We start from the raw sequence: 72,089 nt of genomic DNA on the forward strand, positions 1-72,089 counted from the left end.
AATTGAAAAAGGACATGAGATTTGGAACGTGGAACATTAGGAGTCTCTACAGGGTGAGTTAGAAGTATGTTTACAAACTTCTTGTGTGTGTTCCTGGACCAAAAGATTTAATTGTAAAAAGTACAAAATTTCCACACCGTGATATTCATAAATACACTTGGACTTCTCCAGATGGCAGAACACAATCAAATAGATCATGTTTTAGTAGATAAGAGAAGGCAGACAAATGTAATTGATGTGAGATCATTCAGAGGAGCAGATTGTGACACTGACCATTATCTGATGGTAGCAAAAGTGAGGGAGCGGCTTTCAGTAAGTAGACGAACTAAACAAAATTTCGACACAGAAAGATTTGATTTGAAAAAAATAAGTGAGGGAGAGGCGAAGGAACAATATCAAGTTGAAATTTCGAATAGGTTTCAAATTTTAGAGACAAATGAAGATAATGAAAGTGTGGACATCAACAGGGAGTGGGAAAATGTCAGAAACTGCATCAAAATTTCAGCAAAAGAGAAACTAGGATACTACAGGAGAAAGCAAAATAAACCGTGGTTTGATGAAGAATGTTCAAAATTAATAGATCGAAGGAAGCAAACAAAATTTCAATGGTTGCAGGACCAAAACAAAACAAAACAAATGCGGATAATCTATGTAACGTGAAACGTGAGGCTAGTAGAACCTTTAGGAATAAGGGAATACCTAAAGGGCAAAATTCTGTACTTAGCACTTAACGTTGTTCAGCTGGCGCGGAGATGGCGAGCATCCCGCATCTAGCATTCGGGTTCATCCGATCGGTGATCTACGCCACGCTCACCTCTTTGACTCCATAGTACTGCCGGCACTTTGCTACGGCGCTGAGACGTGGTCTCTTACTAGGGGTCTTTCTGAGCAATTTCGAGTCGCCCATGCCTCCCTTGAGCGTCGACTTGTCGGTGTCACCTTACGCCAGCAGAGACCGTCATCTTCACTCTGCTGACATCAGACGGATGTCAGGCGTTAGGGACCCATTACGGCATGTGGCGAAGCGGAAACACCGCTGGGTAGGCCACGTCGTGAGGCGAAACGACGGCAGATGGAGCATCGCCACTGTGACGTGGTACCCGGGAGACAGGAAGCGTCTGCTGGGTCAGCCCCCTGCTCGTTGGGCAGACTCTCTTGCCGTCGAGTACATCAGAAATTTACGTGGCCATACCACCAGACACTGGACAACACGAGCACGTGACAGAGAGGAATGGAGGAGATGCTGGGGCACCGTACACACACTGCCTAGAGCGTCTCTCGACTATGCTGGGTCTCGTAGTCATCAATAAACCACGGAGAGTGACTGATTTTAAAATTCGTCCTGATATTATAACGGTTCCCAATTCTTCTAAATTTTTCTGGGAACCGTTATAAAATCAGACGATCCTATCAGCCAGCCTAGTTTGGATTTATCTATTTGGATCCCGGTCATTTCGGAGGAAGTCCAAGTTGTGCAGCGGGTTTCAACATAATGGTCATATATATTTATTCCCACCTTTTGTGAGTCTTTGTGTTTATTTGGCTTTTTCGCGTTTGACGGAATTTTGTATCTACTATTTCTATTTTATTCTTATACGTCCCTCTGATGGATGGAGCGGTGATCTGCTTGTATTCCGGAACTTTCAACCTTTACTTTGTCCGGAGATAGGGATTAGCTCTATCTAGTGGGCCCGACTGAGTAGGAACCTGAAGACGGAGATAGATCCCCATCTCCAAAACGTCGTTTTACATTTTTATATTTTATTTACTAGACGATAGATAATATCCAAGAAAATTTTTATTCAAAAAACAATTAATGATTAAGAATTAAATAATTAAAAAATTAATTCTTTGTAGTGGTGCTTGCAGTCAAGAGTGTTTGGCTTAATATTACTTTGTACTGATAACATTTTAACAAATAAAACCTTTGTTATTTTAATTAGTAAATGAAGAAATTTTTATCTCCGCATTACAAACCGTACAGCATGTATGCCCTACTGAATCTAAAGATACTTAATGCTTAAGAGTAAATTTAACATCCTGAATCTGTATGGATGCCCCATAATTAACAAAAAACAATAAACAAATTAAATAATTACAAAATTAAGTTGTCGTAGTGGTGCTTGCAGTCAAGAGTGTTTTGGTTTCCTATTACTTTGTACTGTTAACATTTTGACAAATAAAATCAGTTTTGTTCCAGAAGAAGATCTAATGACATACCTGGAACAGAAAGTAAAAACATATACAGGACGGATAAGACTGGATAATAGTGTGTAACATTTATGCATTTCTACACCTGAACACAAAATTCAAAAATGGAGGTATCAATAAACCCATATAAGTCAATATTTTTGCATGCAGAATATGGAAATGATACCAACATTTTTCCATCACCCACCATTATGATAAACTGAGTGTGTACTGTAAAAATTTGTACCTGTGAATATAAAATTCGTTGCAACACTTCACGGCAGTCTCTCAGTTAAATTTGGCAAATGTGAATTAAATGTGGTTGAAATAATTTTACTTAACAATAGTGAAGACAGAAGATCCCCCTGAATGGTTTGCTTCAAGTAAACTGTGCATTTACAGAGCATTACAACTGGGCAGTGAAACGTCAGCATCATCTGCCTAACGCTCTCTCTAGCCGTAATGCCGAGACCATACTTACTCACGTATAACACAGTTCTTTTCACAATTATTCATTCATTCTTAAATCCAGAGCATGTAATATACAAACCACACATTTAAATGGGGGAATGAAGTTGTTTCTTCTGCATACAGTAAAATGCATTGTAACATACAAAAACTAACAAACCAGGTGTGTGAACTATTTCTAACTATGAACTTTGCATTTTCTGTTGCTCTCAAAGAAAAGCTGCCAACAATCATCTCATCATATGACTTATTTAAAAAGGAGTGTGTCCATGCCATTTTCATTACAAAATACCACCAGCAACAACAAATGCAAACAAAGCCCACCTAATCTTCAAACATCTCATACCACATCATCTTATTTTTTTACTTTCCACATTTTATTTATTTCAAAGTGTGTAAATCATGAATATCAGATTCTTTAATCTTCCATTCCAAAAATGGGGGGGGGGGGGGTCACCCACGAGTAAATACAGTAAAATCTCAAAGAACACAAGGTTGGTCCCTTAAATTCTTCAGGGTGCCTTATTCTTCTCTTTGTAATTTACCGTGAAAATGTGTTGGTTAACTATGCTGTTTTTGTGGAATAGCGTTGACAGGTCTTAAAAGAAGCTTTACTCCCTGCATTAAAATGCTTATGAGCTAGAAATACAACTTGAGTACACAAAGTACTGTTGTTTCCCTAGCAACTGCAGTAATGGAGCAAAACATTTCCATTGTATTACTACTAAGCACTAACTATAAAAGGAGGCTTTAGTTCCAGGTCAACAAAAATATGAATGAAGCAAATATGAAAGACAGTAGGTCCTCAAAAAAAGTTAATAGATCATAACACTTTTGATAACGCTCAAATGAATCTGAAAGTACCTGCAATGCCTTTAAAGAAGCAATGCAAAATTTGTCAGGCAAATATTATCACCGAACTATTCTGAACTTTCCAAAGAGCATCTTGAAGCTGACAAAGATATTGGACGTAAGATGTGTCTTAAAATATGTTTCTCGCATTTCTAGTTAGGCCCTTTCCTTGCAATCTAGGGAAGGTGAGCAACAAACAGGGATAGCAATTCCACCACGAAATCACCATGATGGAGACATCTTTGTGTTTGTTAATGATGAACTACAGGTTTCAAGCAAAAACGGTCTTCATCAGATTCATTCAAACTGTATTCAAGATCCTTCACATCCTCGATGCAAATAACAGTTATGTGCACCATGTATTTAATTTTGTTCATGGAGTACCAGTCAAAACATGTACTTCATTAACAAACACTCGTAAAAAGTGTGTGGAAAAATTACAGTGATAATAAAGTTGAGAACACATTATATCCCAAATTACAGCACAAAATGACACATAAAAGTGTGACATGGTACACAATGTACAAGCAAAGTATTAGAAAACCTTCAAAATGCAAGCCAGGGACAGGTTCAAACAAAATTTGAATTTAAAAGACACGTCACTGCATAACAGCATCAAATTGTCAGTCATTTACTGATGATTTTAGCCAGAAATAAAAGTGACAGCATACTAGCATGAATATGGTTGGAATATTACAATTGAGTAAACACATGGAAGTAGAAGTATTTCTTACTTGATATATGCCCATACTCCAAAGCTCAGCAATGCCACACCCATCAGAAGATTGCCAAAAAATACATTCCAGTAATGCCAAAGATCTCTGATAAAACGCAAAATATCACAGTTGTTTTAAGGAATAAAACAGACTTCTTACAGCCTTGAATATGCTTTTACTTTCATTGTTCTCTTTGTAGTGTTCATACAGACGTTCCAGCTCCTAAAATTTAATGGGAAACATTATTAAAAGATAAACTCAGTGCCCTCATTACAGCATTCTTCACAATGACATATTCCTAATTAACATATATTTTATCAATCCCCAACCAGACCCCAAAATACAGTACGTAAGTCTTCCTTCTTAGGTGGGACCGTCACCACGGTATGGTGCGTCATCAGGTTCCAGATGGAGGAACAGCCTCCAGTACAGGATAACTGTGCATATATTGAATAAGCAGTCCCAGACAAGGGGTTCCTCCAGCTTGGGGGTTGGACACAGAACTAACAACCCTCCACCATAAAAATGTTTTATGTTAGGAGAGTAACAACAAAGCCTCCGAATGATTTACAATCCAGGACATGTTTAAAGGACCTGAGGAGTCTTCCTTTTAAAACATTATTTTGTTGTAGATTTCATTACAGTGAAACCTCATCAAATGAAAATTTATAAAACATTGAATGTACTCATTTTAACAGTCACTTATAATATCTGAAAATGGCTGAAATAAATATTCTTTACTTCTAACCATGTATATCACAACAGAGTACTATTTTTTAAAAGAAATATTATGAGTGGGGCAATATTTTTTAAAGTAGTTATCACAAATGAAATGAAAATGAAAAATAATTCCAGTTACCAATATCTCTAGCATTATCTGAACTGAGAAGTTAAATATTTTCTCATACATGCATTCATATATTCTAATCGCAACCAACCACTTGTTAAGAGCAAAAGCCCAACCAACAATTCCTGTACGCCTGTAAGTCTGATCTACATTTTCCCATAATTAGCTACATGCGCATGTGTGGATGACTATTTATTTCTCTCTAAAGCACAAAGTACTACAAACTGACCTCTTCTAACTTCTTCTTATACGGTTCAGCTAAAATCATTCCTCCTATTTTGGGTTTATTTTGAAACTCAATTAAAGCTGCATTTTTACATTTCCGATGTTCAGCTTTAAGTTTGGCACGGCTGAGATGTGGCTTGGCACCACCACATACCCCCTCCATCAACATTGTGTAAGTTTCCGTGGCTTCTGCTACTGCTGTCAGATTGTGAACTTCAGCTGTAGCCTGCAACAGTCATGACAGTTACAATCTGCTCTGTTCCAGATCATATGTTATCCATTACAAGACTTAATATGAAAACTCCACTCCTTTTAATCAGATCTCATCACAGTTTCTTTAAAGTGAATGTGACAGTATTCTGAAATTTAATTATAACTTCACATGTCACGTAGAATATAGAAATATGTACTTCCATTCTAGTTCAAGGCTCTTCGATGCCTTATTGTTACAAAGTGCAATTTAATAGCTTTTGTACAACTATCTTAAGGTTTCATTTTGCTGATTTATTAGTGGGGTTAGATGAGTTCCTTGGTACTAATCAACAGCGAAAAACTGTAAGTACTCAGCAAAACATGCCCTTAACAAAATCCACATGAAGTGCCTTGGGATTAAACCTGGACCTGCACAGTAAGAAGTCACCCAGGATCCGGCACCTAAACACTTGAATTTCATGCAAAGGCCATTACTATATATTTTCTTTACAGTTTTGGAGAACATTACAAAAATATAAAAAAAATTTATAAATAAAGGAATACTTTTGCAAGGCCACGCCATACATCAGCAAAATTACCCAAGAAGACAACATAATACTGTATTCCTTAGTATTAACCAAAAAATAAATAAAAGTAGCAGCAAACTAATTTCTTCCAAACCTCCTATACAATATCAAATTATATTCACACCAAACAATTAATAAATAATTTGGAAAGAATGGTACTAAAATTAAATCCAACAGCAATGGAGAACCAATTACTCAAGATAATATAAAAGATATATCCATTTATGCTGGTTCTATGGGGTTCCAACAAACTTTCATAACAAATAAAAAATAACATGCCTTTATTATGTGTTTAGTGCCATATGCATACGTACACAGTAAACATTAAATTTCAAACAGCCTAAACAACAAATAAATATGAAATAGAAGCATAGTACAAAAGTGACACTTACAACCAAAATGGATTTGGGTTCAGGTAGCTCATCCCCCTTGTAAATTTCAAGATATGATTTGAAATATTGCAGCAACTCCTTCGCCGTCACTCTCTGACCTCCAATTTCTTTTACAACTAAGTTTTTGGGGGCCAGCATCATTGGAACCAACTTTTGAAGCTGTTTCTTGAAGTCTGTCCCAATGTCTGAAACAACAGGGGACAGGCATGCAATAAGACCAGAATTCAAACTAGTTTACAATCATCTCATCAAAATGATACTTGTGAGGAAGTTAGGAGGAGACTAAATTCCGGAAATGCTTGCTACTTCTCAGTCCAAAATATTTTGTCTTCCCGTCTGATTTCTAAGAACCTGAAAATTAAAGTATACAAAACAATAATCTTGCCTGTTGTTTTGTATGGGTGCGAAACATGGTCTGTCACTCAGAGGGAGGAACACAGATTGCAGGTGTTTGAGAATCGGGTGTTGAGGAGGATATTTGGGCCTAAGAGGGAAGATGATGGGGCGTGGAGAAAACTGCACAATGGCGAGCTTAAAAATCTGTACTGCTCCCCCAGTATTGTGAGGGTGATTAAGTCGAGAAGAGTGAGATGGGCGGGACATGTAGCGCGCATGGATGGGACAAGAGGTGTGCACCGGGTACTGGTTGGGAAACCTGAAGGGAAGAGACCGCTGGGGAGACCTAGACGTAGATGGGAGGATAATCTCAGGTGGGATCTATGGGAGATAGGAGTTGAAGGAGACTGGATTTTGTTGGCCCAGGACAGGGTCCGGTGGAGGGCTTTGGTTAATTCGGTGATGAACCTTCGGGTTCGGTAAGCCATCTAGTTAGTTAGTTAGTTTACAATCATCTCATCGACCCATTTTCCTCCCTAACATTTAGTTGCCCTTCAACTCTACTGTTGAGACAATGTTGTAAGTAGCATGAAGATGTCAATAACAGCGCTTACATGGCCATGAATGTAATACTGATATTAGATCTACATTTGTCTGTCATTAAAAATGATGAAAGTTTCTTCCCATATTCTTTGGAAGCAATACGTTAAAATTACCAATATACAATGACAACCATATAATACTAAACACAATTATTTTTGATCTTCATATGCAAACAACTGAACTGTACTGATGCAAACTTTCTGGGTTTTTTAACCTTTCTCCATTACAAAGATTAAATGTCATTAAACAACATACTGCCTAATGCCTGTATCTACAACATTCAATTATCAGCATCCCTTTTTAGATAGGTTGAAAAAAAAACAGAAAAGGACCTGTAGCTTCTAAATATAAATGCTCTCCAAAGACAGGGTGAAAATTCATCTTTGATTTAGTTTCCTTCTAGGATAAAATGAAACCCCATTTTTAAAAATTCAAATAATAATCATGTCATCCAACAAAATATTCTGTCAGACATCATTTATTTTGAAGAATGTCCGTTGTATGAGGCATATTTGATACACCTGGCATTTCCACCTTCACAGAATTTGATGTCAATTTAATAATAGAAACCTTTTATTGTTTTAATTTTTCAGTATTTTGATAACAGACAACCGAAGCCCAGAAACCAAAATATTGTGTATACTACATATACTGCAGACAATGGATAATGTCCGACACAAAAGCAGTGTAATGAATCAATCACTAGGACAAACCTTTGAGTTTTGTCTGTGTGTGTGTAAAATGAAGTACACAAGAGAAATACGAATACCAAAGGAAAGCAATCTATCAGTGCTTTACTTTTTAAAATTAATATGTCACTCCATGCACAAAGGAAGCGAGCTCTGGGAAACTGAGCTACTAAATGAATTACAGAAGCCAATGAATAGTAAATTTATATTATTTTCAATGACGTAGTAGAAGTGAATGATATGAGAAATAGAAGAGCCTTTAAAAATATGGCAACTTAGACATCCAACATGGATTATACAAAAACAGAATTGACGTGCATGATGTGACAAGGGTGGGTTTGACTCTACAGCAAATGAATCTGGTTGAGCGAGCCTCAGACCACAGTCCAGGGGAAACAACAGCTAGGGCTTCTGTCCTTCCCCTATTACCAGAAGACAGAAGAAGATCCAGCTTCTGAAACGTTATTTTATTGAAATATAAATGATGGACAAAGTCCAAAATAATATGATTGCTGATTATACTGCCTCTCATATTTTCCCATGTAATCCATTCTCCCAGTGAGCATACAGGATTGCAATCTAAATAATCAACAAACTCAAAGTCTTAACGTTCATTTTGCACATCAAGTGTTCAGTGCAGGCCCAAATAAAATACACCACAGTGAAACCTCTATCCATCGTTTCCCAAACTATCGTTTTCTCGGATGCATCGTCCGTTTTGTTCGGTTCCTGATACATCATATATAAAATAATGTTACATTGTCCCGCTTCTATCGTTCCTCGAACTATCATTTTATCGCTTATCACAGCTTAATACACAAGCTTCTGCTGTACAGCAGCTTTAGAAATGACCAATGTTATGGTAATTTTGCATAATATGAAGAAATAAATGCTGACACGTACTTATATTACATGTCCCCTATAAACACAAAAGCTATCCACACTCATATAAATCAGCAATTACATGAATCTCAATCGTTTGTGCTGTTATGTTGGTACTTTCACATTTTATTAATTCCAAACTTACACACTGTTCTAATTTCTACATGCCACATTACTACAGCAAAAAAGGAAATTTTAGCCTGACACAATTTCATACAAGAACAACGCTATGTGGTATTCCCCACGTTCATAAAATTTTGACTTCGTCAGAGGTGAGAAGGCATGGACAGAAATCCACATGGGATCTAGATGGTCTAAAACCTGAGACCTCACTAACTTTTCGATCATCACATCCCCTTCAATACATTAATGAACCTCATGTTTGAAATAATTAGGACTGTAATCACAGAAACAAGGTAAAATAATGAAAATATATTTTCTGTTATAACTATACTGAATTCATCTTTTCACAAAACTTTCTATTTCTTAAAACTCCTCATCCCCATTCCTTGGCTGCACTGATGACTAACATTCATATTTTAAGTCAGGTAATAAACTCAAACTTCACCTAATCTTGCTCCCTGCATCTGTTCATACGATTATTTCACAGCTTTCTATGTTCTTATTAAGTCCAGTTTCTTCAGTATATTATACTATACTATTATAATATCACTAAGATGAATACTGAAATGTAAACATTTCTGAAGAAAGATGCCATACACAAGCAATCTTTTAAATAGAATCAGCCTGACTGGTCAAAGCATACCTGATAATTTTCCATCAAATTCTGGATTTGTTGTCACTGTGGTTCCTGGATGAGGCATCAAGAAACAGCACATGTCCAAAAAACATGATTTCAAGTGCTTCCTTAATAAATTAGGAGCACTCGTTGGGTCACCTGATTCCTGAAATTGGTACAATAAGTCCCATGAGTATTAATGATCGGATTCATGTTCCAATTGACATGATGTGTACAAACACTTGTGCACTCTTCTGTTGTAAAATATTTTATCCAACACTAAAAGACAAATGGAGTGCACGTGCCCAGTTTATTTAACAACATACGTATTTTACTCTCCAGTACATACGTTTGGTTTCTTTAATCACAATTAGGATGTTTAAGGTTTTCTACAGATTGTTATAGCCACTGCAGATGAACAAGTATTTAATATGGAACATTTTCACCAGCTGTTTATTGTCTGATGGTAACACTTTTTTGTCCTGTAACCCATTTCATTCGTGCAGTACATCTGGCTGTATCAGAAATGTCCTTATAATCCACAAAGTGTATACAAACAAAAAGATGTTACAAATTAATAACAAAATCAACAAATTTTGCAGTGTTCAGAGTGCTCAGAGGCCGGCCACATTCGCCCATCTTAGATGAGTAAGGTACAAAAAGCACCAAGTGGGGTACACTTGTATGAAACATGGAACTGAAAACACTGGCCAAAAGAGAATGAATATCCTAAATATATGAGAAATAAAGAAAGTGGTTGGATGTCAGGGCCCTACTTTAAATGTAATCAGCAAAAATATCCTAATGGGTCACAGTTAACTGCACACAATATTAGCAGGGTTAGGCACTTTAGCATTTACATTCTGTGTGATGTCATTATACTATACCTCGAACATTCTATTCAAAATTATTTCTCCTCCCTCATCTCCATAGTCTGCTTCATATGGGTAACTCCAATCCCTCACGAGGAACTGAAGTTTTTGGAATGGTTTCTCGTTAGAATCTTCTACCATCTTCTTACCATAATCAGCGAAAAGCTGAAAAAGAAGCCCCACTTATAGCAAGTGTTGATTACGCTCCAAGGAAATACAATGTAACCAAGACGTGTTCTGTTCATTTCTACAAGGCCCCACAGTTAATTCTAGTGATTAATATTTTCAAATTTGTTAACAATATAACATATATCAGGTCATTTTCCTGCATTATGAAAAAACTGCAACTAATCTGAGTATGATGAAGGCAGAGCCAGTTTCCAAAAAAATGTATTTCAAAAGAACTTACGACAATAGACAATGTCCACTAAATGATATCTATGATATGATCTTCAGTGAGAAGCTGCCCTTTAGGCATTACAACTTCTTGCACGTCATTGGCCAGATGTAGGAGGGAGTGGTTTTAGAGTCAGTAATGCAAACCATAAGGATGAAAACCCCATAAAAGCATTACCATGACAATGGTTATAACAATTTATGCACAACACACATCATCATAAACATTATCTTATTATTATACAAGATTAGTATCAAAAGGAAATGTGTTGATTCATTCCATAAAAGCTGAAGAGTCATTCCCAAATGTCAGTGTTATACATTAAGCAATGATGATAAGAATGATCATTCCAGCAAATTTGCTTACCTCAAGGTACTGCAAATGATTCTCTTGTATGTTGTTCATGAGATTGTAAATCTGGACGGAACTTAACAATGTGCTCAATGCGAACACTATGGTACATTCCTGCATTGAACTTTCCTTGCTGAAGGCTCCTTGAGTGTCCATAAGAATAACAGCAACCTGATGGAAATAAAAAAAAATGAAGTTAGCTCATTCTTCAACTATACTTTAACTTCCAGGCCAGTTCTTTTAATGCATAAATTCTTTAAGTGTTACTGTTTATGCAACAATTTACAGAAATGTTATCACGCCTTATAAATTCTAATGAATACTGATTAGAAATACAAACTTCTGAACAAAAATAAATTTTGTACATATCTAGTGTAATGCTTGAAAATAAAATTGACAAATTTTAATAATGAAAGTTGTGAAGCAAATTTAATTTCAATTCATCTGGAACCAACAACCTTTAATTTTCTTAATGCTCAAATTAAATATTACTTCCCTCCCCCCAAAAGTCACTATACAAACATATTATTGCATAACATAAAATACAAACCTCACAAAGACCTACGACTACAATTCAAATGAATCTTCAATATGCCATCTATACAAATAAAAGGAATTCATAAATATGCAATATGACATCTGTAATGTGAACAGCTGTATAACAAAAATCAAGGCCAATGAGATACATAAAATCACACAGAATACATTTCCACAATTATTGGTCAAATTTCTATAATGTATTTATTAAACAGACACAGGTGTGTCAGCCTTGTGTTTAGGAGGTACAGGGTCAGGGGTCCAGCACAATACAATTTGTTTCCTATTGATGCCAAGCATTACATCTCAACCTGCCAAAACATTATAATTATTACTGGGCTGCAAAGTTTTCAAATTTAAATAAAATTGTGTGCATAGACTAAGGGAAGATTGGTACATTATTAAAATACCACTTCTAGCAGTGTCTCCATTTTATATGATTTATATTTTTATGTTGATTTCTTTGATTTAACAATGCTTCATCTATTGTTAAGATTCCTGCAACAAAGAGTTTACAATGGACAAGCAATGTAGCTCAGGTTGGGCAGGGAAAACAAGAAATATGGTCAGAATTTTTAGGTGAAACATCTTGAAAGATGGCTACTTGAGAAACAGACATAAATGGCAGATTCTTATTAAAACAGATCTTAAAATAACGAGGATGTAAGGACAGAAATGAGGCTGGCCATGACTGAAACCAATGGCAGGATTGGTAACCTATACTGAACAATTAGATAAGATCAGAGAATTACAATTTTTGTAAAGTTATGGAACACTGGGATCTGGACAAACAGGTGTAATGAAGGATAACTTCAGGGACCACAGTTCACGTCCAACATAGAAAAAACAGTGGATGATATATCAGCCTATAGTCCAATTTGTTTACTCTATTGAAGAGAAAATGGTTAAGAAACAATGTAGAAGACAAGCCAGTGCATTTGCCACGCGGTCAGAGGCATGGTCCTCGTGCGCCTGGTCACTGCGACTGTGGGTTCAAGTCCCACTCAAAGCATGGAAGATTGTCCAAGTCTTTTTGTGTTTGTATAGGTAGAAGCCTTGCAGATAGGCCTGATCAATCATGCAAGGAGTTCTACCAATGTCTAACAACAGATCAATCATAAACCTCCAAGAGAAGTAAAAACGCAGACCCTGCAAATGCGAGACAAATGCGAATGAAAACAAAAAAATGTAGAACACATTTGTTTATTCATAGAAATTCGGATGAAAACCAATTATGTCAAATGAAGATAACAAAGATACTATGGCAGATGGTAAATAAAGAGAAAGCAGTTTTCCTGCACATGAATAGGTTTTTCATTTTTATAACATAAAATTTCTATAACAGGACTTTCTGTGATGATTGGTAATGCCATTCCCCACCTTCTGTTCACATGTCTGTTCCCTACTTGCAACATACAGAAAAAATACTTGCTTAAACATAACATGTGTATAAATATTTTCTGTTGGCCAGTAATGAGCAAGAGTGCAGTAGACAATTTGTAATACTGAAAGGAGATGACAACACTACTATCTTTCCGAAAGAAAGGAAAGGAAAATGCAAAAGAAAGTGACCGCCCAGCATGCGAATGGAACAACGAACCTTTTATCTGATATTCATGGGAAAGTGTTAATATAGAGATAAAGCTTTCTGGTTTTTATTACTAAAACAGGTATATTCATGTCATAACTAAATCATTCACTTTCCCCATAACTCTATTCAACTGTTAATATTTCTTGATCCTATGAGCATGAAACTAATTTCCAAATATCCACACCTAAAAAAAAACATGGGACTCCATACCTGTGCAAAACCTCTCTTATCGCAGCTACACTACATACGAGGTGCGATCAGAAAGTTTAAAGACTGTGTCAATAGAGGGCGAACCGGATGTAGTACGAGCTTCTGCCGCTAAGGGGTTGGGCCTACATTCATAGTGAATCAGTGTGCCAGCCGGCATCAGCGAATTAGCATTTGTTTCTTAGTTACGGGCGTTTTGGTAGTGCATTACACCGACCCTCCTTCGATTGCGGATTTTCATGAACAAAGAGTGTGCATCAAATTTTGCCAAAGACTCGCCAAAACGGCTACGGAAACCTATGAAATGCTAAAGCAAGCATTTGGGGAGTCCGCAATGGGTCGGGCACAAACTTTTGTGTGGCATTCACGTTTTAAAAATGGCCGAACTTCTGTCGATGATGACGAGCGTTCTGGACGACCATCTTCGAGCACAACGCCCGAATATGTTACGAAGATTCGGCAGGCCATTCACGAAGATCGACGTCGTACCATCAACGACTTGTGCGACATTGTTGGGATAGGCTATGGGACCTGTCAGCTGATTCTAAAGGAAGAACTCCACATGCGACGCATCGCAGCCAAGTTTGTGCCAAGGCTCCTGTCTGAGGACCAGAAGCAGAATCGACTTCTCGTTTGTCAGGAGCTCAAAGATCTTGCAAGAACCGACCCCAACTTCCTTTCTAAGGTTTCCTCTTCCCAAAGATGAAAATTCAGCTAAAGGGAAGGAGATTTGAGATGATAGAAGAGATTCAGGCAGAATCGCAGATGGTGCTTGACAGGCTGTCAAAGAATGATTTCCAGGGATGCTTCCAGGCTTGGCAGCGGCGCTGGGAACGTTGTGTTCACTCCCAGGGGAACTACTTCGAGGGTGATGGATGAATTTAATACCTGAGATAAGTGTACGGGTTTTTATAGGTGCAATCTTCAAACTTTATGATCACACCTCGTATATTGGTTCTGTATTATTCCTGTACCTATTAAAATAATTAAATTACAGACATACGGTCATGTACAGATCAATCTCTAATTAGAAACTTTTTGCCAGGAATAAATTTTCCAATGTCATTGCCAGAAGATAACTCTTAATCATACTGAGGCCTCAAACCTGTTTGCAAACATTTGGCAACATGTCAGGGGAAACCAAGCCAGGAAGGCTACCTCAACTGCCAAAGAACAACAACAGACAAATTGGCACAGTGCAGTGATGCATAAGTATGACTCAGGCAAGATGCACACATCAGAGCAATCTTAAAGGGTATTTATTGACAGTTAAACTGGCATATTTACATACTATGCCCACCCTATCTTTATTCTACGCACAGATCACTACATATCAGGAGTTGGAACTGCCCAACTTCAGGTGAGGTGTAACTACTCAGACAGATATGCTAGAAGAGGGCTAATTCCAATCACTTAACTAACATCTCTCATTCAGACATGAGTCGATATCTCTCACCCAAAGACGAGAGCACATCCACGGTAACTGCACTGATGATGGAGGCAGCAAGCACTTTGAAACACAAGTAAACTACCAGACTACGTGGCATAAAACGCTGAAGACAGCCATTTTCATACTTTCCCACGATTTGTCTGAAAGGACTGAGACAGTTCATGAAAACCTACCTCAGTCGGGATAGTTGGTGAACAGGCCAAGAGATCAAACCTCATGGCCAGATGTTACACTGTTACTTCATATTTGAGAAGTCCCAGGACTTGGCCCAGAGACCAGCTACACTGCCTGAGGTTCTTTTCTTTTGAGACAGTACCTTTCCACATCCATTCCTCATTAACCACCTTATAACCCAAGCTATGTAATCTAAGCTAATGACATCATTAAACAATAAATATAATAAAGACAGTCCAAGATTCAAAACCCTGGAATCCTGAAAATGACACAGGAATGCTAACCATCTGAGATCATCGCTAATTGGTATCATAATATTCCCAGTACAGGCAAGCATTAATATAGCAAAACCAACATTAACACTATATGAATTACATTTTCTTCAACTGAAACCAGTCATGAACAAATAAGAACATTGGGGATTTTAACACAAGTAACTGATAAAATGACAAAAACAATTAATTGTCTGGATACAAACACTTTTCTGTAAGCATAATAAACACTTTAAAGCCCACTGGTAAATATATGTACCAACTGCCTTAACAATCCATAACTCTGTAATTTATGGGGTTCAAATGATTCTTGGGGTAAACTTATTATTTCCATAAACAGCATTAACAAAATGATCTTTGTAATGGTGAAGTGTTGTGTTTTGCTTCAGGTACAGATAGAATCTTTAAATATTATTTATATGAGCTTCACCTTCAAAGGGTTAACTTACCTGTTCTCGATTTGGTAAATCAACAACAAAAACTTCGGACCAAATGAGAATACCAGTGGTGTGTCTTTCAGAACCAACTTCCCAAGAGAATCCTTGAAGAGGTTCATCTTCGTTGCCCATCCAATCTTGCCTTCCCTGTTCAGAACAAATATAGTCATCAATTCCTCCAAAAAAAAAAGTTGTCATCAATATGAGAATCATGTAAAAATTCCATGACTAAATTACATGTTCCATCCTCTAAATCTACTGCAGGAAGTTTTGACATTTCCGTTTCCACACATTTTTCATCAGTCTACAAGCTCCCACCAAAAACAGTTTCAGGGTCACTTTCATGCAAAGAAATTCATGTCTTCATGAAAAGCAGGATTTCAGGTTCTCACGGCTGTGAGTACAATGTCTTCTGGGTCACGGCACCATGTAGACTCGTGAAAGCATTTGCCAGACTACACAGAACTACAGCCCAGCCATCTTCATGTGAAGTGTTTGTTACTGTTGCCTGATTTAAAACAAAACTGGAATGTGATGATAAATTCTAGTAAAACTCCAAAATACAATATTTCATGAAATTCCACTTAGTATCCTCAAGTTGTTACATCCAAACAGATGAACAGACAGGCATCCAAAGCACATAGGTGAATTTTGCAAATTTCAATTTTGAGCACACTTCCCCAACCCCCCAAAAAAGAAAGAAAGAATGCTAAAAATTTTTAGTTACACTAATGAGATATCAGATGCATGCAACATGCCAGGTCCATTATTTCATCATAAATGTTACAGTAAATTAAACAAATCAGTCCTGCAATTTATTGCTCACTCTTCATAGTTATCTGTCTCCATGTCTCCACGGGTCCTTTTACTGTCAAGTACTTATATAGTGTTTAACGTCATTCACAATCAAGTCTTATTATCCACTACATCATATGTACTCACTAAAGTCATTAAAAACAGTAACTTCTATACTAATTACAATACAGGATGTTTGCTATTGTGCCAGCACGACCTTTATTCTGTTCTCACAAATTATGTGACAAAGATAATAGTAACATTTAATGAACAGTTGTAAATAAGTATTGTACCTACAAATGTGTATCATTTAAAATACACAGACACACACACATATTATAAGTACAGCTTTCCGTAAAAATAAAAAAGTGTGATAAAAGTAACAGATTATTTTAAAAATTAACATTATAATAATTTACTTTACATATTTTACTGTGTGAAAGAAAATGGAGGAAATCTGTACCTTTAACTTGATATGACAAACCAACCTTTGCCTCCAAATATCGGAGAAGAAAGTTGAGGAGGAATGACTTTCCCCTCCCGAAGGCACCAGCTACTGAGACAACCACTACATTTTTGTCTTTGATATGGTCCTGTAGAAGAATGTTTTCCAACACTTTTTCATCCAGTTCAAAAGAACCGTTTCTATTAACAACTATCTGTACTGGCCGTCCACCCATCCTGTCGACCTTATTACTGTCTCCACCTGTGTAAAAAGCCAAAACATTTTTCAGATTAACAAATAAATAATTAGAGGTCTCTCTTTTACAACTGTCTATTTATTACTACTTGAACAATGGGTCACTGCTTTATTTAATCATAAACACTTTTGCTGTACAAACGTGATTATTACATTGCTAAATCAATGGAACAAAATTCAGTTCTACTTCTTATACACTTCACTTTATTTACCACACACATCGCATTCAAAGGCTGAAGTAGCCTTTCCACTTCACAATCTTTGGAAACATTTCAAGTTCAACAATCAACAATGGTTTCCTAGCCATTTGCCAGGATTATTTTCTACCAACCATACGATGTTTAATAAAACTTTCTTTATCAGCATTTCAAGTTATCTTACCCTCAGCAAGCAAACACATAGTTCTCATCCCAAATTTCACATTTATGCCCAATGATAGTACAGAAACAAAATGGCAGATAATATCAAATCTTAATTAGCACGACAGTCGTACCCCACATTCAGGTCTCTGGTGGAGGTGCCCTACTTTTACTACTTTTGAAATCCTCCTGTCCTCCAAGATATGAAAGCTAATTTAATTCTTGAAAGTTCAAAATATACAGCAATAGGTAAGGTCCAGATGACTCACTGTAATTCATGATTAGTACACTAACACAAACACTCTGGAGGTGGTTGAAGCCAAGTCAACTGCATCAAAATTAGTGCAGATGTAGTTTCCTTTCACAAATCTCACTCACTGGTATTACACAATGTTTGAAATTCTTTTAGCATTTTCTTTTACAATGAAAGTTCAATATTATGAGTAGCATAACTACCTTTAGCACTTACGTGTGCAAAAAATAATCAGAATCTGCAAATCTGTATTCTACATGAATGCTCACTGCAACAGGCATACTGAACAGATATTTAACACTAGATAAACAACGGCAATCACAGTTTGCAGATCACTGTTAAGATCATCCTGACTATGAATGGTAAACAGCAGCCAAATCTTAAAACCTTGCATACTGTCCAGTGTAAACAGTTGTTTGTATGCATGATTTTATACATCAACCAAATGTCTGATTATATTTATTATATAAAACTCAGGATGCACATCATTAAACAAATGTGAAGAGTGACTAATGAATATGAAAATGTGTTAATACTACTGTTTTCCCAGCATTTGCCTGCATGGACTGAAAAAAAGATACTAAAACCTATCAGGAAAGTGTCTAAGCCAATATCTGAACTCAGGGCAGCCTAAAAACGATCGTATTTAATCCATAATTCTTTCTCAAACAATATTTCATAACCCACATCAAGGAGATCCTGAATTTTGAAATGGGTGCAATGTAAAAAGCCACTGACTATTCATTTGTTAAGGACTGATTTAAACAAGAATCAGCAGTGCATTTGGAAGTGGGCATACATAACATGCACAAGTTTCACAGAGAAAGTAAAGACGTAATAGCATGCACTACCTATAACGCACCACCAGAATTAAAAATGTTTCACGATACACATACCCCTTCGCCTCTCTACAACTGCAGTGGGCTAAAAGATGACCTACTCAACCCACTACTATTACTGATATAACAATCAAACCCAATGACAATACTACCCATTTATGCAACAGCATACTCAACCCATCACTAGTCGTAAGATTAGAAAACCCATACGACAAAGCAGTCAAAAGAGATGGTATTTTCAAAACGTAGAAGAAATTAGACAGAGACCGAACTTTTCGACAAGTGACACGAACACATGAAAACAGTTACTTATAAAAATAATACCTCACAAAGGAGGAGACTAAACACAACACATATGTACAGATACTGACATATATTGTAGATAAATGATCCTGAAATGCGTACGCTGAAAGACACTTATACTTAATAAACCACGTGCAAATAAATATTATTCTAGGAATAGAATAGAATAGAATAGGACAGAACAGAAAGAATATTACTGAATCGATTGTGATTTATGTTGACATCATTGAAAGATGTGTTTAAAATGGCTTTGTTATTTTGATGTGGATGAGTCGCTGCAAAATTCTTAATATATATAATAATATATATATATATATAATATAATAATTCTTATATAAGATAAGTACTTGGGTTATTCTGAGAGGATTTTAACAGCACAAAAGTATCTCCTCTACCACGCAATACTTTTACAAGCTATTCATAACTGTTCTTTACGATTGTTCACGTCTATATATATTAATGCAACAATGCCGATGAAAACTATGATTTAATTTTGTAAACTTGATCCTTACTCTTCGTCAGGTTATGAGCCTTTTACATCAGTTTATTAACATTTTTATTTCACACTCATAACAATTATTTATTTTAATCCGTCTTATCACAATATTTTAAAATTTCTTATAATTAAGATAATAAAATATCATTGATGTTCCATATCGATTGATCGATTTACATTTCGGAACATTTGCACAACATGTTTCAGTTTTTATAAAACATTCATCAGGTGTAAAATATATTTAAGAACTTAAAACTTAATTATGATTTTTGTAGTATTTTGGTGATGTTTCATTGCGTTTGGTTTTCATTTTTTGGGCGAAGGTGTTGTTTTTCTTAAATTTTATTAGATGTACATATCGGTCTGTAAGTAAAAGATTGAAAGAAACACTAAAGAATTTGAAAGAATTTATAAAAGAATTTAGAGAATAAAATGCAAAATATATAAATTATAGTTAGAAAGTATCAATAAAATAGAAATAGAAATAAAAATAAATATAAAACATACCAAAGATGTAGGAGTGATTGTTCCAATATGTCCAGAAGTACTAGTGTCTTCGAATAGGTGTGGGTCAATACTGACTGTGGTTGCTTGTGGAAGGAGTAAGTGAAAGGTGGTTGCCGGGGTTGGGGTTAATGGTCTGTAGCGTATTGAAGATGGGGTTATTAAGGTGTATGTTATTGTCATTTAGACAAATGTTTTGTTTAAATGTTTGTTGTATGTAATATTTTTCTATTGTCCCTATGTTTTTTGTTTTGTACTATTTTTAATATGTCCATTGTTTCATTTATTGTATTATATGCATGTCCTGTATTTAAAATATGTTTTGCGTATGCAGAACTGTCTTTATTGTGTTTTATGGCTGCAATGTGTTCTTTGTATCTATGTGTGAAAGTGCGGCCAGTTTGACCTATATATGTTAATGGACAATCTTTACATTTTAATTTGTATATACCCGGTAAGTTATATTGATTGTTTATGTTTATTGGTGGTTTTTGTTTAAGGAGATTTTTTATTGTGTTTTTTGTTTTGAAAGCAATTTTTATTTTGTTTTCTTTAAATAGTTTAGTTATGAATTTGGTTTCTTTACCTATGTATGTAAAAGTGGCCCATTTATCTTGTATGTTTTCATTTCCGTTAGGTTTTTTTGTTTTATTAGGTTTTTTATTTATTTTGTGATTATTATATCTGTTTTCACTAAGAATTTGTTGAATGATGTTTAATTCTATTTGTTTGTTTATTGTAGATATTGGATATAGATTTTTTCTGTTTAGTAAGTAATAGATGGACATTTGTTTATGTTCAAAGGGGTGGCAAGATGAGGCATGAATTATGGTGCTAGTGGTAGTGGGTTTTCTATAAATTTTGAATTCAAAGCTTTTTGTTTTTCTTATTATAGTTAAATCTAAGTAGTTTATTGTATTGTTTTGTTCAAGTTCTATTGTAAATTGAATGTTTTGATTTATGTTGTTAAATTCGTTAAGTACTTGTTGAATATTTGTCTTTTTCATATTATAAATTATTAGTATATCATCTACGTATCTGCTTTAGTATTGGATATGGTTTTTATTTAAAATGTTTATTATGTTATTATGTTCTAGATATTGGAGGAATATTTCAGATAGTATACTTGACGTGGGGGCACCCATAGGTAGTCCAGTATTTTGTTGCCAGTATTTGTCATTAAATTGAAAATAATTTTGATTAATAATAAGATTTGTTATTATTTTAATTTCGTTTATTATTTGTGTATCGAGGTTTTGTTTATTTAGTATATTATGGATGATATCTTGTAAAATATCTGTGGGGATATTTGTGTACATGTTTGTAATATCGAATGAACACATATGTAAATTTCTATTGATGTTGAGTTCATTAAGTTCGTTAATTAAATTTATAGAATTTTTTATGTTGAATGTATTTGGTAAATTGCAGTATTCTTTTAAGAGAGTGGCCGTTTTTGATGAAATTTTATATGCAGGAGCTGATGTCCAGTTTATTAATGGTCTGATAGAATAGGGATTTTTGTGTAATTTAAGGAGTCCTGTAATTGTGGGTGAAGTCGCGCTGTAATTATAATATTGGGTTTTTGGGGGATTAAAAATGTTTTTTACATTTTTGGGTTATTTTTTGGATGTATTTTTGATATTTTGGTGTAGGGTTCTGTGTTAAATTTGTAAATGAATTTTTGTTGATGAATTGCGATATGTATTGTTGGTATTGTTCCGTAGAAAGTATAATAATAGTTTTTCCTTTGTCTGCTTGTGTGACTGTTAGTTCGTTTTGTTGTAATTTTTGTTTTATACTTTTTATTGTTTTCCATTCGTTCATGTGTATTTTGTTATATTGTGTATTAAGTTTATTTTGTTTTATTAAGTGTTCGATGTTGTTTGTTATTAAGTGGCGTAGGTGATCTTGTTTATGTATGGGTATTAGGTTAACAGCGGTTTCGGCTTCTAATGCCAAATTTTCGATCCATGTTTTTTGTTTGTGGTGGAGATTGTATTTTAATCCTTTGCTGAGTAATGTGTATTCGTGTTGTGTGAATTGGGTGTTTGTAAGATTTTTAATGCGGCAAGAGAAAGGATACGGTAGTACTTCTGGTTGATAGTTATTATCATTATTATTATTTATTTGTATTTTGGCTTTAAGTTTTTGAAGTTTATTGTTTTGTTTTTGGTATAATTTGGTAAATTCAGTTTGTAATTTATATATTATTTTGCTTTCTATGATATCCCAAAATTCTTTCCATATGTTAGTAACTTCTAGGTGTTTTTGGTATGCTAGTATATTCAATTGGTGTTTCTTTTTATATAGTTGTTTAATTTCTGATTTTATGTATAATGTTTCAGCTTTGTATTTTATTAAAGGTATATTTGGGTTATTTCCTTGGATTTTAATTTTTGCATAATTTGGTGTTATTTTATTTTTTAACCACCAATAAACATAAACAATCAATATAACTTACCGGGTATATACAAATTAAAATGTAAAGATTGTCCATTAACATATATAGGTCAAACTGGCCGCACTTTCACACATAGATACAAAGAACACATTGCAGCCATAAAACACAATAAAGACAGTTCTGCATACGCAAAACATATTTTAAATACAGGACATGCATATAATACAATAAATGAAACAATGGACATATTAAAAATAGTACAAAACAAAAAACATAGGGACACAATTGAAAAATATTACATACAACAAACATTTAAACAAAACATTTGTCTAAATGACAATAACATACACCTTAATAACCCCATCTTCAATACTCTACAGACCATTAACCCCAACCCCGGCAACCACCTTTCACTTACTCCTTCCACAAGCAACCACAGTCAGTATTGACCCACACCTATTCGAAGACACTAGTACTTCTGGACATATTGGAACAATCACTCCTACATCTTTGGTATGTTTTATATTTATTTTTATTTCTATTTCTATTTTATTGATACTTTCTAACTATAATTTATATATTTTGCATTTTATTCTCTAAATTCTTTTATAAATTCTTTCAAATTCTTTAGTGTTTCTTTCAATCTTTTACTTACAGACCGATATGTACATCTAATAAAATTTAAGAAAAACAACACCTTCGCCCAAAAAATGAAAACCAAACGCAATGAAACATCACCAAAATACTACAAAAATCATAATTGAGTTTTAAGTTTTTAAATATATTTTACACCTGATGAATGTTTTATAAAAACTGAAACATGTTGTGTAAATGTTCCGAAATGTAAATCGATCAATCGATATGGAACATCAATGATATTTTATTATCTTAATTATAAGAAATTTTAAAATATTGTGATAAGACGGATTAAAATAAATAATTGTTATAATATTCACAATATGACGCAATTACAATATCTTCACATTCATTCCTAAAGGATTTTAGCACATGTTCAGACCGGAAGTGGACATCCGCTTCTAAGCGGTGGAAGTAAGGCCGGCGCACACTACATCGAAGCGAACCGAACAGAACCAAACCAGCAAAAATATTTCCGGGTCTTATTTTTTGAAATGTGTCGCAACGGAAAACTCAATTCAGATCTGGGAGGTATTGTTGGATACCCAACCTGAATCACATGCTCCCCAAGTTAAAAAGTTGTCAGTGGAACCACGGTTCCGGAGAATTTGACGTAAATACGTCTATACGGAGAGGAAGTTTATATATTGGCTTTATTCTAAATATTTCCTTTATACATGCTTTACAATTGAGTAAAGTTTGATTACGACATTGCTTATTCAACTTGAATTAGTTACGCTTAAGATGGGTCTGTGGTAGCTGAATGTAATGTAAAGTAATGTAATGTAAGGTTTTTATTTAGTGTTCTGTCTGACGACAGGTCCCTATGAACAGGATCCTTCCATCCTTTTCTCGGACTCGGACCTGTTCATATACGTTCTTGGCAGATGATCCAGAAGTGGTTTGCCATTGCCTTCTTCTGTGTGTGAATGGAGTAATTGTTGGGATGCCACGGAGAAACCGGGGAAGCCCCCGGATGAAAACTCCGTGTTGCTTAGACCACGGCTTTGCCCAACACAAGTTATAAATTCGGGCACCGCCGGGAATCGAACCCGAGACCCCAGGATTACAAGGCCAGCGTTCTAACCGCTAGACCACCGTGGCTGTTTAATGTAAGGTAAGGTAATGTAATGTAAGGTAAGGTAATGTAATGTAAGGTAAGGTAATGTAATGTAACGTTTCCTAGGTAACAACAATGCCGAGTAATGTAATGTAACGTTTCCTAGGTAACTACAATGCTGAGTAAACAGATGACGTTTCCTAGGTAACAATAATGCCAAGTAAACAATTGACGTTTCCTGGGTAACAACAATGCCGAGTAAACACGACGTTTCCTAGGTAACCAGGTTACACTTTTTCGTTTCCCCTTTTTGCCGAATGACCCTTCCTTATAGACGTATTTACGTCAAAAAAAGCATTCTCCATTTTACAAACACCAACATCACATCCACCCCCGGACGGCTGCTGCTGTGCGGTGTCAACCAGCCGAACCTTGGAAGTTAAGCAGTGGACGATTACAGAATGGAGTGCATTTCAGTTTATTCAGACAATTATATAGCACACAGATTATCAATAAAAATAAAACTAATTCATTGAAGTTAGCTCAAAAGCTCTAACATACATACATACATACATACATACATCTTTATTACATTCCATGGATCCATAAGTTAGTCAGATGACAATAGGATGTAGAATAAGTCATAATAATACAATACATGTTATACAAATACAAGTCATATAAATGTCACAAAAATACAAGCAAAGGATTCACATGAAGTAGAGATAAGTTACAAATAAATCCACCCATTATATACAATAGATAAATTACGACTTACTTGTAAACATTAGAAATTCATTGACAGAGTAAAAGGAGTGTGTAATTAAGTATCTTTTCAATGCTGGTTTAAATTGTGCCTTTTTATTTACAAGACTTGTGAGATTTGATGGTAGACTGTTGAAAATTTTGATCCCTGCATAATATGCACTTTTCTGAAAACATGAGAGGTTGGCAATTGGTCTATGAAGCTGATTTTTATTCCTTGTGTTGACAGGGTGTATAGCAGAATTAGTTTGAAAGAGTTCTTGGTTATTTACAATAAAGTTCATTAATAAGAATATGTATTCACATGGAAGAGGTAAGATTTCTAATCTCTTAAATAGACTTCTACATGAATTCCTAGGTTTTATACCAGTCAATAATCTAACAATTTTCTTTTGTAAAGTGAATATCTTTTTGATGTTTGATGAATTTCCCCAAAAAATTATTCCATATTTCATTAAAGAGTGAAAATAGGCAAAATATACTGATCTGAGTGTGTCAGTGTTGCTGACATGCAACAGAGATCTAACTGCGTAACATGCGCCACTTAACTTAGGTATCAGTTTATCAATATGATTAGTCCAATTTAGGTGATTATCAATTTGCAAACCCAAGAATTTTGTGTTTATTGATTCTTGTATATACTTCCCATCATAACCAATACTTAAAGCACATTGTGGAGACTTATTTGTTATAAATTTTATTATATTCGTTTTATCTAGATTTAGGGCCAGCTTGTTAGCAGTAAACCATTTACTATGTTTGATGTTGAACAGAAATCATCAAAATTTTTATTTGAAATTATGACACTTGTGTCATCAGCAAATATTATGGGTTCTGTTAAAGTATTTATTGTTTTTATTGTTGGAGGAAGGTCATTTACATATATTATAAAAAGCAAGGGCCCTAAAATTGACCCTTGGGGAACTCCATGTTTTATTGTTCCCCAGTTTGAGAAAAAAATTTGTTTGTTTTTAGGTGCTTTTACTTCGACCTTTTGCTTTCTATCTGTTAAATAGGATCTGAACCATTGCGCTGCTATTCCTTGAATGCCATAAAAATGCAATTTATCCAACAAAATTTCATGATTTACACAGTCAAAAGCTTTTGCTAAATCACAGAAAATTCCTCCAACATGCATTTTTTGGTTAATAGATTTAAGCACATTGTCTGTTAGCTTGAAGGCTGCATCTTCAGTGGATACACCTTTCCTGAAGCCAAATTATTCCTGGACTAATATGTTGTTAGCATGCATATGATGACTTAATCTATTGTACATAATCTTCTCAAGCACTTTAGAAAAGGTAGTTAAAAGTGAAATTGGTCTGTAATTTGTCATATTGGTTTTGTCCCCTTTCTTGTACAGTGGTCGTACTACTGATATTTTAAGGCGGTCCAGGAAAATGCCTGTGTATAATGAGTGATTACAAATGTGGGTTAATGGACGACTAATTAAAGCTGAACTAGCTTTCAAAATTTTACTTGTTATTTCATCATAACCTGATGAGTTTTTTGATTTGAGGGAATTTATTACACTTTTCACCTCAGTTTCGGTGGTTGGAATGATATTAAGGCCAGAAAATTTTACAGGAAATGCAGCTTTTAAAATGGAAACGGCATCTTCTGTCCCTGTTTGATTTAAATTTAAGCTTTCAGTAATTGTTAGAAAAAACTTATTGAAGGCATTAGCCACTGTTCCAGGATCATTTACTTTTTCATTGTTTATTAGGAGAGATGGCATCTGTTCTGATAAATATATTTTTCCTGTCTCCCTTTTTATTATGTTCCATGTTGTTTTTATTTTATTGTCTGATTTTGCTATAAGTCTACTGTAATGCTGCTTTTTAGCCTCTTTTATAACATTATTCAGAATTTTACAATACTTAACATAAAATGCTCTTACATTTGAGTCTTTACTGTTCCTACTGTAGATAAACAGATTCCTTTTATTCTTGCAAGATACTTTTATTCCTTGCGTAATCCAGTCATTCTTTATTTTGCTTATAGTTTCATATGTAATAGGGAAACTAGCTTCAAAAATATTTATAAAAGTACACAAAAATGAGTTAAACTTTTTGTTGGTATCATTGACTTCATACGCAGATTCCCATGTTTCATTCTTCAGAAGAAGCTGAAACTGCATGATGGTTTCATTATTTACTTTTCTTTTCTTCTGCTTCAAAGGTATTAAGTTGGTATCTGCAGCAATATTATTAATCATAAGGTACTGGGCATCATGGTCTGATAGTCCATTTATTATGGGAGAAGTAGAAGTTGAGCTAAGTCTTATACTATCCACAAAAATGTTATCAATTGCTGTTCTTGAGTCATTTTGAATTCTTGTTGCAAATTTTACAGTATGTATTAAATTATATGTTGCTAGTAGTGAGTTTAAATGTTTTATCCGGCAGTTTTCATTTAGATAGTCTACATTCATGTCGCCACAGATTAAAAATTCAGTTTTTGGATTATACAGATACTTCAGAGTAGCATCTAGTCCCCTTAGAAATTGTTGAAAATTACCTGATGGAGCTCTGTACAGGCTTAATATAACTAAGTTAGCTGTTTTTGTCTCTAGCTGAATTGCACAAATTTCTAAATCCTGTTCTTTACAGTGTTGTGAAATATCAATTTTGTTGAAACATTGGTCTTTCTTAACAAAAATACATACTCCTCCCCTCTGCAGGTTTTGTCTACAGAAACTGGAACCTAATGAATAACCATCTAATGTGAGGTGCAGCAAATCCTGTTCAACCATGTGATGTTCGCTTAGGCACAATATATGGGGATTTATGCTGTCTAATTCCAAAGAATGTTTCAACTCATCCCTTTTATTTTTTAGTCCTCTGATGTTCTGATGAAAGATATTTAATGAATTTATTGGGTTAACATTTTTACTGCGAACTTTATGACCAAGGAAATTGCAATCAATATATGTCAAGCACCTCTGTGCTTTTGACTTTAAACTAAAAAAGGCGAGGCTCTGACATGGGTAATAACAGGAATGTTGCTAACACTTGACACATGGCCACCACATATTCTTCCAGCAATCAGATGCGTTAGCCTCCTTTTGCCCAAGGAATTTAAGTGTAGGCCATGTGTTGTGTAGTCACCTCTCACAAGAGAAGCCGTGTCAATGACACCAATGTGAGACGTGTCACGCCCCATCAGGGCCCGATCAAGCCGAAGATTCACTCTCCTAACCCTCTCATTCATCCACGGCTTGTTGTGCCTGCTGAAGAGGTTGACAAGTCCCACATTTGTGTTGGTTGTCCTCTTTGCAATGAAGTTGACATCCTTTTCTATTGAGTATTTTTGATTCCTATCCAGGCTATTACCTGGCCCTCCCACTATAAGAATATGATCTTGCTTGGTAAGGCCTTTACCAAGCTTCCCCAGGTCTTCAATGACATTTGCAAGAGGAGCATTTGGCTTAAAAATACTAACTATATCAAACTTATTGCCCAGATTTTCTTTAAGCATGGGTCCAATATCCCTCCCATGACTGCTTCCAAGTATTATGATTTTCCTTTTCCTTTCAAACTTTCTTGAAAATGATTTTGATTTTACTACCCTGCCCTCATGCTTCAATGAAACTGGGCGTTGCTCACCAACATCCAGTGTGTCTGTTTCCAGAACACTGAATCTGTTGCTCAGTTTAACCTGAGAGGCATCATTAGCAGAGAACCTGCGGCACCTAGATTTTGAGTTTTTTGGTTTAAACCAAGTCTCTAACTTACCCTGCTCCCTACTACTACTGCTGACATTTCCAGCTTTTAGTCTACTAATCTCTTCCCTAGCTGCTTTTAACTCCTGCTTGAGGTGCCTGATTATCCCCTCCTGGTGCTTTGCAAGCTTCTAGTGTTTACATGACATACAATTCTGTCTGATAAATTTGGACTGGAGCTTGCACAGTTTATGTGGAAGTAGCAGCCACAGTTGTTACAAATTAAACCATTCGTTACCAACCTACGACAGGCTCCACACTTTCCTGAAAGACTAACACTCATCATTATAATATGTATATTAACAATACTTTAACTACTTTTCTATAGCCTTATTTAGTTTAATGTCAAACCACAAATAGAATTATGTCACTTAATGCCACTCACAGCACACAATACCCCAAATAACCAAAAGTAACCCCAATTCACTTGAACTTCACTCACGTATTTCCACAAAGCAAATGGAAAGGAGATGAATTCACTAAATTATTTAACTTAAAAATTATCACTTAATCAACAAACAGATCTATTTAGTTTAAGGCACAACTCACAATACACACTACTACACTAAAAATATTCAAAACTATAAAATAACCTCAATTTACACGTATTTGAAATTGCACAGCACTACATAAGCCTAAGGCGTTGTACTTATGTTCTATTAAAACACACAAAGGTTAGCACCTAACTATCTATTTTTGAGAAAAACAAGTTAAACAAAATATTACATCAATTAGGAAATATATAATACAATAGTGTATCCGTAAGCAAGAAAAAAATAGTCACGTCAAAATCAATATGGCGGATTGTTAGGGGTTTAGAATATTAGTAATTATTATATATTGCGTACTTATAAAGTAAAAACAAATTATATAGGGTTAAAACTGACTATTTATTTAGTGACACACAAATCTAATATTATATAAACTGCTGAAAATTTAAGAAATACGTAGAAAACTACGGAGCTACTTCTACTTGCTTACTAACCCTTAGCCCTCTATCGAGTTCATGGATCAAGAAATCTAAAGTGAAAGAATTATCTTTCGTAACAGAGTCCCCATTTATTAACCATTTGACGCCGAAGCTCGTCTAAATATCATTGGAAAAATTCAGTCCGTACCGCACAGAAAACACTACACGTCACCATTACAAAGATCAACCGGTTAATGCATTTAAAGGATATTATCACACTTTACCATGAGAATCAAACGAATTCGACAAATGCATAATGAAAAGCTATTGGCTGTTGAAGCAGGCAAGTGGTATATATACTTGCCACCAGGCTTTCAAGGGTTCAAACAGTTTCACCAGGAATTTCGGCTACTAACATCTCTTCATTATCCCAAATTAACTGAATAAGCTTATGGATCCTCATATGCAACCCTTTGCCACCTGCTTTAATTAATTCGGCCGGAATCTGATCAATTCCTGGAGATTTATAACTTTTCAACTTCCCAATGGCTAGTTCCACTTCATCTAAACTAGGTTCTGGCACCAACAGTTCAGCTGTATGCATTTTAATCTGTCTAATATCACCAGTCTCATGAACATTTAAGAGCTCGCTAAAGAAATTTTTCCACCTATTCACAATTTTTATTGGATCTGCAAGCAAATTGCCACTATCATCCTTTACCAAATTGGTCTGGGGTTGATATCCTTTCTTAAAGTTATTAATGCCTCTGTACAGGTCTCTGATGTTTTTTTCCTTATTATTTGTCTCAAGTTCAGCAATTTTGCCCTTCAGGTATTCCCTTTTCTTAGTCCTAAAGGTTCTACTAGCCTCACGTCTCACGTTACATAGATTATCCGCATTTGTTTTGTTTGGGTTCTGCAACCATTGAAATTTTGTTTGCTTCCTTCGATCTATTAATTTTGAACATTCTTCATCAAACCACGGTTTATTTTGCTTTCTCCTGTAGTATCCTAGTTTCTCTTTTGCTGAAATTTTGATGCAGTTTCTGACATTTTCCCACTCCCTGTTGATGTCCACACTTTCATTATCCTCATTTGTCTCTAAAATTTGAAACCTATTCGAAATTTCAACTTGATATTGTTCCTTTGCCTCTCCCTCACTTAACTTTTTCAAATCAAATCTTTCTGTGTCAAAATTTTGTTTAGTTCGTCTACTTACTGAAAGCCGCTCCCTCACTTTTGCTACCACCAGATAATGATCAGTGTCGCAATCTGCTCCTCTGAATGATCTCACATCAATTACATTTGTCTGCCTTCTCTTATCTACTAAAACATGATCTATTTGATTGTGTGTTCTGCCATCTGGGGAAGTCCAAGTGTATTTATGAACATCACGGTGTGGAAATTTTGTACTTTTTACAATTAAATCTTTTGACGTAGCGAAGTTTACTGCTCTAACACCGTTATCATTACTAAGTGCATGGAGACTCTCGCTGCCTATTGTGGGTTTGAAGATATCCTCCCTCCCAATTTTTGCATTGAAATCTCCTAACAGAATTTTCATGTGCTACTTGCCAAATGTATCAAATACTGATTCCAATTCTTCATAAAAGCTATCCTTGATATCATCGCTTTTGTCTTCAGTTGGGGCATGAACATTAAGGACAATGATGTCGCACCAACGTCCTTCCAAAATTACGTAAGACAACCTGTCACTAACAAATTCTACTCTCTTAACTGCTGCCCTAATTCTGCTATGAACAAAAAAACCCGTCCCTAGCTGATGATTGTCATTCCCCTTTCCATAGAAAAATGTAAAATTGTCCACTGGGATCGTGCCCTCCCCCTCACATCGCACTTCCTGCACTGCCACCAAGTCTAACTTATAATTCCCTAATTCCCTACACACTGATTTCAGTGCCCCAGCCCTATAGAGGCTACTAATGTTCCAAGTACCAAATCTCATGTCCTTTTTCAATTGCCGTGGTCGTGCCAAAGAGTCCGTCCTGATCCGAGGCTTGGTTGATTTTTTCGCAACACATATTTTTTTAAAGGTGAAAGGTTGTTAGCCCTACACCCAACCCCCAACCTGGAGGACCAGGGTATCACTCTTAGTCTAGCGCATCTCCTTAGACCTGTCCGGCTTGGGTGACCCTACCATGAGCCGAAGCTCAGGCCGGCATAGCCCTAAGGGTCATTTGAGCACGGAAGCCTCCTCACCCGGCAGATTGCCTTCGACAAGGTGGTGATACCTTCTACTCAAGATTTTAAAACGCAACCAACCTTGCAACCAAACCCCCATTCGGGGGGGGGGGGGGGGTTTGGTCAAGTGTTTTAACCCACTTCCTTTCATTGTATTTATTGCCTAAATATAATTTAAATACGGAGATGTATTTACGTGGTTCCACTGCCAATTTGTAGTTAAAAATAATACAAAGAGAATTACTCAAAGACATAATTCGTTTACATTCCATCCTAACTATAAAAAGCATAAATTAATATAAAATATTTCCTCTATAAGAAGGAAATAAATTTGAAAGTAATGAAAAGAGGCATGAAGAAAATTCTACAATTTCATCTGCCAGTCGGCTTTGGCTCTCAGAGGGCTGTTACACCATGGAATATTATTATTATCTTATTTAAAAATGCTTTCCACTGCAATGTACCAGTGAATACCGTGCCATTGTTATGGGCGCTGTCAGACGCGTGCGCGAATTTTAAATGTACATTCGAATTTTGAGCAATTCTTTCGCACCCTTGCACAGCTTATCAGCAGCTGAAATTTTGTGAACAATCATTACTAGATTGGCTCTGTGGACGAGCAAAATTTCAAGTGAGGTTTCGGCATGACCAACCGGACCATTCCCTTGTCAGTGTTGGGAAACATCATATTACTCATCTCTCAAAATACTCCCCCCCTCAAATAATCAGAAAACATAAGTTTAGTATCGCTTATATTTTGTAATAAGAATAGCCGCTAGAAATTGTTCACATTAACGAATGTCATCGAATATCTGTCTCATTCCTGCTACCCCATAGAAGAATTTACTTCAACCAAATTTATCAGCCATTATAAACATGTAAGCAATACTGGGTGTGCTTCCCTGTATAATTATTTTTGCGGTAATGCTGTAGTTAATTACAAATTACTGTGGCAGCCTTGTAATTTATATTTATATTAGAAACAACTTTTGTATTTGTTCTAATACATGTTCAACACCCTAGGCTTGGATCTATGACGGATCTACTACACTGGGTAATACAAATATTTGTCACTATGAAACTGTCAGCACTGTCTGCGTCAATTATATGTAATGCTTTGCATTTGTAATTGTTCTTAACTTCCTTATGTTTGTTGTCTAACAGCCAGGTCTCTTACAAGTTTTCAAAAAGACATTAACTGATTTACACAGTTATTGCCCTCAGTGGACTAGTGGTTTGTGTGCTCACCACTGGACCCAAGGTTTGCAGGCTCATACCTGGCCGAAGTGATGGATTCTTAAGGGTGAAAAATCCCTTTGGGGGGAAGTAAAGCTGGCAGTCCCGTGTCGTAGATTTACGGGATGTAAAAGAACCTTACGAGCAAAATCAAAATCAAACCAAAATCAGTGGCCATTTCTCACCCATTTTCCTCCTGATTCTGTACTAGATGGTTCTAGCAGACAAATCAGAATTGAGTAGAAATTGTGCAGAGGCAGTGGGCTTGTCACTCACTACTCACAGATGCACACTTTGGACTAGGAAACCTCCCACATAAGAGGAGGCCAAGGCCCGACTCAGAGTGTAGTGCCAATGGATGGACGTATTCGCACAGTTTCGTAAAAGCTGGTTCTATCTTCTACGCTGCTATTTGCAAGTAATTTTAAGTTGATTTACATATTGAAGAGAAGTCTTTTTACTTCTCACTGCATGTACTCTTGCTACTAGAATCCCCAATTCTGTTTACAACCATTTTCTAGTTGGTAGGCAGGATTTCATACTTAAGAATCATGGTCATTTGCAGTTTTGTTTTATTCTGAGAGAATTTGTTCTTAGGTAATTTCCTGATTATTTGTGCACAGTTTTTATTGTTAAATGCAGATATGTGTGAAATAGGTTTTCAAAGTTTTTCTGTGCTGTACTGTTTGCTTCATAAGGGGCGAAGGTGTTGGTTTTGGGTGGGTCTGCGGAAGATATAGTCAAACTGTACCTTTTCTCAGCGATTTATGTTCAGTATTGGTGTTGGGGCAAGAAGAGGAAGTTTGTTCCAGGTGTCATGATGCATCTAAAGAACATTTATGGTCATGTGTTGTAGAAATGCATTCAGAAACCACAATCTGAAACTTATAGTGACTGGAAAGCTGAAAACCCACAAAACTTTTTAGGGTACTAAAGCAAACTGCATTCCTGCTCATTATTACAACTGGAAAGGAGTATGGATAGGGAAATTTATGAAAATTGGTTCCACAAGCACTTTGTTACAGAAGTTTGGGCTTTCCTCAAAGAGAATGGATTACCACAGTAAACATGGTTGCTGCTAGAGAGCGTGTACTGTCTTTCAACAGTGGCACATTGTTGTAAAGTTTTTGACCCCCGATATCATAGCTATTATGCAGACAATGGATCAAGGAGTGATTGCATCCCTGAAACAGCACTATTGGACTGACCTCATAACTCTTGCCAATGAAGATGACAGCATCATTGCATTTTGGAAAGAAAATGATGCTAACTTTTGCTCGACGTTCCTGGTGTGCAGTAATTATAGGCTGAAGAACCTCAATTAGCTTCTTTTTTATTTCTCCAGTAGGAAGATCCCCATTAGTGTAATTTTGTCCATATAGACGTATTTACGTCATAAAATATTACACTAAAAATTACAACAGTTTGGGGAAATATTCTTTAGTGTGACTTATGCAAACCATCATCCAAGCAGCCAGAGAAGCAGAACCTTGCTTATAGGTGCTACCACTTCAGAAATGGTTTTCTTAACGTACTAAGTAGGCATAACATGATGTGTTCACCACAAACATGGATGACAGGTCATGCAAGCTATTATCATATCTTTTTCAGTAATGAAATTTTAATCCGAAGTGCCCTGAAACATGGTCTGCAAATATTTTTAAAAAATCACAGCTAACAGTCTTCTTACCAATTACAATGTTTAAAGTCACCGAAAGTAAAATTGTTATTTTGATGTAGTTGGTCTGAAATGAATAACAGATTAAAGAAGCGTGTTGGTTAGTTAAGAAGAATCCGTTAGAAAACCAAACACTAACCCCACCCTTATTTTCCTTATGCAAAATAGGGTTGCCAGAACTGCAGTTTAAATTTAATTATGTATTTCTTATTTTCAGTTTCAAACTATTAAACAGATGCTCCAGTTGTTGATAAAACTTAAGTCACACCACGCTGAAAAGCAACACATCACATATAACAAATAGTATAGGAGGGGGGGGGGCAGATTTTATGCAAAAACAAGAAAACAGACGAAGATTTCTGTCTTCTGGGTTGTTGCGCTGTGTAGACTGGTCGATGTTAACCAACGTTTCAGAGGTCATACTGCCTCCGTCATCAGGGCGTTGGTAAACATCGACCAGACTACACAGCGCAACAACCCAGAAGACAGAAATCTTCATACTTACCGCTGTGAAAACCTCAAATCTTACAAGAAAACAGACCTTTTCAATATCTTTTAGTTCTTCATCATCTTCAAGGAAGAATCGTAGGTACTGATACGAAATGTCTACTTCACAATTTCCTCCTTTTTCTCGATGCTCCTCTGCTGTTGCCTGACCTCTAGAGAAAGCATGCTTATTTACCTGTAGACAAAGTCAGTGTACTCTTAGCATACTTTCTTACCTTCATTAAAATTTACCATGTCTATGACAAAAACTTTAGAACTTGGTGGAAAATTTTAATTGCATATTTAGTTGCCAACTTCTCACTACAGTAACCTGGGTTTGTGCCAGGCTGGTCCAGTGGGATCTGTGGCATCGGGACATGACTTTGTCCATGTTTTCAGTTTTTCCCTGTCAATATCATTCCACCACTGCTCCATATTCATTCGTGTACCATCTGGAGGATAAACAATGAACCTGTGAGAGGTTGTAGTATCACTGAGATATCTTATCAAAGCACAAGAACAACAATCATGCTAGGTTCTACCACCATTAGGCAGCATTTAGAAGCACTTTTATGATGGAAAACCCAGTCTGTGTTGGGATGCTTTCAAAAGATCCTAAAAGTTTTATGGAATAATATTATACAGCAAAAATTATATTTTACACGTGCTTCTACCATCAGGCAACTTTTAAAGTCACTTCTAATATAAGTAATGAAAGCATGTAGCATGAGAGTTGTCTAGAAAAAGGGTGTGGGAAAGTAACATGGAAGAAAGGAAAGTAGGTGTGGGTGGGAGGAAGGAACTTAAGGAAAAAGAAACAAAGGGAAAGAAAACAAAGTGCATGAGGGAAGAGGACAAGAAAAAACATTTATTTAACTTCAACATTAGAAATGAAAAATGACAATGCTACTTAATTTTATAAACAAAGAATGGGAAAATTAATTCTTACTGAAAGCAACAGTGATTTGTTTTTCATAATATTGCTATTAGATGGATTTAGAAGGTACATCATTAAGATCAATTTTCATGTCAACAGCCATATTTTAAAATATGACTCATCACAATGAATAAAGAAAAACAATAAACATTTATAACACAAGGGTCAAAATTGTGATTGAAACATTTTCCTAGCTGGTGAATAAAATAAGGACAAAAAAAGGTTTCAGCCTTCAATTAAGTGGCAGTTCTCATTGGCTAGTATTGTCCTCGAACCTCTATGGAAACACCATAACACTGAAGATGTAACTAGAACAAGAACATTTTTTAAGTACAAACTTAAAAGTTTGAGTTGTTCATAACCAGCCATAATGCAACAAAGAACACTTAGTTTATTAAGGGCAGTCAATATTAAATTTCATAACAATTAATTCAACCACAATTTTTTAAACACAGAACTTGCAAAAAACTTAATTCACATTTTGAACTTGTAACTGTTTGCTCCTAACATTTCTAACAATATCTGAGACTCAGAGATTTGGAAATGACCCTTATAAATTATGTAACCCACATTTACACTTACCTGATCTATGGCACAGGGAATGAGACAGGGTAAATTTGCTTTTCCAAAAATGAAGGGAAATGAGCTTGAAAATGAAGGTGCAGCCTGAACTGCTGGAAAGCTAATCTTTCCAATTACATCACTGTCGCCAAACCCAAATTTACCCTACACTTGATTGAAGGTGACACATTTGCCTATTTGAATCATGTTACGGTAAAAGGCGGGACACTGCCTGAAACAAACAGCGGCACATTTCTGGAAAAGAGTTTGAAGACCTACATGTGGTTCAAAACAAAATTATGGATAAAAGTCCTGGACAGTATAAAAAGTGATACATTTTATCACAAAATAAAAATTACATGACACAATAAATACAAATACGGACCTGGATCTGGAACATAATGTATAACTCACTCCTCAACCTGAACTTTTCAGACCACTCTCTGGTCATTGCATTTGCTGATGATTTAATAATTCTATCAAATGGCGGGAGCGATATGGAAGCAGAAAATTATGCCAATGCAGATGTTAGAAGAATAGAAATATGGGCAAAAAATAACAAAGTACAATTTAATGATAGCAAGTCTATGACCATGCTGATTACAAAGAAAAGGAAATATGCAGTTTCAAAGTTACATACAGAACTTAAGAATGCAGCTCATAAAAAATACTGTACAAAAGTAGTACTCAGCTTCAAGCTTGTAAGAGAGAAATGGGTATAAACAAGGTGTTCATAATATGAAATTATACACATATTACCTTCATTGTCAGTGCTTATACTTATTTTGCGTTTACAGTTGACCAGTTTAGTTCAAGGATATAATGCCATTATATCAGAATCAAAATACTGCTTATAAGAATTACTGATATATTGTGTTAATTAATGTATAGTAAAACTGTAAATTATTCTTTGTAATTCATAATGAATTAACTTGTAGGAAAAGAATCACAGTACAAAATATTTAATGAATAATTCTGTTAAATCAGTGGTTCTAGTGTCACTTCTAATTCCTGTGTTGTGTTACATTACTGCCATCAACAATCCGTTTTCGGTATTGCGGAAAGAGCTGAGCTGTGAATCGCTTGTAGAAGAAGTGCATCATAGACTAGATAATTTTGTGCTGGTAAAAACGTTCTAGAATATCACAAGTACTTATCTTATATAAAAATTATTACATTACATTTCATTACAATACAGAGACGTACTTACGTCAGATTCTCCGGAACCGTGGTTCCACTGTCAACTTTTTGTATACCCGTATTCTTATACGGCGAGTATGTGATTGATGTAACAAATTTATGACCATGTATAATTTCACAACCCCTTTTCGGTGAGGCAACATTTTGAGGTGTGCCGTGATGTCTGACAAAGTATGGTGTTCTGCAATGCTCAATACATTGATATTTAATTTCTTTATTTTGCGAATATTTTGGTATTGCCAGCCCTAGACTACAGAAGCTTCCATTCCTCATGAGCTTGAGTTTAAACCAGTCAGAAGAATACAAGGCAACACAGTGGTGAATGTAGGGTGGGCTGACTGCATTCATGTGCTCCTCAGCCAATTTCAGTCAGGTCACATGGTACAGAGCAGAACCACAGGTATTGGCATGTATATCTTATGACCAAGAAAGATGGTTCAGGCCAGACCTACAATGGCTAAATGGTAAAACATGACACTGTAGTATTGATGATACAAACTTCTAGTACTATTGTCAACCAGCAACTGAAGACTGTTCCTACCCTGTTATTTTAATTGGCTGTTGCTTTTCCCAGGATTTGGTCAAATGTTGCAAGAATACAAATGAAATCTAAAAATATTAAAGGTTACCTACTTTCCTCAGCCACAGCTTCTGTCCCATTGGCTAGCAGCCAATTCCACCATCAGCACCATTAAATCTATTTGCCAGTCACTGCTTGCCCTATATAAGACTTCCAGAATTCACCCTAGCACATATTCACCTTGAAAATGGCAACTGTAATGTTTGCCAAAATGTCGGTTAATCTGAAACAACTGATGTGGTTCACACCTGAAAGCTAGTTATGTATTAAAGGTTACAGTTGTTACTTGACAACCCACTTGGATGTTCATATGTACCGGTGATATTGGCTATATCATCACATTATGATTACATCTTCTTGGGTTTTATTTTGCAAACAGCCTTCTTTCTGAATTTTCTTCCACAATGAAATTCTAAAATACTGTACTGTACACTTGATCATTCAGGCTAAGGGACTGAAACACACTTAGGTTTAGTTCTCAACTGTGATCAGAGTGATATAAGCAGTGTTTACATTATGGTTTATAGAGGCTACTCACAGTTCTGTCATCACATACATATTCTAAATTCATCCAACAAGACATGACTGGTATAACTTTGTGTCCCACATAAACTGGCTGAAGATGAACTACTGTTGTGAGAAACTTATTTGGAGACATACAGTTTCAAAATACTTGTATAAATTTTCCAGTGGTTGACCATTAATTATCTACAAAACAAACTGATCCAACAGCTCAGGCACTACTAATGTTTAAGCATTAGTAATCTTCAAAACAAAGTTATCCAACACCTCAGGTACTGCTAAAAGTATATTTACATTTTAACCAATTTTGGATACATCAACTCATGGTTTGACAGCCTATGTACCCAACACTCTGTACAGAGAATGGAATTCGATAAGACCTGAAGATGGGTATTGTCACAATCAGAAAATAGACTGAATAGAAAATTGTGATTATTGGAGAGTTCAGTCCCTCAGACATTCAGTTACATTGCAGTTATATCAATACAAATAGTAGAAAAAAGGGTCGTACATCAGAACTTTGGTTACAGATACCAGGAGAATTTTCACATATTGCACTGATGATGGCCAAAGATGATGTAGCCCCCACACCAACCTAGGAGCTTCCTGACCAAAACATGCATGATGTATAAATATATCTCCACTCCATAAAATCTATTTTCAACTATCAAACCACTTACTCCACTGTACCATCACATAACAAGTCTGGTGAAGAATCACTTTTAGTTCCCTCCACCACTTCTTCCCATGCCACATTTTCAATGATTTGGGAATGTTTCTTTGCATGCTTTAAGATGTCACTTTTTGTAAAAAATTTCTGCATACAAATTTGGCAAGAGAATGGTCTCTCTCCTGTGTGCTTCCTCTGATGCACAATCAAGTCTGAAAGTCTTCTGAACTGGAGGTCACAGTAGTGACACTGAAACGGACGTTCATTTTGATGCGCTGACATATTATGCCACTTGAGTGTGTTCCATGTCTTACATATCTTCCCACAAATTAAACAATTATATGGATGCTGTTCTCTATGCCACATGCTATGATTACGCAAGGAACGTGCGGTACAATATGCCTTGGGACACTGTTCACATGCAAATGGTGTGTAAGTGTAATCCTTGTGATATTCCTTCATGTGCTTCAACATGTTCCCTTTACCACAAATGATCTCAGAACAAACTGGACAGCACTTAAAATACCATTTTCTATGACATTTTGCAGCTACTGCTACCTCTTCTTCTGTGTGCTCTTTTGTGCGATGTTCTTCTAGAGTCTTATCACTGGGTAAAACCTTGTTGCACACAATACAAATAGGCAGTTTACATGTTACCTTACGATGTTTATTCCTGTAATGTAGACTAGCAAATCCTTGTAAACAGACTTGACATTTATAATGTTTCAGCTTAATATGACATTCCTGGTGTCGTATTAATGTGTGCTTGTAATAAAACTGTTTACTACAAGTATCACATCGAAATTTTCTGCCTGTGTGAACAGACCCATGGTTTCTCAGTCTGACAGCAGAAACAAAGCACTTTCCACAGCTGTCACATTGAAAAGGTTTCTCACCAGTATGAATTCGCATGTGAATTCGAAGGCTAAAATGACAAAATAGTATTTTCCCACACAGCTCACATATCAGTTTTCTGTCTGTAGAGTGAACCTTCTTGTGTTGCATTAAATGTAACTTACTACGCCACTTCTTATTGCATAGTTCACAAGTATAACTGGGTGGCTTATGAACATATTCATGGTTCTTCAACCTCGTTATGTTTCGGAAACATTTTCCACAGATTTCACACATATATGGTAATTCCTTGGTGTGAATGCGCCTGTGGTCATCTAACTGGTATGCATATGTGCACTGCTTCATACAATATTCACATTCAAATGCTTTGGCATTGGTATGGTACCTACGTTTATGTGCATTCAGAGCTCCCCTTTTTGTGAACATTTCCTCACACTCACCACATACATATTTAAACTTTTCATTCCTTGTCGTGTGTGGTTCTGGTATCACTACTTCATATGCAGCAGAGGTGTTTTTGACCATATCTGATTTATGTTCTGTCAAATTTCTAGGCACAGTTCCTTCATCTTCAGTATCTGACACGGTAAATTCCTCAGGATTGAAAGACAAATCACCAACAGTATTTACGATCTTTTCTTCTTCAAGTAAGTCATTATGAGAGTTTGGTGTAACAATAGAAAACTCATCAGATGGGATCTCAGACACTATTTGCTCTTCATCCTCTGACACTACTTGTTCATCCCTAACCCCACTAAGAGTCTGATGACCAAGTGCAGCTGTTTCAGGATCTATGAACTGGGTTCCTGATGAATTTGTAAATCCCAATGATGCCTGAAGCTTATCATATGCTTCAATAAAGTCTGCCTTTATCTTGTTGCATGTAAAAAGCTTGTTTGTGCAAGGTCTGCAAATATGCTGGGGAAGTTCATCATTCAGGGCAACCTATAAAGAATTAAAATAAGAATAAAATTAAAATAAATTTTACACGTCATCTGAAAGCTTACACATCTGGTCACTACTATGTCTAAGTAGGTTTTGATGTTTCCACAGCTGCGAGTACAAAGATAGCTGTCTTCTGGGTTACAGTGGTGTGTAGGGTTGTAGAGTCAACCAGTGTTTCAGAGGTCCCTTCAAGGATCTCTGAAACTCATGAGGGACAAACTCAGCTATAAATTACTTTAAGAGTGATTTTTAAGAGATCTGATTCATCCTCTGAGGTGATTTTACTCTTCTGAAGAAGTGACGAATCATTTTATGTTTAGCCACATTCAACTTCTTTACTGAAAAGCCTTCTTTCTATCAATGGTGTGTCCTTGCTCAGTATCTATCATTTCTAACATTCCAAACACTAGCATAAAAAAAATAAGGTAGCAGAGTTAGTATCCCGTCAGCAGACAAGCAGGAAAAATCATATTAGGGTGGTTAATAAATCCTTTGAAAGTGTGACAAAGTTAAATATTTGGGAATAACAATAACAAATCAAAATGATATTCACAAGGAAATTAAAAGGACATTAAATTCTGGAAATGCTTACTACTTCTCAGTTGAAAATATTTTGTCTTCCTGTCTGATTTATAAGAACCTAAACAGTAAAATATACAAAACAATTTTGCCTGTTGTTTTTTATGGGTGCAAAACATGGTCTCTAACTCTCTGAACTCCTCCCCCAATATTGTCAGGGTGTTCAAGTCAAGAAGAATGAGATGGGTGGGTCATGTGGCACACATGGATGGGGCAAGAGGTGTGCACCAGGTATTGGTCTGGAAGCCTGAAGGGAAGTGATCGCTGGGAAGACCTAGAGAAAAGATGGAAGGATAATATCAGGCAGGATCTATGGGAAATAGTATTTGAAGGTAAATGGATTTTTCTGGCCCAGGATAGGGACTGATGGATGGCTTTGATTAATTCAGTGATGAACCTTCAGGTTCCCTAAGCCATCTAGTTAGTTAGCATAAAAACAAATGCTGTGAAAGACAGCTTATGTTCACAGAGATGTCAAAACAGCAGATTTATGATGTTACACTGTGCCACACTTCTGAGACAGAAGTAACACATTGCAGTCAGCTAGATTTTCAATTGTCTGAAGCTAACACACTTCTAAGCATATGTAGCAACTTCTTTGTAATTGTTATAACTCAACTTTGCTGTAATAATTAACCCTTTGGAGCTCAAACTTGTCTCAATAAGATGTATTGAAGCAAGTGAATCATATAGTTACCACAGGCTTTAAAGTTTTTGATATATGCTATCAAATGCTCTACAAAGTTAATGTAAAAGAGAGACATTAAAAGTTTAACACTAAAATTAAAGTACCGGATTTAAAGTTCTAAGATCCACATCTCTCTTGCTCTATTGTACACAGTTATATAATCATACAAAGGAAACAGAGACAGCTAACTCACCAAATCTGGAATTATTTCATTTAACATGCCCAACCAGCCAACAACTGACTGCTTTGGATGTTCATCTTTAGTCGCACAGAGCCGGCACAGCTGATTTGGTAAATATTCCCATGTATTTGTTGCCACTGTACAAGGCTCATTTGAAATTAGTTTTGCATCTTCATATTCACCAGAGTCCCCATGATCAGTCGCTGTGTCCCAAGTTTCAGGAACACCTCTCACGGTCACTGCAGTGTCACCGGTATGTGCCACTGTCTGTCTACAAAAATTGTGAAGGTCAGTTTGCTTTCTATTTGATCTAGGGTGTTGCAACATACTACTGTCTGTGAGTTTCTCTTCTCCTGATTCAATATCCTCATTCACTATCACTTCCACTCTTTCTTCACCATTCTGTGATTGCTGTAAATCTTTCACTTTATTGTAATCGCTGTTATGCATGCCACTGTCTAGACTTGAAAGAAGCCGACTTCCATCCTCTCCACCAGTACCTAAATACAACAAATTATTATAGAACTATCAGTGATAAGATGTTGGATAAATGCAAATTATATTAATTAGAATATCTAAATGGGAGTGATAAAAGGCAATGGAGTAAGGAATACAATTTTGTTTGTTACTGTAATTTAACATTACACACTTCTTTTACACAGCTAATGCTGAGAGAGGATGATAGAAACAGTCATGTTCAAGGACTGAAAGAGGAAGAAAGAAAAGCAACAATCACAATAACTAAACTCAGGTCAGCTGAACTTCAGCATCCTAAATGGGAATCAGACATACATAAAGTGTACATCAATGAATATTCATGCCCAGCTCCTTATTCTGTACAACTTTGTGGCCATTATTAAGATGGTTTTACTGTCCATTTTACTTAGCAAAACATAGTCCTCATGGACTAACTACATGGTAAATAATGTTTCTTGAGAAGTAAAGAGTTACTCAGATGGTGAAGAAATTATCTCCATTTATGGAACCCAGAATGATAATTATCCTGCTCATACTAACATCCCCTCCCTCACTGATACTAAGACAACTGAATCAACTCAATCTCCTAACATATATATAAAATCCTTTTTAACAACTTCTCTATTCTTACCTTAACAAGTAATATCTTTTCTTCAGGTTTCATGATTATGATTTTTAATCCATACCTCATCTTCATGTCATGCTCATCGCATGCTCCTAACAATAATTGGTGAAGAATGCAAAACATAAAGCACATTAATATGTAATTTTATCCACCCTCATCTCCCTTGGGCTCAGCACTTTTAAAACGAGAGATCAAATTTTACACACACATAATACAGCAGGTTTTGTACATTTTCATCTTTGACTTTTTAGATATGCAACAAGAAGATAAAGGATTTTGATCTAAATCATTTTTCAGATTTTATCTCTTAATTTCCTAATGAATATCTTTCTTATTTGCTACAATTAACCCCAAATATTTCACAATGTCATGATTAATTTAGCGATCCTTGTATCACACTTTTGTCTTGAAACTGCTGACAGTTTAATATCATTATTTCAGACCATTCTGAAGGGGGTCACAGCAGGAGTGTTAAATGTCGCGGTCCCGGTCGAACCCATGTACTGATGGGTCGTGAATCCTGCTAACCACCAATGCACACCATGCTGAACGGTGTGTACTGGTTATGGGGGGGGGGGGGGGGGAAGGAGACCATTCTGAATAAAAAAATTATTATATTAAGGTTCTATGTTGTGGGGCACTGTACATACAAGGTTTATCTAGACATTAACAAGGAAACCCAATCATGCACAAAAATTCTGATTTGATTCAAGTTCTTTTTTTAAACAGTTATAATAATCTCATATATGTATAAAGTAATAAAGGAAATAAGTAAATGCAGAGTTAAAATGAATGAAATTTTACTGACTCAAAACCATTATAAACATGGCAATCAAAAAAATCACCTTCAGAATCAAAACCCAGCCATCCACAATGTAGGCAATGTGAACCACCATGAAGAAAATATAGAGTGCTTACTCTTATGAGACTTACGAAGCTACAGTAAAGGAAGTTAAAAATAAAACTATGTATTACAGGGACCAGTGAAGTATTGATACCTGTATTCCCTTATACAGCAATTTTATCTAAATGTCTTCCATTATTCTTATAGTCAAATAAACATCATGCTTGTAACATATCACTTCCAGCAAGCATTATCATTAGCATACATCTACCAATACATCATTTGTTCAATAATGTTAATTTATCCATGATCATTATTCTTCATTATGAAATGTTTCCTTCTAGCCTCATTTTTTTATTCAATACATACCAGCACTTGTCTCTTGTTTAATACTGGCCTCTCTAGCTTCATATTCATCCCGTATGGCTTGGAGCATCTGAAGATGATTAATCCTAAGAAATGCAATGTAGGCATGAGAAAGTATTAAAAATTATACCATGAGCACTGATGACAAGAAAACTGAAGAAGCAAAAGTTGAACAAAGCACATTTTAGCTAGTTTGAGCATATTTGAAGGTGTCTGTTAGCCTGCATACCTGTATGTCACAACTGTAAACACTGCAACAAAAATCAAGCATTTGAAACTTTCTAAGACCAACACCAGATGTGATGTAAGCATACAGCTGGCATAGTAATTCCAGTCATTCATAACCTCCTTGTATTTATCCATATGTGGATTTTCTCTACCTTCCATTAATTACAATTATTTATGCCAGATGTCTGCTAAGCAAAACGACCAACATGTCTGCCTAATTTGAAGAAAAACATCAATTGAAGTCATTGACCTTTCTGAGGCATGTGGCTAGGTTCATTGGCAAAATAAAGGTGAACATGTGCTTCCCTTGGACATCTATATTAGCTGGCAGATGAGTTGGTAGCATAACAAACTAGCAAAGATGTGAAGACCACACACACACAAGTCTGAGTGCACGTTTCTTTCCCTTTTCTTTGTGGATTTGTGTTATATTCCCATAAATATTTATTTAAACTGTGTAGTTGTATATTATTCAACATATGTTTCAAAATTTCTATGCAGAACTCATACCAAGAGCAACTGAAAATGTATATCAAAGTATGTAGATTGTGATATTTGAAAGATAATTTGTAAATGTTGTTTGTCTGTAAAGCATTATCAGTCCAATAATCTTTAGTTACCAAGCAAAAAAAACAACTGTATTTTCATGCTGCATTCACAAAGCTATAAGTGTGAGGAAGGCAGGTATTTCTTTTATTTTTCTGTGATTTCTTCTTCATTGGCATTCTGATTTAAAAGTTCCATGTCCAAATTTGACCGCAGATAAACAATTTTGTTTGCAAAATACACATACCGGGTCTACAATTTATGAGGCTGCGGTCGTGCTTGCATTGCGTGGTCGCAATGCAAGCACAACCGCGGCCTCATAAATTGTAGACCCGGTACTTTAGAGTGTTTTTCTTTCATAAAGTATACCAGTTACTTGTACAAAATATAAATTAGTATGTTAGCCTCAGAAAGGGATGCGTTTAAAACCTAGCATCTTTAATTAGATGTTCAGTATCCATGAGCCTCAGCAGATGTCATTCATCTCAGCACAGACTCAGATTGTACATAACAATGAGTGGTGCCTAGTCCAATGTTGTTTGTTAAAATGACTTACCAGATAGGAAAAGCATAATGTGATACACAAGGTTTGCCTACGATCTAAAACAAATCCATGGAAACAATTAGAGAATATAATGATGCTACCTCCACCAAATGCAAACAACAGGTCTCATAAACAGATGTAGGCAGTTAAAGATTAGCAGTTATGCAGGATGCCAGAAATAATACAGATACAGTTAACATATTCAAAAATTTTAAGCCTACTGTGTAATGGGCTAAAATTGGGTATGCACTGAATTATACTCAGAACAGTTCAATAATCAGAACAAACTTAAAAAGGATAATTCCACATAATTTTGTTGACAATGGGAAAAATTGGAAGTATTTTTTATTTATTCCCATATTAACACATTTCCTGTCACAAACATAACAGACTCATCTAACATGCACATTACCAACCTCGCAGATGACACATCTACTTCATGGGTCTGTGGTGCAGAAATATCATTTTCACAATTGTCAGATGATGGTAGAAACAGTGTGGGGACAGAACCTCGATTGAGACGCAACCTTTCAGGAGTATTATACTGGGAAGTTGCAAAATGACGGTGGCAAACATATTTCTTCCTGCAGTACCTATGAACATCTTCAATATGCAAGTTAGGGTTCTTTATAGCACGAAGCCAGTCTTCTGCACTGAAATGACAATTGATACAAAACAAGTCAAAAAACAGTTAACACACTTCTGTAAACACATCAGCTCATGTTTTAACTACTGTCCTTCTTGAGAAGCTAATAGTCAGCTAGTCAAGAAATTCCCTGCATTTTTAAGAACCCAAAGGTTTATTACCATGTTCACATATACATACTATTGATTCCAATCCTAATCCACTTCAATACAGTCAATAAATTTACAGTCTATCTCTTAAAAATGCATTCAAATATCCTCCTTTCCCAACTAAACGGTATTAAGTTCTCATTTAAATTATACACACAAGTACAGTAAGTCAAAAAGTATCCACAGTGTTCAACTGTTTTTTTAAGATTTCCCCACTACTGAATGATCATGCAACCATAAAAATGGAATCTGGGTCATTTTATGTCAAAACAACACTGGTTACAACCTGATTCCTCAGAAATTAATTATTTTTGATACTGTCTTCCCAATAGACATAACTATTTGTGTCAAAATTTTGCTGCTTTATGGCCAGTTAATTCATTTTTTAAAAAAAAGGATACCCAAATTTGCCAAAACACTCATTTTGGGCACTGATTGTCTTAAAAAAGTGGAATAAATAACTTCTCCCAAAATTTAGATGAGCTTATTTTATGCTCATTTCAAAGGTAATTATAAACCCTGTCCAATGACCCATCATACCAAACTTCAGCATAATTACTTTTTCAAGGGATTCAAATTTGACCTTTGACTGTATTTCTCAAAATGCAATGTTATAATTCTTTTTTTGAAAAAAAATCTATTGTGTGCATGTAACTATTATTTAAAACATCTGCATATATCAACCTGAGATTGATATGGGATTGGGTTTTGTGAAGCATTTTACTGTGAAGTCTCATTAATTGTATTGATGAGGTATCTTCAAGCAACATGTTTCTTTTAAATTCTTTATATTTATTAATTCAGGTTTATGTTAGTTAACTGTGTGTATTTATTGAGAAATACTGACATTTATATAATAAGATACCTTCCAGTAAGATGGCTACTTGGGTCGAAATATATTCCTAATGCAAATAATACAACAATATTTGTGTTACGTTGACGGCATTGTAATCTCTATAATAATAAAGAAGAACATTATAGGATGAACACCATGAAGCCCATTTAGATTATTATAAACATACATGGTAATATTTTCCATGCATCATTTTCAATCTTATATTCGCCACGAGAGGTTAATTCGATTTTTAATTATTTTTAGATCTTGTGGTTATATGGTCTCTTACTTACAGCTTCTTATTGGTAGGGAAACTATGACACGATTCTTTTAACTTGTTACGATAGTTTATGCACGTATGTACAGAACAATTATACCTTTCTCCCACCATTATCTCATACAAAACCAAATACATACATAACCTCAACAATTCTAACATGTGAAGAAAGCACGTTAATACAGACACTACCAACATTAACAAAACAGAAAATACCAACATGAAACAACGCAGAGAGAAGCGACCTGGTGGACTAAAGAAACAACCTCGTAAAAAGTTTCAAAAGTAGACAACCAGGTTGAAATATTTCTTTATTATAATCTGTGGCCACTTCAGAGAGTTCGGTTTGGCGTTTATGACACAAGTTGTGAAGAAATTCCCCCCACAATGTGTAAATTTGTTGGGTCTACATGTAAGGATGTAGCATCTCTCGCATGGTCTATCACACAAATGGCAGATGCAGCTTAATTCGGGAAGTGTGGTAGTTCCTCTTTCGGCAGATCCTATTGTGAAAACTGCTGGTGGCCAAGCGTATAGTTTTATGTCACAGCTTATAGTTCGATTTTTCCCATTCCCTGTTGGACGTGCCTTCAATAGAATAACTCATCACACTTCCCCCCAAATTTGGCACTTTTTATTCAGCAATTTCTTGCTCCTGATAAAGAAGGGTTCCTTACGCAAACCGTGACGGCAGCAGACATCCTCTCCTTCACGTGTTACTTTAAGGTTTGCCTGCAGTCTCACCAACGCATTAAAAAAATTTAGATCATTTGGTGATTCACCATTGCAGCAAAAGAAGTCGGTTTCTGAGTTTTCCTCCTTTACTAAAGACCCTACTGTTTTCTCATTGTTGATTGTGAAATAATTTTCCAGGGACGAAATGTCGATGAAATTGAATGCATATTGGAACTCCAGTTTGCACTGGGGTACGAGGATCATATCATATGCCTACATGTGCAATGTTGTCTTCTTGGGGCCATACAGTATTATTTGTGCTACGTCTATGATAGCAGTATTGAATAGGATGGTTCTGAGAGGGTCATCTTGAAGTAGTACATTCTAGTGTGTTGATTTTCGAGATGGCGATGTTGTCGATGTGGACATGGCGTGCTTTAATTTCGTTACGAGCTCGTTGTTTTCAGAATGTTAAAGACTTTGGACAAATCTGCGAATACCATGAATTCATACTGGCAGCCTTAGAGGTTCTGCGTCGTTCATCACGTTGTGTACTACTTTAAACGTCGATCTACATCATGTGAAGCCGAATTACGTCTGGCGAATCGTCAGTTGTAGGTAAGAAGTTTTGTAAGCAGTCACGTGAATACTTTTAAAGGCGAGCATTTCATGGCATATATATCTTCACCTTGGTAGGCATTTCATTAAACTAAGTGACTATCATGAGGTCCTGCTAGGTGTAATACTGTACTCTGCTGTAGGTACATTTCAACTAATGGATTAAGAAACTGGGGATGCACAAAATATCAAAGTATGGTCATAGTGCAAGAATCAGTTTGGCACCTACCCCATTTATATTCATTGTTTTAAATCTTTGTCTTCATTTAAGTTCTAAAAATGTTAAACTGTATACCTGAAAGTCAGGTTGAGGTACTGAACCATATGCTTTAAGTTTATTGCTTATCTGATATCAGTGAGGCAGACTAGAAGTGTTTTTGCCTTTTGGCTAACAAGGGTTTCTCACAAGACATGCCTGGGGTATGTCTGTTTCCCACAGGAACTAGTTGGAGATGTAATGTTATAAGAAATTTATATGAAGTATGGTTTAACAAAACCATTATGAATTTCCACGGTATTTTCTTCAGGTTTTCAAACTAAGACTATATGAATTTGTCTTCTCTATTGTGCCTAAAGTACTGTGTAATATTTCATAACATACAATTTCATACAATCCATCTAACCAGATGATCCCAGAGAACCATCCCCTGTATATTAATAAGTGTCATCTTTTCTACTTATCTGGCGACAGACTCCTTCATCTGCAATCCAGATGTTCCATGCTGTAGTAGGAAGTGCTCCATTTAACATGGAAATTATGTATGTACTTTATTCCCAGAAACATTTTGAGACATGCAATGTTCAGAGATCAAATTTTTTCTTTATTTTGCAGTTACATCATTATAAATTCTTATGCATATATTCTGTCAAATTTTTATACTCTGTACTTTGCTGATTAATACATTTATTGGCACCACAAATTATTTTCCAACTGCTGCAACATTTAGTTCATTTACTGTTTCTGAGACTTATGATCTAAAGGACATTTCTGTCCTCTGCCTAACACTTCTCATGTGAGAATTCATTTACTCCTGACAGGATAGTGTATCAACCTATGTAAATATGCTCTGAACAACAGTGGGGGAGTGATATTCCACACTGACAAAGATCTGATTTTGTCAGAAGTAGGGTAGGGGAAGGCACACATAAAAAATCACAAGGATACAAGCAGCCAAAAACCCATATGTCTTATTCTTTGATCACTGGGTAACACATTGCACTTCATGAAACATTACTTGTTAGAGCTACAAACTATTTATTTATCTTCATTCTTTTGATATAGGAATGTGTGTTGGTATGCCTTTGCATGTCAATTTTATTAGCAAAAGCCTTTTTACATAAGGGGCAAGGATAAGGACGCTCCCCTGTGTGTGTCCTCTTGTGTATAACCAAAGACGTTTGTCTTTTGAATTTACGATCACAATAAGGACATGAAAAGGGGAACACATCCCGATGAAGTGATATATCATGCCAATGGAGAGAATGTTTAGACTTAAATTTGGTGTGGCAGATGGGACAGGAGAATGGGCGATAATCACTGTGACTTATATTGTGTTGTCCTAGTTCTTGTTTAGTTAGGAAAGATTTTGGACATTGCTCACATGTGAATGGCCTATATTCCTTATGAACTCGTCTCATATGCTTCACCATATTGCCTGTCCCAGATATAGGCTCAGAACAAATTTTACAATGTCCACGGGGACCTTTTAAGTAATCTGACACTACCTTTTTCAACTTGCAAGGGTTGCCATGTTGCAAAAGTTGTTCTTCATTTAAAAAACATCTGTTACACTGTTCACATGTAAATAATTCATATATTCTGTGTGCTGTCTTCATATGTTTCAACATACTATTTGTTCCTGTAACACTAACTAAGCATACTTCACAATGTAGAATTTGTTCCATTCGATACTCTTTTGCAGCATCTGCAATCTCCTCCGCAGAATGTGCCATGGCTCTATGTTCCTCCACCATGTCAATGTTTTGGAAAGTCTGGTTACATACAACACAAAGGATCTTTTTACATGTTACCTTCAGATGCCTCCATTTGTTACCACTATTTGCAAATGCCTTCAAGCATATTGGACATTTGTACATTTTCTGTTTAGTATGACAGTTCATGTGTTCTGTTAAGGATCTCTTGCGTTTGAAGACTTTTCCACATGTTTCACAAGTAAATGTTTTAGTTGAGTGACTGTACTTGTGATACCTAAGTGCATTGGCTGAAGAATAACATTTGCCACAAACTGTACACTGATACGGTTTCTGTCCTTGGTGAGAGCGTACATGAGACTCTAAAATAAGCTTGGAAGAAAGAATTTTCCCACACATGTCACAAATTAGTCTGGTATCTGTAAGATGCGTCTTTTTATGCATAGTTAAATTGGCCTGACAGTGAAATTTCTTACCACAAATGTAACAACAAAATCTAGGAGGATTATGTTTCAGCTGATGATTCTTAAGACTTTCCTTGATTCGAAAACCTTGTCCACAGTTTTCACAAATGAAAGGCTTCTCGTTTGTATGTGAACGAAGATGGGCAAGCAGTTTATGTTTCTGTATAAACTTTCTGCTACAGTATTCACATATAAGTTCACTTGGGCCTTTAAATTTCATGTGTATCCGTTTATGAGCACTTAAAGTCCTTTTTGAAGAGAACATCTCTTTACACTCAGCACATGAATATTTCAGTTTTACTCTATTCTTCTGAAGCTTCAATACTTCAGAAAATATCTTATTATAACAGCTTTCCTGTGCATGGCCATTTATCTCCTGACTTTCTTGTTGGCCTACATATACTTCTACCTCAGGACAAGCATCAGTTTCATTTGTTACAGGTACTTCATAAATTTCACTATAATACTCTCTGTTGTAACCATCTTCATACAAAAACTCAGATTCTTTTATTTTATCAAATGTCGGATTAAAAGTTCCTTCATCAGCATTTGAATCTTTGGGAATTCTGTTGCCAGTTCCAGTATTAAGACCTGCTGACTTTACAAATCCCATGATTCCTTGAAGTTTTTGATCTGCTTTAATAAATTCAGCCTTTATTTGGTTGCATGTATACAGCTTGTTTGCACATGGCCTGCACATGTGTTGGGGAAGTCCATCATTCAGTGATACCTGAAAGAAATTGCAACATATGAATATTTAAAATATTCAGTTCAACAGCGAATACTTTGGATGAAAAATGATGTAATGATGATAAATGATAAGAATAATGTGCAAGGAAGCAGTAAGAGCCTATTTTTAGAAAGTATTTCAGCATTTACTTAGAGAAAATAAATTAAAACATTAAAATCCAGCCAGAACAACAGGTACATATCTATCTTTCAGCTGAGAAATAAATTGGATACCCCCAAAAATGAACCAAGAGCATACACAGCAACTAACATGGTTGAGTGCTTAGCACATGTGCATACAATTTTGGAGGTCCCATATAATGAGTTTTAAAACCTTGTTTCTGCAAGAAAATTCTGGTACAGTAAGTACTATGAGCTATGAAATTTTCCACCCACATCTTTCTCTATTCAGAATTTATAATAATCCCCTCATTAGACAGTTTATAATCTACAGAGCTGAGAAAACTTTATACAATCAAATAACATGGCTACTACCTGATGACTGGAATGTATGGAAAAGTAATTGAACATAAAGACATCTATATTCTGTATTATCATAATATATATGAAAAAGTGAGAACCTGCTAGCCAGCTGTAATTGTATAATGACACAGTTTTCCAGAGATCAGTAAATAGAAAATAAGGATTCAGGTCACAAATAAATGAAAATTGTTCATATTCTTTAAATTAACATATGCTAGTGAGGTTACATTAAGATTAACCAAAGCAAAATATAAGTAATGTAAACCCTTGTCCAACACAGATTTGCTTATATAAGCAAAAGCCAAAAAATTGAACAGAAAATTTTAAAAACAGTAGGATTACAGGTCCTCATTGTGGTGCATATAAAGATCGCTATCTTCTGGGTTATAGCGCTGTGTACTCTGGTCTTTTTCAGAGGCACTTTCTGCCTCCATTATCAGGGCATTCATCACCTTATCTTCACCAAAAGACAGTTTGCTAAACATGCTCTAGTACTGTGCATGCCAGCACATGCTCTAATATTCTCTCCTAATGTCTTCAACTCACCTGCATCTCTCTTTCATATGACCCTCAATGAATATGTATTTGGTGTGGCCACTTTTGGCTGTTATTTTGAAATTCCCCTTAGACAGCAGTATGGGATCAAAGCATAAAGCATCTAATATAATGTTCAATATATTTTATAAGCCATATGTATTGTCACAATATTTATAGTTGAATTATGTTTTTATTTCATATATAGTATAGGAAGGGTCATTCATTTGTGTTGTGTAAAATATCTACATGTCTAGGTACTAATGGCAGACTTTATGTAGCCAGATTCATGTATCCCATTTAACCCATAATTTTCAACATTAAGTTGTATAATGTGAATTTAACTAATGAAACATTCTCGAGGATCCTAGCACCTGCATTTGACAACAAGGTACTTGTAGGTTATCGGGACACATCGGTTTTAAATAGGATAGGATAGGTTAGGTTAGGTTTTGTTTTTCCTTTTGGCAAACAAACTCTGAACGAACTAACAGATAACAACAACAACTGAGTATACTGATACGCATGAGCAGTTTTCCGTCCAATCCAAGTAAAGATATTCGACTCTCCTGTTTTGTGTCCCAATAACCCACAAGTACCAACAACAGTTTAGTGTACATTCCATTATAATCAGGCTGGTTAAGTTTTGATGTAACTACAAAAGTACTTACCACACCAGGAAGTACTTCATCTAGTAAGCCCAACCAACCAACAATGGGCTGTTTTGGATGTAATTCATTTGCACATGCACATAATCTGCATATCTGAGATGAAATTCTTTCCCAAGAAAAGACTGTTTCTGTGCATGGGAGATTCACTCTGTTTAAAGCTAATTTATTGTTCCTCTCTTTTTGATTCCTTGAAATTACATTTTGTATACTGTCCGAAATATATGCTTGATTCAAATCATGTTCTTTAGCCACATCATTATATGCTGTATCTGGTACTGGTAATTGTGTTGAAGTCTTACAGCTTTCAGTGACTGATTCCATTTTTAGATGTCTTACAACATTATGGTCTGCATTATCCTCTGTTACATAACCTTTCAAAAATACTTCCTTGCTTGCAATTTCTCCTCTTCCAGAAGTGTTTTCTGTTAACCTCTCATTTGATACTGCATTTCTAACATTTCTCTTCAAAGAAACTTCATTTACATTTCTACAATAGGCATGATCAAAAGACTGCAGTTTTGTGCCTAAAATAATGAAAATAAGTAATCAAAGATTAAAAGACAATGAATAATACACATGTATAAACTTCATAAGTTTTATTATAACATAATTCATATAAAGAGAAAACAAGTTTTGGCCAGCCAAAGGTGTTGCCTAAATCAATCATTCCTTATAGCCAGTTTCAGGATTACATTTTGTTATCAATTATATATGGCATGCAGTATTTGATAACTTCTCAGCTTCCCTTTAATTCAGATCAATTAACAATCATAAGGTAACCTTTATGTTCCTGTGTCACTTCTTACACATGAGTCACTCTAGCATACCACTGCACTATTAACAGTGGAGGTTATGTCCAGCCAGCAGAAATAGAGTACAGGGATTTAAACCTAACATTGCTATATGATAAAGGTTAAAACAACAAATTTAATGTCCATTTTCCTTCATTTCACATCTCATTAAAATATAATTAAAAATATTTATGTAATGAATACATATATGAGGACTTTCATTACTTCAGTGATCGTTATCTGTTTACATAATCACTTGAATTAAAACAAGCTCTTTTACAAAAGGAACCTCTACAATAACTACCACCATGGTGAACAGTATTCCAAGAACAGCTGGTAGTTGTACAACTGATCAAAAAAGTCCTACTTTTATAGAGCACAGTGGTTCTTTTATTATGCTCACAAAGACATATGTTCCTCAGGACTACATCTGAAGTCAGTAATCGTTTTCTCAAAGATGCATTCATCTTTTGTACAAGTGAAAGCAGTTCACACATTTAGTTTGTTCATATCCATCTGTGTACTTATTACATTTTAAGAAGTAATTTACAAATTTTGATGAAATTTGCTACTGACTGAATGCTGGCTGGCAAATTTAATTTTGATTTCCATCAATCCAATATAACCTCAATTTTACATTAATCTCAAATGAGTCTTCCTCAAAAATGGCACATATATATTAAACGTGATATAACATTCCTCTTTAAGATATGGTTAATATTTAGTAAAATACAATTAAAATTATTGATTTTTTGTGATTCCTGGAATTCATACCACGACCCCGGGGGGGGGGGGGGGGGCTTCAGCCAGCAGGGCGTTTATGGTGTCAGATTAATCTCTAATCCTCACCAATAACCTAAAAAACATTAGTCTTTGTTTCATCTGTTACCTTTCTTTGACTTTTTTAAAGCGATGCAGCAGGACATTACTGTTTTGACCTTTCTTTGTAGACCTGTTGTAAGAAATCAATGCACTACATGCATAAACTATGTTTTTGTTTGCGAGTTCTTGCTGTTGAAATCGTTCTTAGATTGTATCGTCGCCCATTTTTCTATTATCCATGATCGTCGCCACAGGAACGCATTATTATTAGATCGATACCAACCTATGGATTATCACACAACCTCTACCGCCATATTGTTACATTGAAATCATGGTATGTTTTAGCAACAGTTAACGTACGAGAAAAATTCCAACGATGACTCCCTCACAGTTTAGCTGATTTGTAAGCATGTACACAGTGGACGCCGACTTCTCAAAATTTCATGGGTGGTTAGGTTTATGCTACAAATTCTCCCGGCAGACATTCTCAGAGGATTGAAAATTGAACTATGGTATGTTCGCTCACACCTCTGTCACTTTTGAATTCCAAGATTCCCCTTATTCAAAACAAAAATTACGATATAGAACTTAACTCGCTCCACGACCTATCAAAAATTTGGAGGCGTAAAGAGTTATGAAAAATATAAACATCCAATAAAAATATTCTGGGCCAAAATTAGTACCTTCTTGTGTTCGTTAGAAACACAATTATGGAAATATAGTTTAAAAGTTAAACCGACGGTAAGGGAAGTTCACCCCCCCTCCCTCCTGAAATTTAGTGGTTGCCCGAGCCGCAGACAACCGCGTAGTCGGCCCCCAAGCCGCAGATATGAAACAGTATACAATTTAACACCCCTTCTTCATGGCTCATACACTAGGGCAGTTTGGTAGGTTGTACGTAAAATATCCATTACTCGCTTAAAAAAAAAAGAGAAAAAAAAAGAAAGAAAGAAAGAATTATCCGAGGAGGGAAGATGAACGGACACATTCAGTGATGAAACTTTTTGAAACCTAACCACTTGCGGTGACGGATCGTGCCTTAATTTTCGGGTTGGGCATCACTATAAAAAATTAAAATAAAATTTCTGAATTCTAGTAAATTTCATTATCGAGAAATACAGGTATGAGAGGTTGCAGCATTCTGCTAAGAATCTAAAGTCTTTTCTTAAAAATACGTACATGTAAAAACTTACTTTTCACAAAATTATCAGAGCATATTCAAAAATATTAATGTTCGTATAAACTTACAAAAGTATGTTACATGTTTATTCAGTTGACTGGCTGTTTAGTTCTTCCCATGATATAGATACCTTCTTCTAGAGAGAGGTAGTGTCCTAGCAAAAGAGCTTTGTCGCGCAAGACGAAAAAAGAACGTTGTGACTAAAATAGCTACAAATAATTTCACGTGGAGCAGCGCGCACGCGAATATGGTGCAGTCTTGCTCCGATAGTTGGCACAAGCGGGTGGTACAGATAGCATGGCTACGAATTCCGTGCTTCTCTGGTCAGGGCAACGAATGCCCCTTCTAGGACTTGGGACCTGGCAGGTAAGGCATGAAATATCTGAAGTTTCGTAGTTTAACTAAATTTAAATTAAATGCGTTTCACAAACGCCCAACTCTTTGAATACAAATTGGTTGCCTTCCAAAGTATTGATCATCGCATAAAATAGCAAGGGATGAAATGCTATTAAGTGTCTGATTATGCTAGAACCCAGATTGTGGTGGAAATAGGGCCTAAAATTTAGTTTCAACTTAAACTTTCTATGATTCTAATCCCTCGTCTCCCATAACAAGTACCACAGGATACTTTGCTTCGTTGGATTTCAGGTTTCCACGGCGGTGATTTCTTCTGCAACGATTTTTGGTGGAAAATGCACAATTTTTCGATACATATTGTACAAAAGACGTATCAGTTGGTTTTCCAGAATTTTGCCGAAGTTTCGTTATACGATATGCTCTTTGTTATCCGTATTTCCTTACCAAACATATCCCTTTACAGGCTTCTGGAGGAATTTCCTCCCCGGTCGTAATTCTGAAAATCCTTCACGTGCACCAAACCAAATACCCGAGGTAATACGAACATCGTGGAAGCCCGCGTGATCAGCGCACAACACGCTCCTCTGCCTTTAGCTGGTTAAGAAATTCTCTACTTTTACAGAACCTCAAGGTTCATTACCACCCGCCAATGGCCTATCCTAAACCACTTGAATACATAGAACCTTTCAATATTTAATTTGATAAGAACAGTTTTTTGCGTTCTTTACGATTTAGCGTAATTGAAGAACGCCTCACGGGTACGTTCTGTTCGTGATGACAGGCACCACACTTCCAAACTACGCAAATATCTCCGACCCGGCACAACTTTGACGCCGCGTCCGCCATTGCAACGTTCAAGTTAACTTCAGCCGGGGGGGGGGGGGGGGGATTCCACGACCATTCACAGAAGTAACATTCTGTATTTTACTGTCCGTCCTGGGTCTATGGGACAGATCGGGCCAAGACCCTGGGCCCCCTTTAATAATTCACTAGAAATTGGAGATTTCCTACCAGCTACTGCACAACCATGATGGATAAACCTCTGGGATGACGCCACCACCAGATGGTGTTCAAACCGATTAATTTATGTATATTATTCCATCATTTGCCAAGAACCCCCAAGAGGGCTGTGAAGCTCCATTTTGAGATGGGCTAGTAGTCTAATTATAATACACATAAATTGACAGGCAGAGATGACATTAAATTACAAACATACAATTTAACAGGAATTTACAGATATCTGAAGGTTCACTTTTTTTAGAATTTCTAAATCATAGTTTTTAAAGTTTAGGGCCTCAGATTCTTGTATGGCATCAACAGAGTCATCAAATTGTAAGAGTTAGGAACCAGTGGCTTAAGTTGTTGACAGCATTATTAAAAACTATAAATGAAGATGATTTGTCTACTGGGATGTGCCATGTAGACAGTGCAGCACCCCAGAAATCTTCACACATGCTGTCATAAGATCCTAAAATCTCACAAAACTATAACTGTTTAGTTATGCTAAACAGAGAAATGTACTAATATACTGAAAGTCAGGCCAGTGCTATGGTGATTTTAAAATAATTGGATAACTCATTACTAAAGTGAATTGAATAAAAATTTACTTGGATATTATCCATCGTCTAGTAATAAAACGTAAAAAACGTAAAACGACGTTTCGGAGATGGGGCTCTATCTCCGTCTTCAGGTTCCTACTCAGTTGGGCCCACTAGATAGAGCTAATCCTTATCTCCGGACTGTACACTGGCTGCAAGACCAGTGTTCAGTTTCTGGGTGAGAAACAAGGAATGCCACTTTTCACACAGCTTTCCTCATCTGCATACATCTGTGTTTTAGTCACCATGAATAAAATATAATCAAGAGATTTGTGCTGTCAAAGATGCGAACAGACATGCCAAACACAGTTCTGAACCTTGACTAATTAATTGTGAAATTTATTGTTAAAAGGCAAAACCTGAAGAAGTTGAAAATGCAGTAGAGGTGGCACTTCAAGAAGGGTATCGTCTTATTGACACAGCCTTCAATTATAACAACGAAGAAGCTATTGGGCGTGCACTGAGACGGTGGGTGGATGCAGGGAAATGCCGCAGAGAGGAACTGTTCATTATGACCAAGGTAAAACAAAGCAAAAGTTTAAATATCAGCCACAATAGAGATAAAAAGCAGCTGCACAGAATTACATTTTGTCATGGCTTCTTAATACAAATGAAAAATTGCTACAGAAATTTGAGTAGAGGGGGAATGGCTAGTACATGGCTTTATGTATAGTTTATGATTAACATTCCAGAAGACGCTGCTAAATAAGTTAATGTGAGAGGTTTGTAGTGGAGCTGGTATAGCACAACCAATAAACCAATTGGGTACTGGCTAAATGATTGGGTTTCAGTTCCCAGCAGAAAGTTCTTGTTTATCTACATTCACTCTACCATGAAAAATATATGTGCTTTACTGATGAACAGTTAGCATGATTCATGCAATTTGCAACAGAAATTAACTTGATACTGAGAGATTAATCAAGTAAATGCAGTGTTAGATATTTCACTAATGACTAATTTAAGACATACCACACCCCACTTTTTTTCTCTAGAATTATGAAAATACTACAAAAAATGTTATGACACCTTAACTTTTTTCCTTAGAAGCAGTGGACCCCTCACTGACCTGAACTCACTTGTGTTGTTCTAAACATAGAGTATAATGTGTGTAGCGTACCAGGTTTGAAAGATACTGGGCTATATTTGTTTGTACCATACATATTTGAAAGAAACTTCCAAATACAAAACATTCCCATTACTTGATATTTTGACAATGTTGGCAGTTTGTACTTGTGTACTGCAGTATGAAATAAACTAATGGATTCAAAAGTTGCTTTTGAATAAGTTGCATATCATTATCACCACATGATGTCATGCTAAAGTTGTTAGCTTTTTATTTGGGAGGTGCAAGGTTTCAAGTCTCAGCCCAGAGGTTGGCTATCCTGACTGAGGTTTTCCATGGTTTTCATCGGCTTTTCCCGGCAAATGCCATGATAGAACCTTATATTAGGCCATGAATGTTTCTTCCCACATCCTTTCCACTTCACCATTCACCAACCATATTTGGGCTACTGCCAAAACCATTAATTAAACCATATATGGATTATTCTGAAAGATAAGAACTGCTTATATATGTGTAACTGTGGTCTTATTTCATAACTGTACAAGAATTTCAATAACAGGAACTTGTTTAAAAATTACTTAATTTATCCACAGCTTCCCCACATTGGAAATCGTGCTTCCGATGTGGAAATGTATCTTACTACATCACTACGTAGATTACAGCTTGACTATGTGGATCTGTACTTAATTCATGTCCCATTTGGGTTTGTACCTGATAATACTGGTGAGAATCCAGCAAAGAATGCTGATGGGTCATTTGTACTTGATGATACAGATCATCTAGCTGTGTGGAAGGTAATTTGACATTTAATATTATAGTTCCATGAAAGTGTACTTCAAAACTAGTGAAATCTGTATATAACAAAAGTTATCCCAAGTCTCTGGCATTAATATAATGTTGAATATGTACTGGCTTGCACATCATTTACTATAAAGGATGCGAATTAGATTTTGGTACACCATTACTGGTAGATACCATAACATCTATTGGGCAGAAAAATGATAATTTTATGTCAAAATAGATACTGATCCCTTAGAAAAATGTCAGAATTTAAATACAGATAAAATGTAAACAACACAAATATAATATGATGGCTTTTTAAATAATATATGAAATGTATTTATTATTTGATTAAAAGATTACGTCTTGCCCTCTCCCAAAATGCTGAAGATTAAGACAAAAGCTTTTCTCAGTGATTGATATGGTTTTGGGATATGATATATTTTCCTTAAAAAGTGCGTGAAAACAAAGAAAAATATTCTGATATAAGTGTGTGTGGGTGGGTAGAGAGAGAGAGAGATAAATTGGGGAATGAACAAAATTATAAGATAGGACTCTGTGATTTATACGTGGCTCATATTGTTAGGTTAGTTAAATGAATATCACAATAGACTAGACAAGTGGCTTTGTTGAAACAAAGTATGAACACAAAATTGTCATGGTAGAAAACTCTTGAAAAGTGACTACTTGGAATACTGAGATAGAGATTTAAAATACTTTATTTCAAATGGATCTTAAAAGACTGAATTTGGTAATGTAATATGGACTGAACTACTTCAGGATCATGTCCAATGGCAGACTTCGGTGTTAATTATATCTTTAAGTTCTAATGCTTTCAATACATTCGAACAAACTTGGATTGAAAGATCTGGTAGATTACTTTTGTAATTACAGTTTGAAAACAGTATAGAAAACTAACTGCTACAACACAGTTAAATGCATGCGATACTTAAATAGTTATAGCAGGCACTAGTGACATTTGATATTGTATTTGTGGTTTGTAAATTATGGATTTCCATTTCTTCTCGTAATACAACATTTACTATGTTAAATTAATCATAGGATTGGAGGATTTCAAAACATGGTTTATATTGGTAATTTAATGCACTTTTATGGTGGTAATGCTCCAAAGTGACTTTGTGTTACTTTGCTATATGTATATAATTTTATTAACACTGCAGCCATAAAACCAATAGCTTTTTTTTTTTAACATTTGTTAACTTAGAAGCAGTGCATTAATCTCTCCAATTTCACTTTATCTCTGCTAACCAAATATGTATTACATAAGCATAATTCAGAATTTGTGTATCCATTATTAGGCAATGGAGCAACAAGTGGATTCTGGTCATGCCCGCAGCATTGGTGTATCTAATTTCAACATATCACAACTAGAAAAGATAGTTGGTGCAGCCAGAATTTGTCCCGCTACACTGCAAGTGGAGCTTCATGCTTATCTGCAACAACCAGAATTACGTGCCTGTTGCTCAAAACTAGGAATCCCCCTCACTGCCTATTCACCCCTAGGTTCTCCTGGTGCGAAGCTCCATTTTCAGCAGAAGTACAATTTTCAATATCCGTGAGTTCATAATCTGTTTACAGACATATATATTCAAAATAACTAGCAAATGAACCAATAAAACTGAACATGAAATAAGCAACTTAAATTTAATAGTATTCTTTGTACTTCTTGTTTCATAACTGAAAAATATTTTTCTTGTGAACACAGTTTAAACATTTGTGGCCATTATTAAAAATTTTAGTTTTTGTGAATATATTCTAAGCACTTTGTGCCTGGTAAGAACGCAACTATTTATTTGTTAAGTATCCGGTGGGTAAAGTAAATATGTTTGTTACCTTCCATTTTCTCCATGAAGATCAATTTCTGTTATGCATATTCTTGAGCATTCTGCGGCAGATATTAGAAGTTCTGGAACAAAACAGTCTTGTCTTTCACCATTTTCCCCTCGAGTTTATTGCAACAAACACAAGACTTCAACACATCCATTTTTAGGCAATATGTCTAGAAATTGTTGAAACTGCGGTCCTTTATGTCCTTTATCTGAAAAGTATTTGATAAACTAAACGTTATCACCTTTCAAAACCATGTACTAATGAAGAAAAATAAAATTCTGAAGAGTCTGGACTGAGACACATTAACATTTAAGAAAGAAAGAAAAAAAACACTTGGTTTTTCTTATTTATTGTCCTGTCTGTTGAATGTCCATTGGACTTAACTAAGTGTGTGAAAAGTGATGAATAAGAAAAATCAAGAATCAACTTAACACACTGGGATGATGCACTACAAACTTATAAAGTACCGTCCAAATATATGCAAAATTTGGAATTTACTGGTTAAAGATTTCCCTTCCTGTTATAAACATGTTTTTACAATTTTGCTGTGGGAAACCTGAACTGACATATACCTATTTAAAAGTTATCACTATTAATTATCACCTGCAGTAATGAATGAATTATGATGGTAGTAATTCTGTAGATGCAAATTAAAATTTTGAGGCACATTTTGAAAAAACCTCAAAGGAACCTAACATGACTCACTACATCCACAAGTAGATTAGACTGTTAGTTTCCAAAAGAGAAAGAAATTAAAAAAGAGCAGCATTGGTTCTGTTCTGCTTATAAATGCTGGAACATTACATATTATTCATACTTCATGCTGTACAGATACTGTATAACTAATCATTTAATATTACCTTACATTTTTTTTGCCCAGGGAGAACAATGCACCAGACCTTCTAGAACATCCACTGGTGAAACAAATAGGCAATATTCATGGAAAGTCTCCAGCACAGGTATTACTCAGGCACCTGGTACAGCAGGGAATTATTGTAATCCCCAAGAGTGCGGACCCCAAACGCATTAAAGAAAATGGACAGGTACCTAATTTTATGTGCTGCTTAACCCACTGACTTACAGACTTTCTTATTCTTGCACCCTGGAAAGCTATTAGAATTACTTTCAGTGATTTCTTCCATAAAATCATAACTAAAAATATTACTTTTTTATGTGAAAAAAAACTTAAGTATATTCCTTCTTCTTTGTAACAGAATGAGGCTTATGAAGTTTGTTTCATTTCTTAGTATTAGAAGGGAGAATAGAAGTGGACAATTCACTCTCAGCTTAGGCCAATGGATTAATTCTGAAAATAGGAAAAATAGGATAATTTTATTTCTCAGTTTTATAGGAGTCACATTTAAAATATCTGTAAGTTTCAGTGAGATAATTTATTTCCTGCTCAGTTTTGTCTGTATGAGAGCAGTGTTCCTACTAATTTGACTCAAATGCCTTTCTTGAAAGAAAAACTCCTCCCAGAACCATAGTTCTTTTCAGTCTTGTCTGATTGATTCATACTATTGCAAATGTGTAGAAATTTCAATACATGAAACATCAATTATGTCATCATGTTACTGTAAAATAGTACATGTAATTGTTCAAGAGTGAAGCAGTAATTTTTCAGTGTGTCTCACTCATCATGTTCTATTTGTATAAGAACTAGAAATACGTGTATTGATGTTGACAGGTGCTTCTAAATATTTATTATAGTATTTATTAATCTCTGTCACCAGTGGCTGGATCATTTCCATGAAGAAGAGAAAAAAGACAGTAATCAGTTAAGAATTCTTGTTCACATTCGATGCCTTTTGTATCTCCAATCCAATGAGAGCTCCAGCAAAAGGATGGACACCACTATAATTCCATAGATGTGGTCTATGCTAAATGTTATATAGGCTTCCAGTCACATTACTGTTACCACAGTTACTAGTGTCTTTATTTGGCTCATTTTCACTGTCATGTTAATTCAGTACTGTGACGTGGTCACAGCTGCAGTTTTCAGTTTTTGGAAAACCCATTGAAGCTTCTATGGGGAATATATCCAAGATACTGGTTTCTCCTTTTTTTCAGCAATATGAAAATCATACTAATATTAAGATGATGTGACTTCATAGTTCTAAGAAATTTCATTTTGGCTCATGAAATGGATATAATACATTCCTTACTTGGGAAGGGAGTGGTTGTTGTTAGCCATATTGTATGGGATAATTTTTGTTAGTTCTAGCATAAAATTATCCTTGTATTCATTCAAGTCTTATCATAAACTACATAGAAAAATTCAGGTGCTAGTACATTTTAAAATTGTTAACCTAATCTAAAACTACGATAAACCATAGGAGTAATTTTTTAACTTTCTGTTGCAGATCTTTGACTTTGAACTGACTCCTGAAGAAATGTTGCAATTAGGTGGCTTAGACCTTGGGGAGAATGGCAGGATCATAAACTTTATGTTTTGGAAAGGGTAAGTATACCATCTGTTGGATTCTTTGCATGGCTGGAATTCAGGGGGGTGTGGTGTGTCACTAGTGGAGCCTTCTAAATTTAAAAATTATGTTTTTTAAATACTGATGTGTGAATGAAGTAATATTTTGTTTTTCTGAGGAAGATTATTTGAAATATAAAGTATGTATGAGGTTGAAATGTGTTTTTGGCATTAGTGCCATTCAAAGTGTAAACAGTTTTGTTTGTATACATACTTTGTTTCAATACACTACACAGTATGCAGGGTTTTAAGATTATTTGATTTTTATTAAAAACTATGCATCAGGAATTGTGCACAAAAATTTCAATTTCAATTCACATATTATCTGATCAATGTGTTGTTTGGTGTCATTTTGCTCAGAAAAAAGAGAATAACAATGACATCACTTCACTCAGATATCAATATTTAAGAACATCAATTCTCACTGTAAATGGCTCCACTACTGACTCATTGCTTCCCTGAAGGAAGCCCACACAAGCAAAACCTGGCAGAGTCATGAGTTGAATTCTACTGTGACCAGTTTGATGGAAACAGACCAATCTTACCAACAACCCACCAAAATCCGTATTATAGTCAGCGGTAGTCTTTGGCCGGTGGAATTTTCAAGGGGGGAGGCTAGGAGCGAGTCACTTGTGCGATAGTATAATGCTAACTGCACCGGGGAGCTTATCGGACTGAACGGCCAAACAAAAGAAATACACTGACCTTGCCACCTCAGGTGCACAGAGTAGGCCCGTACACCAGCCAAAAACTACTGCACCAACTATACTATGGAACATGTTTCTTACCTGCTGCAGCCTCAACTTTAGGGTAGCAAGTGTTACGGTGATATTTTGTCAGAAAATGATTAATGCACACATTTTATGTTTCTTAACTTTATTTAAATGTTTTTATTGACTTACAGAGTGGAGAAGCATCCAGAATATCCATTCAAGCAACAAGAATCAATATAAATATGCCGCCACAGAAAACACCTTACAGTATTGTAATTAAAGAATGGACTTTCAAGGAGAAAATGCATATTATGGAGAGTAAGTTGCTTATGAGTTGCAAACACTTGATTTTTGTTTTGGATGATGAAGTATAAATTTACAGTGACCTGTGATAAATTAAAAGTTGTACTCATAGTAATATTCATTTAGTGTTTGCTCCTCATCACAGATAAAACAGTCCAGTAGACCATGAACAGCAATATATTGAACATTTAATATTATATAATATAAATTTACACAAGGTAAATTATTTAATTTATATTCCTCCCAGATATTATGACAATTTTGGAAAAGCACATTTTGGGTTTGTTGCATACCTAACTCCCTGGTAGCAGAACCTGCAGGTCCACCACCGACAACACCAAGACTGCTACTGGACATGATCCTGAGCCTATGATCCATATTGAGATTATCCTCACATCTCCCCCTTGGTCTGCTCAGTGGTTATTTTTCAGAAGGATTCCCTACCAAAGTTCTATATGCACCCCTTGCCTTCCCAATGAATGGTATATATTTAGCCCTCCTAGATTTTCACTTTCCTTCCTATGTTAGGTGACCTGAAAAATTCATGCAGTATTCTAAATTCCTTACTTATTTCACCCTTCCTGTGTCAAAAAATATTCCTGAGCACCTTGTTTTCAAACACTTGTGTCCTTCCTTCGAGGTAAGAGACCATGTTTCACAATCATACAAGATACGAGGGTCGCTCATTAAGTAATGCCCCACATTTTTTTTCTCAGCCAATAATGAAGATAGAAAAGTGTACTTTTACATGCTTGAGATTTGATGTTTCCCGCGTTCGTGTACGGAGTTTCAAATGATTCCAACCGATAGCGGAGCTGTAGTGAACTGTTAAAATGGCGTCTGTGAACGACTCTCGTTACAAGCAACGAGCTGTAATTGAATTCCTTGTTGCTGAAAAAGAAACGGTGGTGAACATTCATAAACGTTTGTGTGCTGTGTATGGAAGCTGTGCAGTCGATAGGAGCACCGTTGGTCGCTGGGCTAAGAGAGTTAAAGCTTCAGGAAGTGAAGAAACCGAGCTCCGTGATCTGCCGCGCTCTGGGCGTCCTGCCACAGCCACCACTCCAGACATGTTGAACCGCGCGGATGCCATTATTCGTGAGGATCGGCGCATCACAACTCGACAATTGGCCCAACAGCTTTCAGTCAGCAATGGAAGTGTGATTGCAATTATCCAGGCTCTCGCATATTCGAAGGTGTGCGCAAGATGGGTTCCACGAAGTCTCACAGCAGACCACAGGATTCAAAGGAAAACGATTTCTTCTGAATTGTTGGAGCGTTTTGATGCTGAGGGAGAGGTCTTTCTGTCCCGGATCATTACAGGTGACGAAACCTGGATACACCACTTTGAGCCAGAGACAAAAAGGCAGTCAATGGAGTGGCATCATCCTCAATCACCGAGAAAGAAGAAATTCAAGACAACTCCCTCCGCCGGAAAAGTCATGATGACTGTCTTTTGGGACAGTGATGGGGTCATTCTTGTGGATGTGATGCCAAGAGGTGCGACCATCAATTCAGACGCGTACATCAGGACCCTGAAAACCCTCAAGAAGCGTTTTCGACGAGTTCGGCCTCACAAGCATCCAGCAGAAATTTTGCTCCTGCACGACAATGCACGCCTTCACACAAGTCTGAGAACCCGGGAAGAAATCACCAAATTGGGTTGGACGGTGCTACCCCATCCACCCTACAGTCCAGATCTGGCACCCTCCGACTTCCATCTCTTTGGGCCACTTAAAGATGCTATCCGCGGAACAAGATTTGAAGATGACGAGAGCGTGATTCAAGCAGTGAGGACATGGCTACGTGCACAGGACAAGAGCTGGTACCGGCAAGGCATGCATGCACTTGTTCCACGCTCGCGTAAAACCGTACAAGTTGATGGGGACTATGTGGAAAAATAGTATGTGTAAAGGAAACATTGATTTATATTGTCACTAAATTTGAGCCATCTTGAATAAATATGTTCTGAGGAAAAAAATGTGGGGCATTACTTAATGAGCGACCCTCGTAACTGGAAAAATTATTGTTTTATACAGGATGTCCCAGGAGGAAAGGTCAATATTCTGAGAGGTCATAGCTTCGGTCATTCTAAGCAAAAATGTGTATATGTACATGTGTCCTATTCTGAATGGTTTCCAAGATAGAGCTATTTCACTTTACAGTATGAATTTGGTGCCCAATATTGTCCTTCCCTATTAGATGTATCGCCCGCATAAACGAACGTCAATATGCACTCAGACAAGCAACACACCATGTCCTCTCATGAGTTTCAAAATGCATTGATGTTGACAGTGGAATTTTCGAAAATGTATTATACTAGGTCCACTGTGGTACTTTTGCAAGAGAACCCCGAAAATGGGTCACGATGGTCAAGCTTAACCATAGACGATGACAAAAAATTATACTAGGTAAACTGTACCAACTTTGTCACTTGAACAATAAATACCAGTATTAGAAACAGTACGTAATAGTTGGTGTACTGATCCATTATACTTGAATGCAAAAGATCTGATCAATAGTTGACCTATTATGATGGACTCCACATTGGATATCCCTGATAGTTTCATGCACATCAAAGACAAAACTTAATTAGATATGTACACATTGTGATAACATTTAGATGCTGTTTTCACAACCTTTCTCTGTTAGAAATATCTCAATTTATAGTAACTTTCCATTAAATCGTTTTACCAATTGCAGTAAAGCAGTTAATTGTGAAAGTCAAATTATATTCTAAAGGTTTCTGATGATGGTGCATTACAATCTGGGTTACTGAATTTTTTTAATTTTGTCCATCTGATATTCTAAAAAAACACTTCGAAAACTGGATTTGTTTATGTCCTCAAGTGTGTGTAGGGAAGAGCATCTACTCAGCTGGGTCCATTTTAAAGAGCTAATAAATCACTGGACTGAAATTTTAAATGTGAATGATAAAAAGGTAAATACAGCTTCATAACAGTTTTAACAGGATATACTGTATAAGTAAGCTAATAGAACTGAAATTCTGGGAGGGGATGCTTATATTAACATCCTTGTCGGTGAACAAAGAGCAGTTATTCAGACTCAACATTTCCTGAAACCCTAAACTGACAAACAGGACATACCAATCCTCAGGCTTCTTCTTTCAGGCACTTTACAGTCTTCTTAAAAAATAATTTCTGATGATACTGCCCTGTCGAGTCCCAGATCACTAATTTGGTTGGGAACCACTGACATAGAGCCATTATGAATAGACACATTTTTGTGTTTTCATGTAAATGAGCAATTGAAGTTCATAAACTGCCATAAAACCTATTATGACCCTGTTGTGGTATTTAAATTAAGAATAAAGCCAATAATGCCTATGAATTGCCAAATCGAAGTACATGTGCACAATGTGACAATTTATGATATGTTCATATGCTGTTTATCTTATAGTGAGTGGGCATATCTTTCAAAAATATAAATGTTGAGAGAGATGAATGACTGAACATTCCAGATGGCATGATAGAACTATCAATGTAACAGGTATCAAGTTTGCTGATTTAATAACTGACCATTTTAAATTTGTTGTGTTCAGTTTCAATATTTACAGTTCATAATGGTATCTAATTTAATACAAAGAGGTTCTTTGGTAATTCTGCACACATGATTTTAAAAGTTTCTAATTCAAAAGAAACATTTTATCACGATGTAACTTGCAAATCACAACATTATACAATATGAGACTATAACATTATATATTTTAAATGCAAGTATGTGAATCCCATTTTCAGAACCTTGTTATTCTTGTGAACAAAAAAGTATACTTAAAACATACAAACTATTGTCTCTGGTAACTTGGTAGAGCAATGGCTAAATATTTTATAGATAATACAAGAGGAAGAATTTTTCACAGTATGAATTCAAAATGATTTATCTGTACTGTTGGTAAATTAAATTGAAAATTATACAGAACTTTAACATAACGTATTACAATCAAAATAACCATCTAAGTCACTAATATCCTTCGTGTTGATTTCATTATGTTTACAACATGTTTTGGCATTCAAAGTTTCTCATTCATCAGATGAACCTATGTAATACAAGCTGTATGTAATTAGAAGAGGATATTTTCAGTGTTGTGTGCAAAGCAACTGTTGTTCTCCTCCTCTTATGTTAAAAATATACATGATACCAAACATTTAAAACATTAAAACAGGCCACAATTATTTTCTCACTCAAGATAACTGAAACTTCTTTATTTTTTCTAACCTATGCTTTCATCTGACTCATAAGATGTAGTTCAACATTTCCTCATTTTCAGAAGCTGAATTTTGAATGGGATGAAGACACTATAAGAATTATATATCACTCATGTTAATGTGGGGTGAAAAATTGATTTCCCAAATTCTGAACTAGATCTAGGACATTATTTCATAAATTTCTCACTCGCCCAAGTTTGAAAACAAGCAAGCAATGTTATGGGTATTAATGAGTGAATAAATAGTGTGTAGAACTGTTGAGCAAATAGGAATTAGACATTTATTTAGTTTTAAGTTTGTTTTAACAACACATTTCCACAATTAAAAGTATCACCTGATACACTGTCATACAAGTAAACATGATTCACGTTTGTTGCCAATGTGGCTTACTGGCTACATTTGGTGACAAAAACACAGGTGGATTTTCATGCAAAATCCAATGAATATGCTAGCAGATTTGTGATAACTTACATTTGAAATTAATTGGCATAAGTACAAATCTTCATGGGACTTGAATTCATACTGCTTTGTAAAATTCCTTTCGTAGATACATTAGCAAGCATGACTAAATATGCAAGTACAGGAACTTATACAGCTACTAGTAAGCAAACAGATTAATGTGCAAGCTTAATAACAAAATGCATCATGCACAAATATATATAAAAGCTGACTTCCTATAGAAAAATATGTCTTGATATCAGGAATACACACAAATATTTTAAAGAAAATATGGAGACAAATCTTGTAAAACCACCTACTAGGAATGATTAAAATGTAATGTGCCTTCTAGAAAGTAAATCTTGCTTCAAGTACCTTTCATTATTGTTTGTTGAAGTATGAAAAATACCTATCATTGTTAAAAGCTTGAGGTACTGTATGCGAGAGTAAAGTCCCTGTGTCGTATGTGGCCTGAAAGTCACGTGCTGCACTACTAGCTGACCAAAAACTCTACTTGTTCTAAATATATGTAATTCTGTATACCACTGAAATTATAAAACAATAACAAGACAAATAAATGAACATTGATACTACAAACTGCAGAGGAGCAGAAAGCAACAAAGTCATGTGAGAAATATCTTTGTATTAAATACCAATGTTCTCTACTCAGGAATAGGGGGGCCACGCATGCACACATCATAACTTGTCTACCGGGCCACCTTCATTATAAGTATTTACGTAACTCTCATATACGGTAGTACAAACATG

At 35.7% G+C, this 72,089-nt stretch overlaps 4 protein-coding genes across 7 annotated transcripts; 1 reads left to right on the forward strand and 3 right to left on the reverse strand.

The window, feature by feature from the left end:
• Positions 1-4,240: 4,240 nt before the first annotated feature.
• LOC110834115 (atlastin) lies at positions 4,241-29,160 on the reverse strand. Its single transcript, XM_087348771.1, is given in 11 exon segments — positions 4,241-4,299; positions 4,302-4,376; positions 4,379-4,448; positions 5,303-5,524; positions 6,470-6,654; positions 9,746-9,884; positions 10,606-10,755; positions 11,354-11,509; positions 16,019-16,153; positions 17,290-17,507; positions 28,858-29,160. Coding segments are annotated over 10 exon segments (1,383 nt in total). The 5' UTR covers positions 17,482-17,507; positions 28,858-29,160.
• Positions 29,161-39,429: 10,269 nt separating this feature from the next.
• Positions 39,430-49,347, reverse strand: LOC110830749 (uncharacterized). 4 transcript variants are annotated; one of them, XM_087348585.1, is made up of 5 exons: positions 49,289-49,347; positions 47,121-47,357; positions 45,390-45,472; positions 43,087-43,574; positions 39,430-41,626 (listed from the first exon to the last, which is right to left on the reverse strand). In XM_087348585.1, the coding sequence occupies exons 3-5, from the start codon at positions 45,454-45,456 to the stop codon at positions 39,833-39,835; spliced, it is 2,349 nt and encodes a 782-aa protein (XP_087204711.1). In that variant the 5' UTR covers positions 45,457-45,472; positions 47,121-47,357; positions 49,289-49,347; the 3' UTR covers positions 39,430-39,832. The 4 variants fall into 4 exon arrangements, with proteins under 4 accessions (XP_087204711.1, XP_021921709.2, XP_087204710.1 ...); XM_022066017.2 differs by lacking the exon at positions 49,289-49,347 and adding an exon at positions 48,752-48,812; XM_087348584.1 differs by lacking the exon at positions 49,289-49,347 and adding an exon at positions 48,628-48,810.
• A 1,357-nt stretch (positions 49,348-50,704) lies between these two features.
• LOC110830748 (uncharacterized) lies at positions 50,705-56,837 on the reverse strand. Its single transcript, XM_022066015.2, has 3 exons — positions 56,398-56,837; positions 54,718-55,241; positions 50,705-53,030 (listed from the first exon to the last, which is right to left on the reverse strand). The coding sequence occupies exons 1-3, from the start codon at positions 56,432-56,434 to the stop codon at positions 51,156-51,158; spliced, it is 2,436 nt and encodes an 811-aa protein (XP_021921707.1). The 5' UTR covers positions 56,435-56,837; the 3' UTR covers positions 50,705-51,155.
• A 742-nt stretch (positions 56,838-57,579) lies between these two features.
• Positions 57,580-66,776, forward strand: LOC110830751 (1,5-anhydro-D-fructose reductase). Its single transcript, XM_022066019.2, has 7 exons — positions 57,580-57,876; positions 59,818-59,985; positions 61,122-61,322; positions 62,628-62,884; positions 64,040-64,202; positions 65,523-65,620; positions 66,546-66,776. The coding sequence occupies exons 1-7, from the start codon at positions 57,808-57,810 to the stop codon at positions 66,592-66,594; spliced, it is 1,005 nt and encodes a 334-aa protein (XP_021921711.1). The 5' UTR covers positions 57,580-57,807; the 3' UTR covers positions 66,595-66,776.
• The last annotated feature ends 5,313 nt before the right edge of the window (positions 66,777-72,089 follow it).

This window comes from Zootermopsis nevadensis, unplaced genomic scaffold (genome assembly GCF_977971745.1).
Source record: "Zootermopsis nevadensis isolate Lab colony 2312 unplaced genomic scaffold, Znev_1.0 Znev_ptg000013l, whole genome shotgun sequence".
NCBI classification, from domain to species: domain Eukaryota; kingdom Metazoa; phylum Arthropoda; class Insecta; order Blattodea; family Termopsidae; genus Zootermopsis; species Zootermopsis nevadensis.

Coding starts and splice junctions, on each gene's coding strand:
- LOC110830751 (XM_022066019.2), top strand. CDS start 57,808: ATGGCTACGAATTCCGTGCTTCTCTGGTCAGGGCAACGAATGCCCCTT. Junction 59,986..61,121: donor AACTGTTCATTATGACCAAG/GTAAAACAAAGC, acceptor ATTTATCCACAG/CTTCCCCACATTGGAAATCG. Junction 65,621..66,545: donor AACTTTATGTTTTGGAAAGG/GTAAGTATACCA, acceptor ATTGACTTACAG/AGTGGAGAAGCATCCAGAAT.
- LOC110830749 (XM_087348584.1), bottom strand. CDS start 48,809: ATGTTGGTAGTGTCTGTATTAACGTGCTTTCTTCACATGTTAGAATTG. Junction 47,358..48,627: donor TTCCCTACCAATAAGAAGCT/GTAAGTAAGAGA, acceptor TTGTCATTTCAG/TGCAGAAGACTGGCTTCGTG. Junction 45,473..47,120: donor GTAGATGTGTCATCTGCGAG/GTTGGTAATGTG, acceptor TGCATTTCTTAG/GATTAATCATCTTCAGATGC.
- LOC110830748 (XM_022066015.2), bottom strand. CDS start 56,434: ATGTCCTGCTGCATCGCTTTAAAAAAGTCAAAGAAAG. Junction 55,242..56,397: donor TTTAAAAAAGTCAAAGAAAG/GTAACAGATGAA, acceptor TCATTATTTTAG/GCACAAAACTGCAGTCTTTT. Junction 53,031..54,717: donor ATGAAGTACTTCCTGGTGTG/GTAAGTACTTTT, acceptor AATTTCTTTCAG/GTATCACTGAATGATGGACT.